At 27.4% G+C, this 61,489-nt stretch overlaps 4 protein-coding genes across 8 annotated transcripts in view; 3 read left to right on the top strand and 1 right to left on the bottom strand.

The window, feature by feature from the left end:
* Window positions 1-1,811, bottom strand: part of LOC111635809 (girdin-like) — a 26,485-nt gene extending 24,674 nt beyond the window's left edge. Inside the window, exons 1-2 of the mRNA XM_023380899.1 lie at window positions 1,624-1,811; window positions 1,489-1,558 (exon numbers count right to left, since the gene is read on the bottom strand). Coding sequence (XP_023236667.1) covers window positions 1,489-1,558; window positions 1,624-1,712 — 159 coding nt within the window. The 5' untranslated portion in view covers window positions 1,713-1,811. The remainder of the gene's footprint in view (window positions 1-1,488; window positions 1,559-1,623) is intronic.
* A 12,932-nt stretch (window positions 1,812-14,743) lies between these two features.
* LOC111635814 (fatty acyl-CoA reductase 1-like) lies at window positions 14,744-19,245 on the top strand. Of its 3 annotated transcripts, XM_023380905.1 has the most exons (8): window positions 14,744-14,935; window positions 15,027-15,126; window positions 17,963-18,050; window positions 18,133-18,249; window positions 18,323-18,498; window positions 18,589-18,661; window positions 18,846-18,952; window positions 19,025-19,245. In XM_023380905.1, the coding sequence occupies exons 3-8, from the start codon at window positions 17,967-17,969 to the stop codon at window positions 19,230-19,232; spliced, it is 765 nt and encodes a 254-aa protein (XP_023236673.1). In that variant the 5' UTR covers window positions 14,744-14,935; window positions 15,027-15,126; window positions 17,963-17,966; the 3' UTR covers window positions 19,233-19,245. The 3 variants fall into 3 exon arrangements, with proteins under 3 accessions (XP_023236673.1, XP_023236676.1, XP_023236675.1); XM_023380908.1 differs by lacking the exon at window positions 15,027-15,126 and having other exon boundaries at window positions 14,929-14,935; XM_023380907.1 differs by lacking the exons at window positions 14,744-14,935; window positions 15,027-15,126 and adding an exon at window positions 17,557-17,841.
* A 6,711-nt stretch (window positions 19,246-25,956) lies between these two features.
* Window positions 25,957-30,458, top strand: LOC111635813 (fatty acyl-CoA reductase 1-like). 3 transcript variants are annotated; one of them, XM_023380902.1, is made up of 8 exons: window positions 25,957-26,148; window positions 26,240-26,339; window positions 29,176-29,263; window positions 29,346-29,462; window positions 29,536-29,711; window positions 29,802-29,874; window positions 30,059-30,165; window positions 30,238-30,458. In XM_023380902.1, exons 3-8 carry the CDS (start codon window positions 29,180-29,182, stop codon window positions 30,443-30,445), a joined length of 765 nt encoding a protein of 254 aa, XP_023236670.1. In that variant the 5' UTR covers window positions 25,957-26,148; window positions 26,240-26,339; window positions 29,176-29,179; the 3' UTR covers window positions 30,446-30,458. The 3 variants fall into 3 exon arrangements, with proteins under 3 accessions (XP_023236670.1, XP_023236672.1, XP_023236671.1); XM_023380904.1 differs by lacking the exon at window positions 26,240-26,339 and having other exon boundaries at window positions 26,142-26,148; XM_023380903.1 differs by lacking the exons at window positions 25,957-26,148; window positions 26,240-26,339 and adding an exon at window positions 28,770-29,054.
* Window positions 30,459-33,517: 3,059 nt separating this feature from the next.
* LOC111635807 (putative fatty acyl-CoA reductase CG5065) lies at window positions 33,518-56,505 on the top strand. Its single transcript, XM_023380898.1, has 13 exons — window positions 33,518-33,684; window positions 33,776-33,875; window positions 36,712-36,799; window positions 36,882-36,998; window positions 37,072-37,247; window positions 37,338-37,410; window positions 37,595-37,701; window positions 37,774-37,951; window positions 41,794-41,861; window positions 48,741-48,974; window positions 50,674-50,803; window positions 55,965-56,092; window positions 56,165-56,505. The coding sequence occupies exons 3-13, from the start codon at window positions 36,716-36,718 to the stop codon at window positions 56,295-56,297; spliced, it is 1,428 nt and encodes a 475-aa protein (XP_023236666.1). The 5' UTR covers window positions 33,518-33,684; window positions 33,776-33,875; window positions 36,712-36,715; the 3' UTR covers window positions 56,298-56,505.
* The last annotated feature ends 4,984 nt before the right edge of the window (window positions 56,506-61,489 follow it).

Raw genomic sequence — 61,489 nt, 5'->3', positions numbered from 1 at the left:
GCGGGACTCTGGTTAGAAAAGGAATTGTTGGCGATTGGAAAAATCACTTTAACGAAGAACAAATTCGGATAACCGATTATGTAGGAAAAACATATTAACCTATCCCATGTTGAAATTTTTCTCCGTTGCGTGTCGCTTCGCGTTGAATTTTCGTCGATGTTAAGCCTAATGTAAACTTTTTAAAATAATAATCGTGGCTTTTGTATCGTTAAAAATTATTTCTTTATTTTTTACAAACGAAATAAATATATTGAAAAATATAAAAACAAAAAAAATTATACTTTAGAAGTTGATCTAGTATCAAAAACGTTCGATTGAGCATGACACACAGAAAAACACCACACAAAAGTGCCAGTGCTGCCAGCTAAAACACACACATCAACAAAAAAACTATTGGAGTAGCCCAAGATATAGCCACAGATTGCAGCGCCACAGCACTAGCGAAAATTTAAATTTGCCTACTGGAATTCTTTCGGATAACCGACTTTCGGATAAACGACGCTCTACTGTAGAATCGTGACGTCAACAACAAAGACGAGATCGTTACGAATGACCAGAATCGCCTCCAGTCGTTCGTAACCATCTCGTCTTTGACAACGTCGTCATTTGTCTCTGAAAGAAGAGACAAGGGATAATAATTCTGGCTTTTCAACTGACTTTTAAGAAGTATTTCTTTAGTTTGTTCTCGTAAACTTTGCCTTTTCTTATTACATTTTAAATAAAATTCAGATAATTTGTGTGATCCATCATTTGTCTATTGATTCGAAGAATGCCAGAAACTCGAGAATAGAACGAAGGCGAACAAATTAGAACGGAATTAAAAAAAAAAAAAAAACTTGGAAAATTCAAGCATCGCGTCATATGACGTCGTGTGACGTTTCTTGTTGTTTTATAATTCAAAATTCTTGTAAAAGTGTCAGAAATAAATTATAACAGTTTAAACATAATTTTCTAATATACAGTATGTTCTATTTCGTGCTGAATATAAAACTATTGTCTCTTGCGTATATAGACTAATGAACAACGGCTGTATTCTTGAGATAGTCTACAGAGTATGCATTACTTCTTGAATGAAACAGTTTAAAATTGTTAACATTTGATAACATTGACATAAGTAAGTAGCAAATGTTGAGGAGAATGCCTTTATACTTAATACTTATGCTTAGGTAGATCTTTATCTTCCACTCTAGAATTTTAATTATAATATAAGGAGGAACTAGAAATAATAAAAATTCAAATACTGTAAATCATAAACTCAACTGATATAGGTAGAATATATGAGATAGCATCTAATAAATTTTATGTACCTGTACAGTACACCATACATTAACCGTAACAATAACGTTTATTAAAAATTATTTGTAGAGCTTTAAAATTATGTACACTTTATAATAAAATTATTTCAATAGTGTGTGATAAGTCCTCCAGAGAGCCAAAAATTATTTTTAACAATGTATAATTAAGTAATAAGAAGAGAGTAATGCTTACCTTTTCAATATTTGATTTATCTATTTCAATTTTTTCCTCTTCATCTTGACTTTTTTCAAATTTACTGTCACTATTGTAAATGTAATTATAAATATTATTCTAAAATGTTGATTTGTTTGTTGTAATGATACTTACACAATTGAATCAACTGGAGGAATTATTACTGTTTTAAACTCTTTCAAATTACTTTCAGATTGTTTTTTCTGAATTGCTTTAATACTCATTTTCTTAAAAATGTAACAAATTATGTAAATAAGTTTTTAGTAAATTAAATTAAGCAAAACGAAAACTGCTCTTTGAATAACGAACACGAATATTTTAACTTTCGAATTAGAATTAACGAATTTGAATTTACGTCATAAAACGTATTGAAATAGTTTCAATAAAGTTTGCAAATTTTAACGAAATTTATTTTATAGTAATATTCTACAGATGCATTTGATCAAACTGTTATTATTTGATGATCATTATTTATAAATATTTTTTTTACTTTACAGAATTTTTCTTGAGATTCGTGCATTTTTTGAAATAATCTCTTTGGTTCAGTAATTCATTCGTTTATTAAAGTTTTTAAAATTTCTTTGGATATTTTATATTTTGCAAAATAAAGGCATTTTGCCACGGATAACAAAGTCTATCAAGAAAATAATTGATTTATTTAATATATAAAAGGAATTAACACAAAATCATTCTGATCTTCTTCCGTCAATGGCGGATTAAGTCTTCCAAATATCCTCTATTGATTGCAAAGTGATTTTATCTGTGAGGCTGGATCTCTCCCAAATTGAAGAGAGGTTTCAAATTTCTCTTCAATTTGGAAGAGGGGATATCCAGCTCCTACCAGGCGCGTCTTTCGTGTGGAGGATGAAGGAAGCCCTATTGGGTTACTCTGAATTAAATAATAATAATATGAAGAAGCCGTGGATGAAATTCTAAAATGTTATTTCCAGAAATAAAACCCAAATAAAACTTTAAAAAGAAGTAAGATTTGGAAAAATAGAAAGTGAATAAATCGTGTTAGTAGTTACAAGTTCTTAAGTAGGTGAAGTAGATTTTTACCTTAATACATTAACGAGGAGACACTTTGACCCTTTTTGTAAATCTAGATTTCAAATTTTCTTAGTAAGCATGAAATCTATTTTAAATATCTATATAAAAATGTAAATTTCTCTCTTCTATACAGCATATTTAATTCAATACGACGTTCGTAGAAAAGATTAAAATTTATTTTCTTTTTGTTTTCTCAAAGTATGTCAGGTCTCAAGTTCTTCGTAACAGATTAACCTGTCGGTTAAATAAATTATTATTAAAAGAAATTTAACTCAAATTTTTATTGGAAATGTTAATAATTTAAAAATAAACTTCTAATAAAAACTATTTGCTAAAACTTGATTAACAAATCATGAAGGACCTAGATTGGAATTCGATTCAGACTAAAGTTTTCTTGGATAAGTCAGATCGGGTTTTGGTCACTATTTTCACCTGTACTACCTGATTACTTGTAATCGGATAAACAAATAACTTATAAATCAAGACATTCAGAAAACTTATTACAGTCTCGTGCAACAAATCCAAATTTGTCTATTATGATTATATACTGTTGATAATTATATTTTTATTATCTTTAAATTATTTGAAAAATAGGCTAATATTTTTAAAATTATCAACACATATTACATAAACATAGAAATTAATATTTTGGATAAATTATTTTGTAAAATATTATAGAACATAATTTTAAAATTAACAAATCAGAAATCCAAATATACAATAGGCCTATATATACATAATGTATTTTTTTAAGAATAAAATGCTAGATCTTATACTATTAGAAATATCACATAAATTTATTATTGTATTTTACTAAAGAAATTATTAAAGTTTTTGGAGTCTAGTATGTTGCCTTTCATTTTTAATTGAGATCACCATAGATAGGAGCGTTTGAATCTTATATGGAGTCCAGAGAGGGCCTTTTGTCATTTTTTTCTTTTAATTAAAGAAATGAAATAAAAACACAGTGTTTCTTTATTAATAAGATCAGACTTAAACAATTATATTTTTTTGTTAGAAAAATAATATTAATTTATAGGACTAAAAACTATTATGGGCCTGTAAGTTTTCTTTGGGTCATTAAAAGGAAAAATTCTTAGCTCTCTCCTCTCGACGGCCCTGATCGTAGGCGTTAATAAAATTGGTATAGACTATATGAATTATGTTCGTCCAGCTAATAACCGACCGAATAATCGGTTTCGATCACCTTCAACCAAAAATTACTCTTTTGGTTAAAATAATCTGCATCGGACAAAATCAGGCGAAGCTCATTTAATGCATAAATGGCGAATTGCTATTGCTTGCCCGTGCACACGGTAATAGCGACAACAGACAGGCTTGCCCATTAACACATTCTAATTTTGTAATTTTGGCAAAATAATAATCTGTTTTATGAAAATATTAGATATAGTTTTTTGTAGAGAAAGGAATACAAACACCTTAAACAAAACGAATGTTGTGATTACGCCTTCAACTTTAAAATCTCAAACACAAGACACTAAAATCTTTATAACTCGCACGATAAAATACCGCCATCATCTGAATCAACAGATTCTGAAATACTATTTTTAAGCATACCTTTCTTACAAGAAATGCCAATATCTTTCATCACTGATCTTGCCTTATTACTACAGTAGAACCTCGATTATCCGGATCTCTATTATCCGGATTGTTCAAAATAAACAAAAATTTTACGAATTTTCTGATTTGCACTTGGCGAATTACGACACTGTTTATGTACGTGATGGAATGCATAACTTTTTTTGTTTCAACAACGTCACACCCAGCACAGTGGTTGTAAACTTTTAAATATATTTTACGTCGTAATAAAAATATAACTTGACATACGTATTTATAAATAATTTATATTCAAATTACATCATTTCTATGACCAAGAACGACGTAAGGCAAGGACGACGTATGCTTCGCGGTCCGAAGGGCCTCGCGCCTCGAAGGTTTATGCATTACTTAAAAGCCGCGAACGCGACAAAAAAATTTTACTCGTCATAAAACGATAAATAGTTTGTCAAACTTTTATTCATAAAAATGAAGTTTCAATTGCTTTTTATTTTATAAAATCCGTCTTCTTGCGCCACCAGAGGGCCTTTTAAACAATAGGTAGTCTGTTAGCGCTGGTCACTAGTAGTCCAAATTCAATACGAACGTTTTTCTTGAAAATTTGATCACGATTTAAATACAGTATTTATTTTTAATATTACCGATATATCATCGAAAAGAAAACGTGTTGTATTATCATTAAAAGTCAAATTAAAGTATTTGTTTCGATTATCCGAACTTTTCCTTATACGGATTACCTTCATCCCCAACTAGTCGGATAATCGAGGTTCTACTGTATTTGAAAAATGTAGCTAATTTACATGACGATAAACTTCTTCTTTTAATTAAATTATTTAATTTTGATTATCTAGTCATTGTTTGCTTAAAATGTTTTATATTTTCATTTCTTTAGTTTATTTAACTTTCTAAAGTGAAATTAATAGAACTGTCTGTTAGTTTTTAATTTATTTCTTTTCAATAAGAAACTATCTTAAAAAGCGCTGATCATGTTTTAGTTCATAGTTTTGAATAAAAATATGAGTTTGTTACGTTTGTAAAGGAATAAATGAATATTTTTAGTATACAAAAAACTAATGACAAAAAACTTAAAATAATTTAATAATATCTGACCTGTGTTAGTAGTAAGAATATTTTGAATTACAACTCTCAAAATATATCATTATTTTGTTCTGTGAAACTGCTAAAAATAGGATTTAATTTTGATTTCTTTTGCACTTTGAAATCAACTATGCAATCAACAAATGATGGCTTTTATGCGTAATGCTAAAACGTATGTCCATACGTCCATACGTTTTAGCATTACGCATTTTCCATACGTTTTAGCATTACGCATTTTCCATACGTTTTAGCAATTATCCATACGTTTTAGCATTACGCATTTTCTTATGTTTAACTTCGGCCGAAAATTTGCCGTTGGTCAGACACTAATTCCAACAAACGAATTGGACAATTTTCTGTTAATTAAATTAACAGAAAATTGTCCAACGTAAATTAAAACTGTTTTGTTACTCGTTTGTTAGATATTAATGCCAACGTTTTAATGGCCGTTGTGTAAATGCAATGTCATTATTATCATCCTTCCTAAGTGAAGCATAACGCTTTCTGATACGAATATCCAAAAATCTAACAGTTTAACGGATAAAATAAAAAAGTTTAACGCAACACAATTTTATAATATAAACACAAATATTAACAGTGATTTCTCTTTATGCAATTTAAGCAATGATATTAATGTCAACGTTTCTTGGAACAAACCAGTTCTGATTTACGAATTAATATTTCACTGAATTAACTAACCTATTTGTATCATGAAATGTCTTGTTTTTTAGATTGACAGTCTGACGTGCTATTTTATTCGTGTTTTATTGTTTTGTAAGATGAGGCTGAAAAAGCATTGCTGTATCTAACGTTTAAAATTTTGTAATCTTGTAAATTTGTGGATAAATAGGCCTAAATAAGGAAACATTGTCTAATCCGTTTGTTGCAACGAATGTATATTCATATATTATAACTAATACATATAAATACATATAAATTTCATGAAAATTTTAAAACGCTCTTCATCTGCATGACATACTCTATTAATTAGTTCATAAGAATTTCGTCAGTATTTTGTATTGAACTAAAGGCTTAAAAACTGTTTCTACAGCTGTTTTTCATTATTAATCTCAAGCTGATAAACTACATTCTTAACTTAATCCTAAACATATTTGTTCAAAATTTTCAAGTCGTTCTTAAGCATATATTTCATAGGACACTTTTGTTCATCTTGACCCTCTTAAAACATAATGAGAATTTTTAAAAAAATCTTTCTGAAACACCTCGTATGTATAATAATGTAATTAGTTAATCTGTTCATGAGCGACATTTTAAGTATGATTTATTCAAAAGCTTTTAAATCACGAAGTTACATATGCAATACAAAAGTGATTCTAGATTCATAGAAATTGTTGTGAAATGTTTGAGATTTCGTTTTTGTTTTTTTTTTATAGTAAAATCATTTTTTAGAGAAAATACAGTACTTTTAAATTTCATTTTATTATTTTAAGTGGAGATATGAGAATCGTAATGAATTAATCTATGTATAATTTATATTTATTATATATGTGAAAACATATCATGAAATTAACTTTCACAATACTAATCACGCATTTTATTTGTGTAAAATGCATAATTAGTACAGTACTGTATACTTTATGTATTTAAAGTATAAAATTATTTGATTTGCACGTACAGTAAAATCGCTTTTATTGGATACCTATGCCTAACGAACTTATTATAATTTTTGTGGTCAGGTATAAAGAAGTATGTAACTTTATTACAATTGAGCTATCTTAAGCGGACACTCTGCTGACACGAATACATGAAATGCACTACGATTCACTTTGACCTCTCTTAATAGGCATCGTAGATTCCCGTCGAGTCAACTTTGTTGTTTGGAGTTTCTGCAGTTATAGTCAAACTAATTCCAAAAAATCAATACTTGTGTTCCTGTTGAGTTCTTAAAATCTATTTGACTACATAATTTTGGGCTATTGTCACAGAAATTGTACTAATTTGACTAACTTGCCATTGCAGGAGTTTGTTTAGTGTCTCTGTTCACAGCAGTGATTAGGAAGCACGTACACTTTACAATCATAATTAGCAGAAACAACGTTTTTCAATGTATTGACCTATCACATCTATGAGATTGGTCGAACACAGTTCTGTGACATTCGTTCAGACCTCACAATTGTCACATCTGCCATCTGACGTCCTCTTCACTTTTTCTTTTCGTTCTCGATAATTTGAAATTTTTCTAAATAACAAATCAGCGATAGAGACAATTGCATTTATTTACAGATTACCAAGTCATAAGAAAGAAGACAGACCATTCAACTATTATCATTTATCATCAGGAAACATAATCAAGAATAAATCTAATGCTGATCCTGATAAGTTACTTGTGTTAAGAATGTCATCCACAAACTTTGTATTTGTTAATTTTTTGTACATGTTTCCTTTTCTGCCTAATGTAATTTATTTACAAATCTTTAAAAATTATTATAATTTTCGAAAATTAGTTAAAACAATGTATATTTTAGTTTACTGTATTTATTTACAGAAAAGTCCGTATAAAATAAAATAACTTCGGAATATATTATAAAAAATAAAAGTAAATGTTTGAGTTAAAATGTGGAAAAAATATGTTATAAATTATAGAACATGTTTAGGCTTCAGAGATGATTGATTAAAGTTTTATTTGTCTTATGATAAAGCCTCTGAACATTGATGGTCGCGGGTTCGCACCTCACTAACATGGGTCCACATGGCCCACGGAAAAATCCTAAAATTACTAAAACTGTAGCTCCATAGTTCTTTCAGACCAGCTGCTATTAATAATTTATTATTAATGTGGATTTTTCCGGGTTTTCTTCATATGACTAACACTTAAACAGGGGACAGTTTTCCCTGTTTAAGTGTTGCTTTGGATTATGATTAAAAAATCATTGTCTACAGTTAAGCTATCTAATAATTAGAAACCATTGTCTTCATCAGTTTCATGTTTCAAAAAAATAATTATTAAATATTCATTATCATATCGTACAATGGTTCTTGAGAGTTTTTAGGAGAGCCAAGGTTAAAATGTTTATAAAATTAATTAGAAGGCCTAATTTAATTGTCTATGTTATTTATTTTTAAACATTTTTAGATGAAACACTTATATATTCCCAGAGACTAACTGTAGTTCTATTAGTAATTTATCTCTCTGTTCGTCTCTCATCTAATCGTCATAGCTGATGACCCCACTGACAATATCTGAATAACGCACATTCCACGTGCTTTTCCTGTTTAATGTTTACCGTCGTAAGGGTTTGAATTTAAAATATGATTTATTCTTTTGGAGAATGTATGTGAAATTTAAAATTGAAGACTTTTATTCGTATATTAGGCATTACTAAAGTTTTCTCAAAATTATTACTAAAACTGTAACTCCATAATTCTTTTAGACCAGCTGCTATTAATAATTTATTATTAAAATCTTGACGTACAGCACAAATTGTCTAAAACGGAACGTGAATAAATTGAAAGCCAGCCTAAACGTGAAAAATTCGATACAGTGCGATTCTGCTTTACACAGGTTTTACTGTATTAGCCTATAACTTGCGTTTCGCGAATGTTAGCTTATATTAATGATAATAAATTTTCTATCTTGTTTTTCATGTTCTATTGTTTCTCGATATTAAATATAGTACATATTATGCATGTTATTATTTTTTTTACATTTTAAAAAATGTTTTTCTTATTTGCATTGTTCTTTAGCTTTCTATTTGTTTTCTGTTTTTCATAATAAACGACACGTTTTATGCAAGGAAAACGTTGTTTACTTTTAAAACAAAACATGATTTATAGAATTTATGGATAATAAGCAAATGTGTACTGAATTATTCTGAAAGTAGTGATACATTCATTACTTTCAACATAATGTTTTTCAATATGTAGTTTATATACAGTCAAACTTGTGAACAACGGCTACTAACGGAAACGTAAAAATAATGGCAGTTGTTCGGAAATAAACGCCGTTTGCAAGTTATTTTGTATGCATTTCGAAAAGAAATGTTCTTGAAAAGATGGTTGCCGTTTAGAGGTGATCGTTGTTAGGAGGAGGCAGTTATTGAAGGTTCAGCCGTAATATATTCAGCCGAAATATTCAATCAAATTTTCCGTCTCAGTAAAAAGTTAACCCTACATCCATTTGCCATTAAACAGCAATTAATAATGATTCTGAAAGCGTAAAATAATTATCACATCATAAAGGTAGATAACATTAGTACAGTATGCTACAGTGTTAGTACAGTGTTATCTACTCTACTTTTCTTCTGATTATTATCTGTATTGTTCGTACTTTTCCGAATCATTGATAACCTACATTTAGTCATTCAATTTAATATAATGGCAGGTAAAAAGCGAATTTGCTAGGACATGTTTGATTACAAACGAAAATATATAGGAAAGTTCTTAGAAAATTGAAAAATTTTGCTAACTTATTTATAAATATGGCATAATACATAAGAAATGCTGATTAATTTTCACTTTCTATATTTATATTTTATGTTTTAATGGGTTTACTTTTAATCGCGCTTAACTGCTTACGCACATAGAATAGTACATATAACATATTAAATTATGGTTACAATACAATAAAATAATTAACTTTTTTTTTATTATCCTGTTTGGATATTAGTTAGGGTGTCCAATAAGTTTGGAAGCATAGAGTTATGTTGATGTTTGCTTATTTTACAGGCTTAGTAAGGAGGAACGAATTTAAGTTATTTTAATGGTAGAAACCGGCAGTCAACGTAAAGAGTTTAATAGGTGCACTCAGATTGATATATGTAATAGGTGGGAAGTATGAATGCAGCCTGTTAAACTGTTTGGTAACTTCGTGCTGACTGCGGGTTCTTGTCATGAAAATAATTTGAATTCGTTTTACAGTGCCATGCTTTAGCTGTAAAAGTATAAGCAAAGATCAACATAACTTCTACACTTCCAGGCTTAAGGGGTACCCTGTATATTATATAGAGAAATAATAACTTATATATATTATTATATATTGCGAATCGAGAGCAACTAACTGAATTAGCTAATCAGAATGTATGATAAATCATATGTTGTAAATTTTGAATTAAATGAATATTTCATCAATGATTTTTTATTCTGATACTGTAGAAAAAATTACAAAATAAGCTGTCATCTATAAATTTTATTATGCAAACGTCGAAATATATTATGAAAAATATGTTAAATGTCAGTTCAATTTTTAAAATACACTGTTAATAATTATTAATTTTTTTTTGTGTAGTTTATATACAGTCAAACATATGAACAACGGCCACTAACGAGAACATAACCTCCAAACAACGACCATTTTTATTAAGAAAATGGAAAATGACCGCTGTTTACAGGTTGCCCTTATTGGAGGTTCAACTGTATTTGCATTTAATCTTTAAGTAAATTAAAATTAAAAATTTACCATTTTGAAGAATTTTTAAAGCATTTTGTATAATATTTATTGCATTTTAATTAAATTATAAAAAGATAAATTATAAAGGATAATTATTAAAAATAAAATTGTGACTGATAATTATTATATATTAATATTCATTACTTTTCACTCCTATTTGCACAGTGTTTATCACAACTGGACAACATGACACTATCTGGACAATTATCCAAGGGTCAGGTTTATCAGGTTTCACTGCATAAAAAGAAGGCTCTACGCTAATGCTTCCATCCACCAGGTCATAAATTAACAGAAACTAAAAATGTGCACTTTTAATTATATAATTATATGTTTATATATTATAAAAATACTTTAATTTTGATTATTCAGCAATTAATTTACAATATTTGACACACTTCAAAAATGTTAAATAAATGAGTTTAATATAAATGTTTTAAACTATTTTAATACGTTAGTAAATTTAAAGTAATTTAATGTTTTCCTCCTTTGTATTGGTAGGGTTTGTATTGGTATTGTACCTTATTAAAATAATATTATAGATTGTATTAGCTAGAAATAAAATAGTAATAATAATAGAAATAAATAAAAATAAATTGTGCAAAAAAATATTTATCTTATGTTTAGCTAAATTGTATAAATTATTTTAATTATGAAGTCAAACCTCAATAACGGCCATCTTTCAACAGCGGACATCTCTAAATAGCGGCCATTTATTCAGGAACTTTTTTAAAATGCATATAAAATTAACACGAAACAATGGCCATTTTTTATGTTCCTCAGTGGCCGTTGATCAGAGGATTAACTGTATTCATCTTAATAATGATAAAAATAAGTTGACACATCATCCAGAATAGTTTTATTTACTGTATTTATTTATGTAATAGCTTCATGTTTTAATATGTGTCTTTAAAAATTACACAAAAGAGGGAGAAAGGAAAAAAAATATGTATATTATAATTAATTCTATTGGAAATTATTATTATTATTATTTTTCTTTTTTTGCAAAATCACAAGCAACATTTTTTTGTAAGATGACCTCAACAAATAAATCATTCAAACCAGATGCATGAACTCAAATGATGCAAGTTGTTTACATAAAAGTATACTAGTAAACCAATTTATTTTTCATATTCAAAAATTTGTCAAGTAAACTTCGAAATAGTTTTCATTTTAAATTTNGAAAGAATTCCAGTCGGCAAATTTAAATTTTCGCCAGTGCTGTGGCGCTTCAATCTTTGTCTATGTCTTGGGCTACTCAAATATTTTACGTTTTTGATACTAAATTAACATCTGAAGTATAATTTTTTATTGTTTTTATATTTTTCAATATATTTATTTTGTTTGTACAAAATAAAAAAAATAATTTTTTACGATACAATAGTCTTCGTTAGGCTTAACATCGACGAAAATTCAACGCAAAGCGACACGCAACGGAGAAAAATTTCAACATCGGATACGTTAAACTATTTTTTCGTACATAAATCGGTTATCCGAAATATCAGTTATACGAACAACCCCAGTCCCCAATTGATTCGGAAAATCGACGCTCTACTGTATTTATAAATCATGATGGCCACTTTGTTGGTAAGTATCAAGAATAAAATGATAATGAAAATAGCAATAAATTTGTTGCTATTTTATTATAAACATTTAAATTTATTGACATGACTGTCTGATTTCTAAGGCTAATCCGAGCGATCGAAAAATCGCAGGAATTTTTTTGGGAGATAGTCTATACTGGATATGTCGGGCTCCGTCCCTTATCACCCGTCAACTCCCATTGTGTGCCTTTCGAATCCACGATGAAAAGGGCCTTCTTAGCGATCACAATACAGAAAGAATAATAATACAAAAACATTATTGAATTTGACATCAATAAAATTATCACTTATGAATTTGAATGAATACTTTTATGAATAATGCTTAAAAATATCAACTGAATCACTATTATTCTTCTTGTACAGGTTTAGAGTATTTGTATGTGACACGTTGAAGTTTAGAAGTGTACTTACAATTTTCTTAGTATTTGTGTAAGGTCGCCAAAGCATTAAGATTTGCATAAGATTTAAGACTTCACAATACTTTTCTTTTTCTTGACATATCCCACATAATATTCAATATATTCGTTTTAGTCTAGTGTGCATAGAAATGGTCTGAAGTTAATAAAATATTTTATCAGCTCCATCAGATTGTTTGTATATTTTACTTTTTATTCTTTACTTCATTCCTCTTCATCTTATTTTTCTATTTTAATAGAACAATAGCATTAAATTTGAACTATTGTGTATGACTCATTTAAATCTTTATGATAAAAATTTATCCTAATTCTCAGCATAATCTGCATTCACATATAATGGCATCAATTTAAATATTTAATAGTACAATAAATCGAAATATTTAATAAAATTAGAACTTTAATTTAATATATTTACTGTATATTAGAAATTAAAAAGTTAATTAAAATATTAATATTAAGTTAAAAATTGTATTCTTTTGAATTTAGTTAACTATGTCAATGTTTTAGAAATAAGACGAAACCCAGAAACACAAAAACTGCCATTGATAAATCAATTTTAAACTGCATCTTGCATAATTTTTCCTAAATATTTTTATTAAAGTAAAAATTATATAAAAAGTATTAAAATATAAAAATTTTTACGTTTAAACACGAGTATAAACGATATTTTATGTCAGGTTTTAAATTTTAACTTTATAATTTATTTGTAATAAATTTAATAATTCCATGATTTATATATAGGCCTATATATTTTTTTATTTATTTTAACTTTAAAATTTTTAATTGTAGCAAAATATGTCAATATTTAGAAACTGTTTATTATTTATTAAATAATATCAAGAAAAACTTCATTTATTTTTATATTTTAGCTTTATAAAGTCTTAAAGAAATCAAAATGAGGATATTTTACCTTAAAAAATACAAAGAAACTTTCCTTGCTTATTTTAAGTGTCGAAATAAAAAATCAAATAGAAAGTAACTAAGTGAACTTTAAACACAGCTGAGTACAGCAAGTATGTCAACACTTCCCTCTTTAAATATTAATTAAATTTAGAATTTATTTCATTTATTCAATTTATGTAACTCAGCACATCTGTTAACTGAATGAGACAGTATACAGATTTTTAACATGGATAAGATTAAAAATTTGGTAAATTAAATAAGTATATGGATTAAACCAATTCTAAGATTAAATATAAACTAATAGAAATGGGTCAAATCTTTAATAAAAGTATAGCAAACTACAGGGAAGTTTTAAGAGGAAAAACTCCATTCGAGCCTTTAGGGCTTCTTAAAAATCATATCCTCAAGATGTGAATATCCATTACACTGATAATAAATTCATAAAAAAAGGAAATAAATTATATATAGAATATAAGAATGCAATATAACTAATTAATTAATAATATTTCATAAAATTGTAGGAAACTTAATTATATTTCTTTCTAGACTTGTCATTAAATTGTTCAAATGATAGATTTTTTGATAAATTTGTACTACTATTCATAATTATATTGTATTAAAAAATATTTTGCGAAATAATATGTAATTATTTTATTTGATATTTTATAATAAATTTTTACCGGGTTAGAGAATAAATTTTAGATTTATAAAACATGAAAATAAACTTGTATTTAAAAAAAAATGTTTAAAAATTAAATATATCTTATTTTTTATAATTTAAATTAAATATTAAGTAATATGTATTAATTACAATTATAATTATCATTTTACTCCATTTAAATTCACTAAATTAAAAAAAAATTAAATTTAAATGCAAGTCTATGCCCAATATTTTAATAATTTAAAATGATTTAAAACTTAATTTAATATTAATTATAAAATTATTAATTAATTAGTTAAACAATTAAATTAGTTAATTATTATTAATTTAATTTAAATCTATAATGTTAAAGTTTATTTGTATAAGCTTGATTATGCATGTACCGTACGTTTTATAATTATTGTTAGAAATAGAAACTTAAAATATATTATTATTTATTAATTAGTTGATTAAACATTTAACTTATATATGGTGATTTTTAATTACAATTACATTTAATTTTTTCATTACAGTTTAGAGAAACCGTAAAAATTATCTCACGATATCGTTTATCGTTATATTAAACTTGAAGTATATTGGAGATAAAATATCATCGACAACACGAAAATTAGTGAAAGGATAATGTAAAATTGGAAAATTTAAGCACTTGAATAATAGAACACAAAAGGAGAGGAAAAAAAAGAAGAGAAATGGAAATTATTTTTAATTGCACAAACAAAATAAAATGTGAAATGTGAGGAATTATTATTATAATTTTTTTTTGAAGAATTGTTTAGAAGGAAAAGTGTTTATTGTGTGAAATCTCAAATCTGAATTGTTAAAAGTAACACGTGTTAACGATGACATCATAAAAAGTATTTGGCCAACGGGAGTTTATTGCGGAACAAGTGGACAAGTTTGTCATAACTTCAGGTGAACGCACAGGTAAGCCGGTATATTTCTTTATGATTCTTCCTACTTTAATCTTCTGCACGTATTTTTCATTAAAATCCGTTATATAATATAAATAATGTTCACATATTTCGAATTTTCAGGTATAATTTTATTTATAAAACTATAATGAATTATTATATAGGCCTACACAGAAGAAAATATAATAATTTTTATTTACTATAATGTATATGTTTTTTTTTTCTTTTCCTGAGCAAATGTCTTTTTATTTCTTAAAAGCATAAATTGATGATATTAAAATTAGGAAAATTATATTTATTTAAAATTTTTGCTCATATATTTAGTAATAAATCACTTTATAATTAATATTTTAAAGTAAATAATTTTGATATTAAAATTTATTATAAATACTATAATATTTGAAAAACATTTTTTAAACCAGGCTTTTTAGATTTTATATTTTGAATTTATGAATTTATTTATCGTTCGGTTATTTATCGGATAAAATATATTAAGTCAAGTACATAAAATTACCCATTCGATCAAAACTTAATTTAGTTTATACGCTATATCCGGCAATCATCCCATTCTTCTTCTAGGACAGAATTAGGATGCATATCGAAGATCAAGGAAAAATACAAACATATATGCTACAGATCTACCTACAGGCTTGAACCCACAGCTTTTATCTGTTTCTGGATTATTTATGGTTATATTATCGGCTTTGTACTTTGCATAAACAATCTTATATATTTAAAAGTCATTATTTATTTTTATTGTATAATTTCGATATATTTTTGCTTTGCTTTTTATCGTAATTTGTTTATATTGCGATAAATAGAATCTAAAGCAATATAATTATCAGAAGAAAGAAAAAATAATAATGATTTGAATATATTTTTTAACATTTTAAAAAGCTTTTATTCGTCATGTTTTTCGAGTTTGGGAATGAAGTATATGATGGGGGTAAGACTCTCACCATATATTTAACTACAGTGCATTTACTCATACATCATGATTAAATTGTACATTTGGTTATGTTTATCGAGTGGGGAGTATAGTGGGATGGATAACCCTCTAAAACATCATTAAAATCCATTGGCATTGTCATCGGACTTAGGTGCTGTACTATCCTGTACTTAATCAAAGTTCCAGCCTTCTATCTTAATTATTAATAGAAGTGGATTAAATTTAAATTGCAAGTTTTGAGGTCATGATGCAAAGCAAGTTAAATTTAAAAGCGTTTAATAATAATAATAATAATAATCAAACGAAATTCCGCTGTTATAAATTTTATTTTGGTAGAAGTAAATTAATAGTAAATTAAGAAAAATTATTATTGAATAAAATATGTTTTCATATATAACGATATTTACTACAAAAATTGATGATAATTATGTAAAATTATTATATAAAAAATATTCATTTGATTTTAGATACAATCGATTATGAAGATTAAATAAAATTATACTTTTCATTTAATAATTTATAGTTATGTAAAATATTGATGGCCGAATGGTCGAGGTTTATGGCGTAAACTTATTTCTCTGTGAGATTGGGAACAAATCCGAGTATGCGAAAAGATTAGTAATTTTTCGGGGTAGTCTGCCCTGAATATGGCTGGGTAATAATCCCTTATTACCCAGCCATTTCCATTATGGATCTGGCCGAACCCATGATGGGCATGATCAAACGTAGCCTCTTTGGGGCGGAAAGAATAAAGAAAAAGTTATAAAATATTATATTTTAACATTGAGAATACGATTTACGTGCATTATTTTGCGTACTAAATTATAATAATAAGAAAGTTAAAAAAGACATAGACCTAATATGAAGAAGATAATTTATACAATAATAAATTATTTAATTATAGATTTATGGTAGATACGGAGCAGGATTTGCACATAAACTAAACAAGCTGCTGCTTAAGGGCCTATCATTTTTATATGTAGGCTATCAGTATTTAGTGGAGAGGAATGGTCTTAATGTTAGAGCTTAGGCTCACGACAAGCAATGCAATTAATTGATTTAATGTAAACAGATTGTTAAGCAAAATCAATATAATAATCACAATTTTGATGTCATTACAAATCTGTTAAAATATTTTGAAAATGGATAGGCTCGTGTATTAGAATTTGAAATACGAAGATATTTTAATGAAGAAAACTAGACGTAATTACATTAATTAAATTAATGCTACTCTAGAATAAATATTTATCGATTTTACTTAAATTTGGAAAAATAAATATTCTATAAAGATAAACCTACATTTTTTTACAAATAAAGAAAAATAAATAAATAACTTTTATCCTAAGTTTTATTATTTATTTACTATGTAAATCGAAAAATATTTGCAGAAGAATTGAATTTCATTAGGTACTTATGAATTTATTCATTTTGAATTCAATTTAAAAAATATATATACTGTATAACTAAACAAATAAAAGTACATATGCGGTTTATAATTACAAAAAATTAATTTTAGCAACCTAAATTTAGTATTTTAGATGTTTAGAATCTGGACTGCCCAGGCAGTTAAGGCCTCAGTCTACCGTTCTGGGTACCGAGGATTTGATCCCGGGTCTTCAAAATGCAGTGATTTTTAGGGTGCACTGTGATAGGGACCCATCTTTCACCACCCGTTCGGCCACATTATGGACCTGAAAAATGCACTCTTAGTGTCTTTTTCAGGTGCTGATAGTATGAAAAATGAAGAAAGATGTATAAAATTAATTAATTTTTATATAAGTATGTTTTGAATTGTTAATTATTTAGTTTCTACTTTCTAAACAAAATATTTTGAAATGTTTTATTGCTTAATACGACGTACATTTCAAACTTTTCTTATGTTTTTTCCCCCTTTCTATAGAATAATGGCTTTCGAGAACAGTATTGTGTCAGAGTTTTACAATGACAAATGCATCTTTATAACAGGTGCTACAGGTTTTATGGGAAAAGTAAGACATATGTTTTTTTATTTTTTCAATTTAATTGCATAATTTTTAACGCTAACGAAATTTATTAAAATTAACTTTAAAGGTTATGTTGGAGAAATTATTAAGAAGTTGCGAAGGTATTAAAAATATTTATGTTTTGATGAGACAAAAGCGTGGAAAGAGTCCACAAGACAGGATTGAAGATCTGTTTAACTGCAAGGTAAAATAAAAAGAATTAAGTATATATTTCATGTATTTTTTATATTAATTAAATATCATTTTATTTTTTTAAGGCATTTAGTGTTTTAAGAGAAAAAAATCCAGATTCATTTAAGAAAGTTATTATGGTAGCAGGTGATATTACCAGTCCAAATCTAGGTCTTTGCCAATCAGACATTGATTTACTTGCTGAAAATGTGAATATTGTATTCCATTTGGCTGCTACTGTTCGATTCGATGAACCGTTGAAGTAATATATTTTTTAATTGTAGATTTGATATTAATTTATTATTAATTATAAAACTTTAATTAATATATTTAAGATTGTAATATTATATAGGCAAGCCATGAAAAAAAATGTACTTGGAACGCGTTATACGCTTGACGTTTGCCAGAAATTTCCACATTTAATGGTAAGTGATAAATGACATATCTAAAAGCTACATTAATTTTTATGATGTACTATAGTTGTATAAGTTTATACCTAATTAAATGAAAAATAACTCAATTTTTAATATTAATTACTTAACAAAATAGCAATTTTTATAATTACAGAAGTCGTACAACTGCTAATTAATGAATAATTTGCTATTTTAGGCATTGATTCACGTGTCAACTGCTTACTGTCATTGTGACAGAAAAGAGATTGAAGAAACAATATATCCAGCTTCAATTAATTTACAAAAAATTATAGATATTGTTGAGTATGTACTTTATAATTCGATGTAATTTTAATATGGAAAATATTATAAAATTTATTTATATATTATTTACAGTTGGATGGATGAAGATACAATAAATGCAATAACACCGAAATTAATTAGTGGAAGACCTAATACATATACTTATACTAAAGCATTAGCTGAGAACCTTTTGGAAGAGGAATGTGGACAATTACCGGTAGCTATTGTCAGACCTTCGATTGTTTCTTCTTCTTGGAAGGAACCATTTCCTGTAAGGCTTCATTTATTATTTATTTCTTAAGCATAAGTTTGAATTAGTATAGGGAAATATTTTATGAAATAACTGTGAAAACAATCAGTTATATAATCAACTGAATTTTAGAATATTAAAAATTAGTTATAATTAAATAATTTAAGATTCAAATAAATTAATTGATCGATGAAGTATATTGTTGAATATTTTGTTTTACAGTTCTTTATACATAACACTTGTGTGGAAATATAATAACAAGTAAAGCATTTTTCCTTATATATATATAATGATAATTACATCAAAAAACGAATATAAGGAAAGATAATATTTCGGAAAATGTTAAATAAATCAAGTTAATTATAATAATTCATAGTGCTAATGATAAACTTTTAACAATATTTACTTAAACATAAATTAGCCGATAAGGAAAATTTTGCAGAGAGCAATGTATCTTTACCCGGTTTTATTTCTTCACTTAATCAGCGTTGAAATATTGGTTTTTTATACTAGGAAATATTTTAACTACGCTAAATTGTTTTGCTTAATTGTGTTTTGCTATCTTCCAAAGATAATTTATAACGGTTAAATATTATCTTTATTTGCTTATAATTTTGAGAAATTTTAACAATTGTTTTTTTTTTTTAAACAAATTTTAAATAAAGTTTAAATATTAAAAACATTCTTAAAAGGAGGATGTTTATTAGTCTTATTCATTTAGTTTCTTCTTTTGTTTCTGTAACAATAGATCTTATTTGTCTCTTATATCGTTAAAATATGCGATTTTGTTGAACTATACAATTGATTTTATACCAGGTCTATCTTATCGATTATATTAGACCCACTTTACGACTAGTATAAATTTGTATTATCATTGTAAGGAATTTCGTATTTTTGTTGGCCCTCTAGGTGTAGTATTATAAGTCTGAACTGCTAGAAAAGCTATCTAAATTTACTAGACTGGGCTTATAGCTTATAGAACTGCTATCTTAACGATAGTTACGTCGTAAATACGGAATATATGTTATTATATAAATATAATTTCTCTATTAGATCTGGGGGACCTGGGATCGAATTTGAGAACCCGAAAATCCCAGGAATTTTAGGTCTTTCATGAATCCAGTCCCTCACCATTTGACAGCCCCCATTGTAGGCCTGGCTGAACCCATGATGGATAAGGAAAGAAGGCCTTCTTAATGTCCACAAGCCAGAAAGAGTTAAAAATAAAAATATACAGTATAGCCTATTTATTTAGTTTTAGTGTTTCTACATACAGTATTGNCGCGAAGCGACACGCAACGGAGAAAAATTTCAACATCGGATACGTTAAACTATTTTTTCGTACATAAATCGGTTATCCGAAATATCAGTTATACGAACAACCCCAGTCCCCAATTGATTCGGAAAATCGACGCTCTACTGTATTTATAAATCATGATGGCCACTTTGTTGGTAAGTATCAAGAATAAAATGATAATGAAAATAGCAATAAATTTGTTGCTATTTTATTATAAACATTTAAATTTATTGACATGACTGTCTGATTTCTAAGGCTAATCCGAGCGATCGAAAAATCGCAGGAATTTTTTTGGGAGATAGTCTATACTGGATATGTCGGGCTCCGTCCCTTATCACCCGTCAACTCCCATTGTGTGCCTTTCGAATCCACGATGAAAAGGGCCTTCTTAGCGATCACAATACAGAAAGAATAATAATACAAAAACATTATTGAATTTGACATCAATAAAATTATCACTTATGAATTTGAATGAATACTTTTATGAATAATGCTTAAAAATATCAACTGAATCACTATTATTCTTCTTGTACAGGTTTAGAGTATTTGTATGTGACACGTTGAAGTTTAGAAGTGTACTTACAATTTTCTTAGTATTTGTGTAAGGTCGCCAAAGCATTAAGATTTGCATAAGATTTAAGATTTCACAATACTTTTCTTTTTCTTGACATATCCCACATAATATTCAATATATTCGTTTTAGTCTAGTGTGCATAGAAATGGTCTGAAGTTAATAAAATATTTTATCAGCTCCATCAGATTGTTTGTATATTTTACTTTTTATTCTTTACTTCATTCCTCTTCATCTTATTTTTCTATTTTAATAGAACAATAGCATTAAATTTGAACTATTGTGTATGACTCATTTAAGTCTTTATGATAAAAATTTATCCTAATTCTCAGCATAATCTGCATTCACATATATCAATGATTTTTTATTCTGATACTGTAGAAAAAATTACAAAATAAGCTGTCATCTATAAATTTTATTATGCAAACGTCGAAATATATTATGAAAAATATGTTAAATGTCAGTTCAATTTTTAAAATACACTGTTAATAATTATTAATTTTTTTTTGTGTAGTTTATATACAGTCAAACATATGAACAACGGCCACTAACGAGAACATAACCTCCAAACAACGACCATTTTTATTAAGAAAATGGAAAATGACCGCTGTTTACAGGTTGCCCTTATTGGAGGTTCAACTGTATTTGCATTTAATCTTTAAGTAAATTAAAATTAAAAATTTACCATTTTGAAGAATTTTTAAAGCATTTTGTATAATATTTATTGCATTTTAATTAAATTATAAAAAGATAAATTATAAAGGATAATTATTAAAAATAAAATTGTGACTGATAATTATTATATATTAATATTCATTACTTTTCACTCCTATTTGCACAGTGTTTATCACAACTGGACAACATGACACTATCTGGACAATTATCCAAGGGTCAGGTTTATCAGGTTTCACTGCATAAAAAGAAGGCTCTACGCTAATGCTTCCATCCACCAGGTCATAAATTAACAGAAACTAAAAATGTGCACTTTTAATTATATAATTATATGTTTATATATTATAAAAATACTTTAATTTTGATTATTCAGCAATTAATTTACAATATTTGACACACTTCAAAAATGTTAAATAAATGAGTTTAATATAAATGTTTTAAACTATTTTAATACGTTAGTAAATTTAAAGTAATTTAATGTTTTCCTCCTTTGTATTGGTAGGGTTTGTATTGGTATTGTACCTTATTAAAATAATATTATAGATTGTATTAGCTAGAAATAAAATAGTAATAATAATAGAAATAAATAAAAATAAATTGTGCAAAAAAATATTTATCTTATGTTTAGCTAAATTGTATAAATTATTTTAATTATGAAGTCAAACCTCAATAACGGCCATCTTTCAACAGCGGACATCTCTAAATAGCGGCCATTTATTCAGGAACTTTTTTAAAATGCATATAAAATTAACACGAAACAATGGCCATTTTTTATGTTCCTCAGTGGCCGTTGATCAGAGGATTAACTGTATTCATCTTAATAATGATAAAAATAAGTTGACACATCATCCAGAATAGTTTTATTTACTGTATTTATTTATGTAATAGCTTCATGTTTTAATATGTGTCTTTAAAAATTACACAAAAGAGGGAGAAAGGAAAAAAAATATGTATATTATAATTAATTCTATTGGAAATTATTATTATTATTATTTTTCTTTTTTTGCAAAATCACAAGCAACATTTTTTTGTAAGATGACCTCAACAAATAAATCATTCAAACCAGATGCATGAACTCAAATGATGCAAGTTGTTTACATAAAAGTATACTAGTAAACCAATTTATTTTTCATATTCAAAAATTTGTCAAGTAAACTTCGAAATAGTTTTCATTTTAAATTTATTATAAGTATCAATAGTATTTTAATAAATTAAAACGTATAAATTTTAAGTATTTATGTTATTTTTTTAGTATTACAGTAGAGCGTCGATTTTCCGAAAGTCAATCATCCGAAAGAATTCCAGTCGGCAAATTTAAATTTTCGCCAGTGCTGTGGCGCTTCAATCTTTGTCTATGTCTTGGGCTACTCAAATATTTTACGTTTTTGATACTAAATTAACATCTGAAGTATAATTTTTTATTGTTTTTATATTTTTCAATATATTTATTTTGTTTGTACAAAATAAAAAAAATAATTTTTTACGATACAATAGTCTTCGTTAGGCTTAACATCGACGAAAATTCAACGCAAAGCGACACGCAACGGAGAAAAATTTCAACATCGGATACGTTAAACTATTTTTTCGTACATAAATCGGTTATCCGAAATATCAGTTATACGAACAACCCCAGTCCCCAATTGATTCGGAAAATCGACGCTCTACTGTATTTATAAATCATGATGGCCACTTTGTTGGTAAGTATCAAGAATAAAATGATAATGAAAATAGCAATAAATTTGTTGCTATTTTATTATAAACATTTAAATTTATTGACATGACTGTCTGATTTCTAAGGCTAATCCGAGCGATCGAAAAATCGCAGGAATTTTTTTGGGAGATAGTCTATACTGGATATGTCGGGCTCCGTCCCTTATCACCCGTCAACTCCCATTGTGTGCCTTTCGAATCCACGATGAAAAGGGCCTTCTTAGCGATCACAATACAGAAAGAATAATAATACAAAAACATTATTGAATTTGACATCAATAAAATTATCACTTATGAATTTGAATGAATACTTTTATGAATAATGCTTAAAAATATCAACTGAATCACTATTATTCTTCTTGTACAGGTTTAGAGTATTTGTATGTGACACGTTGAAGTTTAGAAGTGTACTTACAATTTTCTTAGTATTTGTGTAAGGTCGCCAAAGCATTAAGATTTGCATAAGATTTAAGACTTCACAATACTTTTCTTTTTCTTGACATATCCCACATAATATTCAATATATTCGTTTTAGTCTAGTGTGCATAGAAATGGTCTGAAGTTAATAAAATATTTTATCAGCTCCATCAGATTGTTTGTATATTTTACTTTTTATTCTTTACTTCATTCCTCTTCATCTTATTTTTCTATTTTAATAGAACAATAGCATTAAATTTGAACTATTGTGTATGACTCATTTAAATCTTTATGATAAAAATTTATCCTAATTCTCAGCATAATCTGCATTCACATATAATGGCATCAATTTAAATATTTAATAGTACAATAAATCGAAATATTTAATAAAATTAGAACTTTAATTTAATATATTTACTGTATATTAGAAATTAAAAAGTTAATTAAAATATTAATATTAAGTTAAAAATTGTATTCTTTTGAATTTAGTTAACTATGTCAATGTTTTAGAAATAAGACGAAACCCAGAAACACAAAAACTGCCATTGATAAATCAATTTTAAACTGCATCTTGCATAATTTTTCCTAAATATTTTTATTAAAGTAAAAATTATATAAAAAGTATTAAAATATAAAAATTTTTACGTTTAAACACGAGTATAAACGATATTTTATGTCAGGTTTTAAATTTTAACTTTATAATTTATTTGTAATAAATTTAATAATTCCATGATTTATATATAGGCCTATATATTTTTTTATTTATTTTAACTTTAAAATTTTTAATTGTAGCAAAATATGTCAATATTTAGAAACTGTTTATTATTTATTAAATAATATCAAGAAAAACTTCATTTATTTTTATATTTTAGCTTTATAAAGTCTTAAAGAAATCAAAATGAGGATATTTTACCTTAAAAAATACAAAGAAACTTTCCTTGCTTATTTTAAGTGTCGAAATAAAAAATCAAATAGAAAGTAACTAAGTGAACTTTAAACACAGCTGAGTACAGCAAGTATGTCAACACTTCCCTCTTTAAATATTAATTAAATTTAGAATTTATTTCATTTATTCAATTTATGTAACTCAGCACATCTGTTAACTGAATGAGACAGTATACAGATTTTTAACATGGATAAGATTAAAAATTTGGTAAATTAAATAAGTATATGGATTAAACCAATTCTAAGATTAAATATAAACTAATAGAAATGGGTCAAATCTTTAATAAAAGTATAGCAAACTACAGGGAAGTTTTAAGAGGAAAAACTCCATTCGAGCCTTTAGGGCTTCTTAAAAATCATATCCTCAAGATGTGAATATCCATTACACTGATAATAAATTCATAAAAAAAGGAAATAAATTATATATAGAATATAAGAATGCAATATAACTAATTAATTAATAATATTTCATAAAATTGTAGGAAACTTAATTATATTTCTTTCTAGACTTGTCATTAAATTGTTCAAATGATAGATTTTTTGATAAATTTGTACTACTATTCATAATTATATTGTATTAAAAAATATTTTGCGAAATAATATGTAATTATTTTATTTGATATTTTATAATAAATTTTTACCGGGTTAGAGAATAAATTTTAGATTTATAAAACATGAAAATAAACTTGTATTTAAAAAAAAATGTTTAAAAATTAAATATATCTTATTTTTTATAATTTAAATTAAATATTAAGTAATATGTATTAATTACAATTATAATTATCATTTTACTCCATTTAAATTCACTAAATTAAAAAAAAATTAAATTTAAATGCAAGTCTATGCCCAATATTTTAATAATTTAAAATGATTTAAAACTTAATTTAATATTAATTATAAAATTATTAATTAATTAGTTAAACAATTAAATTAGTTAATTATTATTAATTTAATTTAAATCTATAATGTTAAAGTTTATTTGTATAAGCTTGATTATGCATGTACCGTACGTTTTATAATTATTGTTAGAAATAGAAACTTAAAATATATTATTATTTATTAATTAGTTGATTAAACATTTAACTTATATATGGTGATTTTTAATTACAATTACATTTAATTTTTTCATTACAGTTTAGAGAAACCGTAAAAATTATCTCACGATATCGTTTATCGTTATATTAAACTTGAAGTATATTGGAGATAAAATATCATCGACAACACGAAAATTAGTGAAAGGATAATGTAAAATTGGAAAATTTAAGCACTTGAATAATAGAACACAAAAGGAGAGGAAAAAAAAGAAGAGAAATGGAAATTATTTTTAATTGCACAAACAAAATAAAATGTGAAATGTGAGGAATTATTATTATAATTTTTTTTTGAAGAATTGTTTAGAAGGAAAAGTGTTTATTGTGTGAAATCTCAAATCTGAATTGTTAAAAGTAACACGTGTTAACGATGACATCATAAAAAGTATTTGGCCAACGGGAGTTTATTGCGGAACAAGTGGACAAGTTTGTCATAACTTCAGGTGAACGCACAGGTAAGCCGGTATATTTCTTTATGATTCTTCCTACTTTAATCTTCTGCACGTATTTTTCATTAAAATCCGTTATATAATATAAATAATGTTCACATATTTCGAATTTTCAGGTATAATTTTATTTATAAAACTATAATGAATTATTATATAGGCCTACACAGAAGAAAATATAATAATTTTTATTTACTATAATGTATATGTTTTTTTTTTCTTTTCCTGAGCAAATGTCTTTTTATTTCTTAAAAGCATAAATTGATGATATTAAAATTAGGAAAATTATATTTATTTAAAATTTTTGCTCATATATTTAGTAATAAATCACTTTATAATTAATATTTTAAAGTAAATAATTTTGATATTAAAATTTATTATAAATACTATAATATTTGAAAAACATTTTTTAAACCAGGCTTTTTAGATTTTATATTTTGAATTTATGAATTTATTTATCGTTCGGTTATTTATCGGATAAAATATATTAAGTCAAGTACATAAAATTACCCATTCGATCAAAACTTAATTTAGTTTATACGCTATATCCGGCAATCATCCCATTCTTCTTCTAGGACAGAATTAGGATGCATATCGAAGATCAAGGAAAAATACAAACATATATGCTACAGATCTACCTACAGGCTTGAACCCACAGCTTTTATCTGTTTCTGGATTATTTATGGTTATATTATCGGCTTTGTACTTTGCATAAACAATCTTATATATTTAAAAGTCATTATTTATTTTTATTGTATAATTTCGATATATTTTTGCTTTGCTTTTTATCGTAATTTGTTTATATTGCGATAAATAGAATCTAAAGCAATATAATTATCAGAAGAAAGAAAAAATAATAATGATTTGAATATATTTTTTAACATTTTAAAAAGCTTTTATTCGTCATGTTTTTCGAGTTTGGGAATGAAGTATATGATGGGGGTAAGACTCTCACCATATATTTAACTACAGTGCATTTACTCATACATCATGATTAAATTGTACATTTGGTTATGTTTATCGAGTGGGGAGTATAGTGGGATGGATAACCCTCTAAAACATCATTAAAATCCATTGGCATTGTCATCGGACTTAGGTGCTGTACTATCCTGTACTTAATCAAAGTTCCAGCCTTCTATCTTAATTATTAATAGAAGTGGATTAAATTTAAATTGCAAGTTTTGAGGTCATGATGCAAAGCAAGTTAAATTTAAAAGCGTTTAATAATAATAATAATAATAATCAAACGAAATTCCGCTGTTATAAATTTTATTTTGGTAGAAGTAAATTAATAGTAAATTAAGAAAAATTATTATTGAATAAAATATGTTTTCATATATAACGATATTTACTACAAAAATTGATGATAATTATGTAAAATTATTATATAAAAAATATTCATTTGATTTTAGATACAATCGATTATGAAGATTAAATAAAATTATACTTTTCATTTAATAATTTATAGTTATGTAAAATATTGATGGCCGAATGGTCGAGGTTTATGGCGTAAACTTATTTCTCTGTGAGATTGGGAACAAATCCGAGTATGCGAAAAGATTAGTAATTTTTCGGGGTAGTCTGCCCTGAATATGGCTGGGTAATAATCCCTTATTACCCAGCCATTTCCATTATGGATCTGGCCGAACCCATGATGGGCATGATCAAACGTAGCCTCTTTGGGGCGGAAAGAATAAAGAAAAAGTTATAAAATATTATATTTTAACATTGAGAATACGATTTACGTGCATTATTTTGCGTACTAAATTATAATAATAAGAAAGTTAAAAAAGACATAGACCTAATATGAAGAAGATAATTTATACAATAATAAATTATTTAATTATAGATTTATGGTAGATACGGAGCAGGATTTGCACATAAACTAAACAAGCTGCTGCTTAAGGGCCTATCATTTTTATATGTAGGCTATCAGTATTTAGTGGAGAGGAATGGTCTTAATGTTAGAGCTTAGGCTCACGACAAGCAATGCAATTAATTGATTTAATGTAAACAGATTGTTAAGCAAAATCAATATAATAATCACAATTTTGATGTCATTACAAATCTGTTAAAATATTTTGAAAATGGATAGGCTCGTGTATTAGAATTTGAAATACGAAGATATTTTAATGAAGAAAACTAGACGTAATTACATTAATTAAATTAATGCTACTCTAGAATAAATATTTATCGATTTTACTTAAATTTGGAAAAATAAATATTCTATAAAGATAAACCTACATTTTTTTACAAATAAAGAAAAATAAATAAATAACTTTTATCCTAAGTTTTATTATTTATTTACTATGTAAATCGAAAAATATTTGCAGAAGAATTGAATTTCATTAGGTACTTATGAATTTATTCATTTTGAATTCAATTTAAAAAATATATATACTGTATAACTAAACAAATAAAAGTACATATGCGGTTTATAATTACAAAAAATTAATTTTAGCAACCTAAATTTAGTATTTTAGATGTTTAGAATCTGGACTGCCCAGGCAGTTAAGGCCTCAGTCTACCGTTCTGGGTACCGAGGATTTGATCCCGGGTCTTCAAAATGCAGTGATTTTTAGGGTGCACTGTGATAGGGACCCATCTTTCACCACCCGTTCGGCCACATTATGGACCTGAAAAATGCACTCTTAGTGTCTTTTTCAGGTGCTGATAGTATGAAAAATGAAGAAAGATGTATAAAATTAATTAATTTTTATATAAGTATGTTTTGAATTGTTAATTATTTAGTTTCTACTTTCTAAACAAAATATTTTGAAATGTTTTATTGCTTAATACGACGTACATTTCAAACTTTTCTTATGTTTTTTCCCCCTTTCTATAGAATAATGGCTTTCGAGAACAGTATTGTGTCAGAGTTTTACAATGACAAATGCATCTTTATAACAGGTGCTACAGGTTTTATGGGAAAAGTAAGACATATGTTTTTTTATTTTTTCAATTTAATTGCATAATTTTTAACGCTAACGAAATTTATTAAAATTAACTTTAAAGGTTATGTTGGAGAAATTATTAAGAAGTTGCGAAGGTATTAAAAATATTTATGTTTTGATGAGACAAAAGCGTGGAAAGAGTCCACAAGACAGGATTGAAGATCTGTTTAACTGCAAGGTAAAATAAAAAGAATTAAGTATATATTTCATGTATTTTTTATATTAATTAAATATCATTTTATTTTTTTAAGGCATTTAGTGTTTTAAGAGAAAAAAATCCAGATTCATTTAAGAAAGTTATTATGGTAGCAGGTGATATTACCAGTCCAAATCTAGGTCTTTGCCAATCAGACATTGATTTACTTGCTGAAAATGTGAATATTGTATTCCATTTGGCTGCTACTGTTCGATTCGATGAACCGTTGAAGTAATATATTTTTTAATTGTAGATTTGATATTAATTTATTATTAATTATAAAACTTTAATTAATATATTTAAGATTGTAATATTATATAGGCAAGCCATGAAAAAAAATGTACTTGGAACGCGTTATACGCTTGACGTTTGCCAGAAATTTCCACATTTAATGGTAAGTGATAAATGACATATCTAAAAGCTACATTAATTTTTATGATGTACTATAGTTGTATAAGTTTATACCTAATTAAATGAAAAATAACTCAATTTTTAATATTAATTACTTAACAAAATAGCAATTTTTATAATTACAGAAGTCGTACAACTGCTAATTAATGAATAATTTGCTATTTTAGGCATTGATTCACGTGTCAACTGCTTACTGTCATTGTGACAGAAAAGAGATTGAAGAAACAATATATCCAGCTTCAATTAATTTACAAAAAATTATAGATATTGTTGAGTATGTACTTTATAATTCGATGTAATTTTAATATGGAAAATATTATAAAATTTATTTATATATTATTTACAGTTGGATGGATGAAGATACAATAAATGCAATAACACCGAAATTAATTAGTGGAAGACCTAATACATATACTTATACTAAAGCATTAGCTGAGAACCTTTTGGAAGAGGAATGTGGACAATTACCGGTAGCTATTGTCAGACCTTCGATTGTTTCTTCTTCTTGGAAGGAACCATTTCCTGTAAGGCTTCATTTATTATTTATTTCTTAAGCATAAGTTTGAATTAGTATAGGGAAATATTTTATGAAATAACTGTGAAAACAATCAGTTATATAATCAACTGAATTTTAGAATATTAAAAATTAGTTATAATTAAATAATTTAAGATTCAAATAAATTAATTGATCGATGAAGTATATTGTTGAATATTTTGTTTTACAGTTCTTTATACATAACACTTGTGTGGAAATATAATAACAAGTAAAGCATTTTTCCTTATATATATATAATGATAATTACATCAAAAAACGAATATAAGGAAAGATAATATTTCGGAAAATGTTAAATAAATCAAGTTAATTATAATAATTCATAGTGCTAATGATAAACTTTTAACAATATTTACTTAAACATAAATTAGCCGATAAGGAAAATTTTGCAGAGAGCAATGTATCTTTACCCGGTTTTATTTCTTCACTTAATCAGCGTTGAAATATTGGTTTTTTATACTAGGAAATATTTTAACTACGCTAAATTGTTTTGCTTAATTGTGTTTTGCTATCTTCCAAAGATAATTTATAACGGTTAAATATTATCTTTATTTGCTTATAATTTTGAGAAATTTTAACAATTGTTTTTTTTTTTAAACAAATTTTAAATAAAGTTTAAATATTAAAAACATTCTTAAAAGGAGGATGTTTATTAGTCTTATTCATTTAGTTTCTTCTTTTGTTTCTGTAACAATAGATCTTATTTGTCTCTTATATCGTTAAAATATGCGATTTTGTTGAACTATACAATTGATTTTATACCAGGTCTATCTTATCGATTATATTAGACCCACTTTACGACTAGTATAAATTTGTATTATCATTGTAAGGAATTTCGTATTTTTGTTGGCCCTCTAGGTGTAGTATTATAAGTCTGAACTGCTAGAAAAGCTATCTAAATTTACTAGACTGGGCTTATAGCTTATAGAACTGCTATCTTAACGATAGTTACGTCGTAAATACGGAATATATGTTATTATATAAATATAATTTCTCTATTAGATCTGGGGGACCTGGGATCGAATTTGAGAACCCGAAAATCCCAGGAATTTTAGGTCTTTCATGAATCCAGTCCCTCACCATTTGACAGCCCCCATTGTAGGCCTGGCTGAACCCATGATGGATAAGGAAAGAAGGCCTTCTTAATGTCCACAAGCCAGAAAGAGTTAAAAATAAAAATATACAGTATAGCCTATTTATTTAGTTTTAGTGTTTCTACATACAGTATTGTATATATTTAATATATTAATATTACGTTTAGGCGTGATACAAAATATTTTAACACACGTGCTGAGATATGTCTAAAATATTTTAAAAATAAATGTCATTGTTAACATTTATATACCTTTCTTATATAATATGTCTTTCTTCATCTATTATTGAAAATTATACAGTTTCATTTGAATAAAAAATATTATCGAAGTGAGATACTACAGTTATATTTTATAACTTTGCTTCAAAAAAATATTGAATCTAAGTTTGCTTAATATGTTTTAGTGGTACTGTATCAGCTCTAATGATACAGTACTAATTAAGTTACAAAAGAAATAAGCCATTGACATTTATTTTGAATAAATAAAAATGACTTAATTATTTATATGTATTTCTGTTATAAGCTAGATGCACGTGTTCAATTATTTAATGTAAATAGAAGTACATACTGTGTAATTAATTAATTTACTGAATTTGCCCATTTAAAAAAGACAAAAGTATGTATTAATTTCAATAAACTTTTTAAAACTTGCTTACAAGGAAAAGCGACTTCTTAATACTTCAACACAAAACTTAAACCTTAATCAATGAATCTGTATGCTTATTTTCTGTGATGTTTTCGAGAGGAATGTTCTTCCATCATCAGCGTTAAACGAAACAGTTACAGTGGTCGAATGGATGAAACCACTAAACACTAGTAATTGGTTGCGAGTTCGTGCCTCGCCAGCTAGCCCCTTGGAGTTTTCTTCGTGTATCTAGCATCTGAATAGGACGTATCCGGTAGGAAATTCCCAAAGAAATTCCTCCCAGGAGGCACTTCTTCCCCTTAGTAGATCACCAATACGAGTATGTTAGATCACCCAGATCGTTGCCTTATCCCATCAATCCTACAATCCAGATAGATACCATTCCATCAGATTAATGACAGAATTTTAAAACTATAACTGTAAAAAATATTAACGTTAAATATCCACAAAGAAATTTTAGAATAATAAGATAAAAATAGGCTTTCGAAATTATTACTCAAAAACATAGCATTCATTGAAATACAGCTTCTGCGACTTAATTCATTCCTGGAAAACCGTCGTAAAACGAACCTGTTCTATTTCCTGTAAGTTCAATGTCACAAATTGAGATTATGTTCCTGGAAGTAGTCTTCTTTGCATAATGTCACCCAGTTTAAAAAAAAAATATGAAATTTTATACTCGACGTAAAAGTGTGGAGTCATAAAAGAATCGGTCGTAAAACGAGGTATATAATAAACTTATCTTCATTAAAATATCAAAAATTAGCAGATTTTATAAGTATTCAAATCTNTTAGAGAATAAATTTTAGATTTATAAAACATGAAAATAAACTTGTATTTAAAAAAAAATGTTTAAAAATTAAATATATCTTATTTTTTATAATTTAAATTAAATATTAAGTAATATGTATTAATTACAATTATAATTATCATTTTACTCCATTTAAATTCACTAAATTAAAAAAAAATTAAATTTAAATGCAAGTCTATGCCCAATATTTTAATAATTTAAAATGATTTAAAACTTAATTTAATATTAATTATAAAATTATTAATTAATTAGTTAAACAATTAAATTAGTTAATTATTATTAATTTAATTTAAATCTATAATGTTAAAGTTTATTTGTATAAGCTTGATTATGCATGTACCGTACGTTTTATAATTATTGTTAGAAATAGAAACTTAAAATATATTATTATTTATTAATTAGTTGATTAAACATTTAACTTATATATGGTGATTTTTAATTACAATTACATTTAATTTTTTCATTACAGTTTAGAGAAACCGTAAAAATTATCTCACGATATCGTTTATCGTTATATTAAACTTGAAGTATATTGGAGATAAAATATCATCGACAACACGAAAATTAGTGAAAGGATAATGTAAAATTGGAAAATTTAAGCACTTGAATAATAGAACACAAAAGGAGAGGAAAAAAAAGAAGAGAAATGGAAATTATTTTTAATTGCACAAACAAAATAAAATGTGAAATGTGAGGAATTATTATTATAATTTTTTTTTGAAGAATTGTTTAGAAGGAAAAGTGTTTATTGTGTGAAATCTCAAATCTGAATTGTTAAAAGTAACACGTGTTAACGATGACATCATAAAAAGTATTTGGCCAACGGGAGTTTATTGCGGAACAAGTGGACAAGTTTGTCATAACTTCAGGTGAACGCACAGGTAAGCCGGTATATTTCTTTATGATTCTTCCTACTTTAATCTTCTGCACGTATTTTTCATTAAAATCCGTTATATAATATAAATAATGTTCACATATTTCGAATTTTCAGGTATAATTTTATTTATAAAACTATAATGAATTATTATATAGGCCTACACAGAAGAAAATATAATAATTTTTATTTACTATAATGTATATGTTTTTTTTTTCTTTTCCTGAGCAAATGTCTTTTTATTTCTTAAAAGCATAAATTGATGATATTAAAATTAGGAAAATTATATTTATTTAAAATTTTTGCTCATATATTTAGTAATAAATCACTTTATAATTAATATTTTAAAGTAAATAATTTTGATATTAAAATTTATTATAAATACTATAATATTTGAAAAACATTTTTTAAACCAGGCTTTTTAGATTTTATATTTTGAATTTATGAATTTATTTATCGTTCGGTTATTTATCGGATAAAATATATTAAGTCAAGTACATAAAATTACCCATTCGATCAAAACTTAATTTAGTTTATACGCTATATCCGGCAATCATCCCATTCTTCTTCTAGGACAGAATTAGGATGCATATCGAAGATCAAGGAAAAATACAAACATATATGCTACAGATCTACCTACAGGCTTGAACCCACAGCTTTTATCTGTTTCTGGATTATTTATGGTTATATTATCGGCTTTGTACTTTGCATAAACAATCTTATATATTTAAAAGTCATTATTTATTTTTATTGTATAATTTCGATATATTTTTGCTTTGCTTTTTATCGTAATTTGTTTATATTGCGATAAATAGAATCTAAAGCAATATAATTATCAGAAGAAAGAAAAAATAATAATGATTTGAATATATTTTTTAACATTTTAAAAAGCTTTTATTCGTCATGTTTTTCGAGTTTGGGAATGAAGTATATGATGGGGGTAAGACTCTCACCATATATTTAACTACAGTGCATTTACTCATACATCATGATTAAATTGTACATTTGGTTATGTTTATCGAGTGGGGAGTATAGTGGGATGGATAACCCTCTAAAACATCATTAAAATCCATTGGCATTGTCATCGGACTTAGGTGCTGTACTATCCTGTACTTAATCAAAGTTCCAGCCTTCTATCTTAATTATTAATAGAAGTGGATTAAATTTAAATTGCAAGTTTTGAGGTCATGATGCAAAGCAAGTTAAATTTAAAAGCGTTTAATAATAATAATAATAATAATCAAACGAAATTCCGCTGTTATAAATTTTATTTTGGTAGAAGTAAATTAATAGTAAATTAAGAAAAATTATTATTGAATAAAATATGTTTTCATATATAACGATATTTACTACAAAAATTGATGATAATTATGTAAAATTATTATATAAAAAATATTCATTTGATTTTAGATACAATCGATTATGAAGATTAAATAAAATTATACTTTTCATTTAATAATTTATAGTTATGTAAAATATTGATGGCCGAATGGTCGAGGTTTATGGCGTAAACTTATTTCTCTGTGAGATTGGGAACAAATCCGAGTATGCGAAAAGATTAGTAATTTTTCGGGGTAGTCTGCCCTGAATATGGCTGGGTAATAATCCCTTATTACCCAGCCATTTCCATTATGGATCTGGCCGAACCCATGATGGGCATGATCAAACGTAGCCTCTTTGGGGCGGAAAGAATAAAGAAAAAGTTATAAAATATTATATTTTAACATTGAGAATACGATTTACGTGCATTATTTTGCGTACTAAATTATAATAATAAGAAAGTTAAAAAAGACATAGACCTAATATGAAGAAGATAATTTATACAATAATAAATTATTTAATTATAGATTTATGGTAGATACGGAGCAGGATTTGCACATAAACTAAACAAGCTGCTGCTTAAGGGCCTATCATTTTTATATGTAGGCTATCAGTATTTAGTGGAGAGGAATGGTCTTAATGTTAGAGCTTAGGCTCACGACAAGCAATGCAATTAATTGATTTAATGTAAACAGATTGTTAAGCAAAATCAATATAATAATCACAATTTTGATGTCATTACAAATCTGTTAAAATATTTTGAAAATGGATAGGCTCGTGTATTAGAATTTGAAATACGAAGATATTTTAATGAAGAAAACTAGACGTAATTACATTAATTAAATTAATGCTACTCTAGAATAAATATTTATCGATTTTACTTAAATTTGGAAAAATAAATATTCTATAAAGATAAACCTACATTTTTTTACAAATAAAGAAAAATAAATAAATAACTTTTATCCTAAGTTTTATTATTTATTTACTATGTAAATCGAAAAATATTTGCAGAAGAATTGAATTTCATTAGGTACTTATGAATTTATTCATTTTGAATTCAATTTAAAAAATATATATACTGTATAACTAAACAAATAAAAGTACATATGCGGTTTATAATTACAAAAAATTAATTTTAGCAACCTAAATTTAGTATTTTAGATGTTTAGAATCTGGACTGCCCAGGCAGTTAAGGCCTCAGTCTACCGTTCTGGGTACCGAGGATTTGATCCCGGGTCTTCAAAATGCAGTGATTTTTAGGGTGCACTGTGATAGGGACCCATCTTTCACCACCCGTTCGGCCACATTATGGACCTGAAAAATGCACTCTTAGTGTCTTTTTCAGGTGCTGATAGTATGAAAAATGAAGAAAGATGTATAAAATTAATTAATTTTTATATAAGTATGTTTTGAATTGTTAATTATTTAGTTTCTACTTTCTAAACAAAATATTTTGAAATGTTTTATTGCTTAATACGACGTACATTTCAAACTTTTCTTATGTTTTTTCCCCCTTTCTATAGAATAATGGCTTTCGAGAACAGTATTGTGTCAGAGTTTTACAATGACAAATGCATCTTTATAACAGGTGCTACAGGTTTTATGGGAAAAGTAAGACATATGTTTTTTTATTTTTTCAATTTAATTGCATAATTTTTAACGCTAACGAAATTTATTAAAATTAACTTTAAAGGTTATGTTGGAGAAATTATTAAGAAGTTGCGAAGGTATTAAAAATATTTATGTTTTGATGAGACAAAAGCGTGGAAAGAGTCCACAAGACAGGATTGAAGATCTGTTTAACTGCAAGGTAAAATAAAAAGAATTAAGTATATATTTCATGTATTTTTTATATTAATTAAATATCATTTTATTTTTTTAAGGCATTTAGTGTTTTAAGAGAAAAAAATCCAGATTCATTTAAGAAAGTTATTATGGTAGCAGGTGATATTACCAGTCCAAATCTAGGTCTTTGCCAATCAGACATTGATTTACTTGCTGAAAATGTGAATATTGTATTCCATTTGGCTGCTACTGTTCGATTCGATGAACCGTTGAAGTAATATATTTTTTAATTGTAGATTTGATATTAATTTATTATTAATTATAAAACTTTAATTAATATATTTAAGATTGTAATATTATATAGGCAAGCCATGAAAAAAAATGTACTTGGAACGCGTTATACGCTTGACGTTTGCCAGAAATTTCCACATTTAATGGTAAGTGATAAATGACATATCTAAAAGCTACATTAATTTTTATGATGTACTATAGTTGTATAAGTTTATACCTAATTAAATGAAAAATAACTCAATTTTTAATATTAATTACTTAACAAAATAGCAATTTTTATAATTACAGAAGTCGTACAACTGCTAATTAATGAATAATTTGCTATTTTAGGCATTGATTCACGTGTCAACTGCTTACTGTCATTGTGACAGAAAAGAGATTGAAGAAACAATATATCCAGCTTCAATTAATTTACAAAAAATTATAGATATTGTTGAGTATGTACTTTATAATTCGATGTAATTTTAATATGGAAAATATTATAAAATTTATTTATATATTATTTACAGTTGGATGGATGAAGATACAATAAATGCAATAACACCGAAATTAATTAGTGGAAGACCTAATACATATACTTATACTAAAGCATTAGCTGAGAACCTTTTGGAAGAGGAATGTGGACAATTACCGGTAGCTATTGTCAGACCTTCGATTGTTTCTTCTTCTTGGAAGGAACCATTTCCTGTAAGGCTTCATTTATTATTTATTTCTTAAGCATAAGTTTGAATTAGTATAGGGAAATATTTTATGAAATAACTGTGAAAACAATCAGTTATATAATCAACTGAATTTTAGAATATTAAAAATTAGTTATAATTAAATAATTTAAGATTCAAATAAATTAATTGATCGATGAAGTATATTGTTGAATATTTTGTTTTACAGTTCTTTATACATAACACTTGTGTGGAAATATAATAACAAGTAAAGCATTTTTCCTTATATATATATAATGATAATTACATCAAAAAACGAATATAAGGAAAGATAATATTTCGGAAAATGTTAAATAAATCAAGTTAATTATAATAATTCATAGTGCTAATGATAAACTTTTAACAATATTTACTTAAACATAAATTAGCCGATAAGGAAAATTTTGCAGAGAGCAATGTATCTTTACCCGGTTTTATTTCTTCACTTAATCAGCGTTGAAATATTGGTTTTTTATACTAGGAAATATTTTAACTACGCTAAATTGTTTTGCTTAATTGTGTTTTGCTATCTTCCAAAGATAATTTATAACGGTTAAATATTATCTTTATTTGCTTATAATTTTGAGAAATTTTAACAATTGTTTTTTTTTTTAAACAAATTTTAAATAAAGTTTAAATATTAAAAACATTCTTAAAAGGAGGATGTTTATTAGTCTTATTCATTTAGTTTCTTCTTTTGTTTCTGTAACAATAGATCTTATTTGTCTCTTATATCGTTAAAATATGCGATTTTGTTGAACTATACAATTGATTTTATACCAGGTCTATCTTATCGATTATATTAGACCCACTTTACGACTAGTATAAATTTGTATTATCATTGTAAGGAATTTCGTATTTTTGTTGGCCCTCTAGGTGTAGTATTATAAGTCTGAACTGCTAGAAAAGCTATCTAAATTTACTAGACTGGGCTTATAGCTTATAGAACTGCTATCTTAACGATAGTTACGTCGTAAATACGGAATATATGTTATTATATAAATATAATTTCTCTATTAGATCTGGGGGACCTGGGATCGAATTTGAGAACCCGAAAATCCCAGGAATTTTAGGTCTTTCATGAATCCAGTCCCTCACCATTTGACAGCCCCCATTGTAGGCCTGGCTGAACCCATGATGGATAAGGAAAGAAGGCCTTCTTAATGTCCACAAGCCAGAAAGAGTTAAAAATAAAAATATACAGTATAGCCTATTTATTTAGTTTTAGTGTTTCTACATACAGTATTGTATATATTTAATATATTAATATTACGTTTAGGCGTGATACAAAATATTTTAACACACGTGCTGAGATATGTCTAAAATATTTTAAAAATAAATGTCATTGTTAACATTTATATACCTTTCTTATATAATATGTCTTTCTTCATCTATTATTGAAAATTATACAGTTTCATTTGAATAAAAAATATTATCGAAGTGAGATACTACAGTTATATTTTATAACTTTGCTTCAAAAAAATATTGAATCTAAGTTTGCTTAATATGTTTTAGTGGTACTGTATCAGCTCTAATGATACAGTACTAATTAAGTTACAAAAGAAATAAGCCATTGACATTTATTTTGAATAAATAAAAATGACTTAATTATTTATATGTATTTCTGTTATAAGCTAGATGCACGTGTTCAATTATTTAATGTAAATAGAAGTACATACTGTGTAATTAATTAATTTACTGAATTTGCCCATTTAAAAAAGACAAAAGTATGTATTAATTTCAATAAACTTTTTAAAACTTGCTTACAAGGAAAAGCGACTTCTTAATACTTCAACACAAAACTTAAACCTTAATCAATGAATCTGTATGCTTATTTTCTGTGATGTTTTCGAGAGGAATGTTCTTCCATCATCAGCGTTAAACGAAACAGTTACAGTGGTCGAATGGATGAAACCACTAAACACTAGTAATTGGTTGCGAGTTCGTGCCTCGCCAGCTAGCCCCTTGGAGTTTTCTTCGTGTATCTAGCATCTGAATAGGACGTATCCGGTAGGAAATTCCCAAAGAAATTCCTCCCAGGAGGCACTTCTTCCCCTTAGTAGATCACCAATACGAGTATGTTAGATCACCCAGATCGTTGCCTTATCCCATCAATCCTACAATCCAGATAGATACCATTCCATCAGATTAATGACAGAATTTTAAAACTATAACTGTAAAAAATATTAACGTTAAATATCCACAAAGAAATTTTAGAATAATAAGATAAAAATAGGCTTTCGAAATTATTACTCAAAAACATAGCATTCATTGAAATACAGCTTCTGCGACTTAATTCATTCCTGGAAAACCGTCGTAAAACGAACCTGTTCTATTTCCTGTAAGTTCAATGTCACAAATTGAGATTATGTTCCTGGAAGTAGTCTTCTTTGCATAATGTCACCCAGTTTAAAAAAAAAAATATGAAATTTTATACTCGACGTAAAAGTGTGGAGTCATAAAAGAATCGGTCGTAAAACGAGGTATATAATAAACTTATCTTCATTAAAATATCAAAAATTAGCAGATTTTATAAGTATTCAAATCTGTCATTAGAATAATTAAAACAAAATTAATTAAATTATTAATATAATAAATTACATATAACAATAGTTTACATAGTAAATTTGAAATATCGCTAAAAGACCTTTATTGTTATTTTATAAAAATCTAAAGGCATTTACAAATGATCATTTTATAAATTTAGCATTGATTTAAGTGAAAATGAAAAATAGAAAAATATTAAAACACTTTCAAAGATCTCTTTTATTTTTATAAACTAAAAACATATTTTATTACATTTAATTTAGAAAATATTTAGGCTATACGATTTAATTGCGTCTCGTAAGACTTTATTTAACAACACTTATTAATTTAAATAATTTGGATAATAATTAAATTAATAAAAGGAACTAAATATTCAACAATTCATGATTTTTATTTAATTATTGAACATATCAATATAAATATTCTAACGTACAACTTAATTTTCCACACATAGATTTCTTCCTGTACTCGCTTATATTATACATATTAAAATTATCGAAATTAGAGATAATTGCTTTCTATATAGGCTAATCTATAATATACAGTCGACCCCCATAACACTGACGATAATTCCATTTTATATGAATTCCATGTTGTGGGAGTAACTTAGATTTTACAAATACACATGTATTTGTAAAATCTAAGTAACTCGTACAACATGGAATTCATATAAAACGGAATTATCGACAGTGTTATGGGGGGTCGACTGTATTGTGTAATTTTATGTATTTGTATTTATATAGACTACTAATATAACTTAAAAAACAATATTTGAAATTAATATTCAATATTCGTTTAAAATATATCGTTATAAATGTTCAACATTTTAAAATTAATTTTTAAAGGAGAAAATATTTTGGAAATGTTATTTAGGATTTTATTAACTGGGAGAAGGCTATTTATAAAATTATATTGTATGATTAGCCTAATAATACTTTACAAATAAGTAATTAATATGGGGAAAAATAAATGTTTAAATATTTTGGTATGTAATTAATAGAAACCAAGAATAATAAATATAATGAATGTTTAAAGTGTTTGATAATGCTAAATTTGACAAAACTGTCCTCAATCCGAAATTTGACTGCTATCCTCTAGCCTTAAGCAAAATTGTATCGTCTTTATAATTCACCTAAAGGTCTTCGGCCGCAGAATGTAGAACAAACTAGAAACAAAAACCAGTTAGTAATATAACTACAAGGTTAATCACCTTTTATCAACAATTTAATTTTACAAGAATACAAGAATAGATTGTAATTTAAGTTTCTTTTTTTTTCTATGTAGGGTTGGGTAGATAACTTCAACGGTCCAACAGGAATTATAGCAGCTGTAAGTATTTATTTTTACATTCTGTACGTTATGAGCTATGTTTTTTATTTGTAAAATTAATTTATAGTTAGTTATAAACAGAATTTAGGGAAAAATTAATTAATTTTCTTAGTGCAACTAAAAATATTTCGGTTATCTGATGACAGAATTAACGATACTTTCCTTTAAAAGTTTCACTCTTAATGATTCATTTAATTATCGATATATCATGAAATTTGTTAGTCTAATAATTTTATTTAAAATATTTTAAACAAATTTAAAAATTAATTAAATTTATAAAATATGTATTAATACGTAAAAACATATTTAGCTTGTTTAAAAAAATTTTGAAAAAGTTATTAATACAAATAATTTAATGTATATTTTTGGTAGAAGAAAAGACAAAATTTTATAAACTAAAAACTATTTAAGATAGTATTGAGCATATCTATCAGTGGCTAAAGCTCGATTCCCGAGCTGCACATGGCCACAGTTCAAGCAGACGTGTAAAGCCGTGTAAAGCTTTAAAAGAAATAGCATCAACCAAGAAATAGCAGTCTCATGGTACTATTATCATCCCGTGTTATGTTGTATTACCAAATAATCTGCCTTTAGCAGTACTGTATAGACTTCTTAAGTGCTGCTCTTGAACTATGTCTAATTGATTATCCTGATTTATACATATGTGGAACACATATTTAATTTATTGATCATGCATTACTAGTTGCTTCAGAGCTTATTCTTAGGAATTTAATAATCACAAATTTTTATCAATTATTTTTTGTTCAAAATTTTTTGTATCTCAAATTATTAGGTTGTTTCTTTTTATCTAATGTTTTATTTCATGTGTGATTTGGGTGTTTTCTGTCAGCTATCTTCAAAATAACGTTATACAGCTGTTTTGAGAGTGGTTATTTTCGTTTCTCGTTCTCGTATGATTTGACTATCCATCAAAGATATTAAACTTATATATATATATATATATATATTATTAATATTCTATCTGATAACAATTTCTGATGCGTTTATTGCGTTTTATATTATTAATTTCTATTAGTATTAGTTAGTATTACTTTCTGAAGTAGTTATTGTTAGTTATACTGAACCAAAACATGCAAACATGCATTAAACCCCCTATACGCAACTGTGAAATAATGAAGCAGATACAATTCCGCTTGGTATACTGTACATGTATCGCCCGAAAACAAATAGCGAGTTAAAAAGTACAACCATAATCAACACTATCCATTGCAGAGAGATTTTTTGAAAACTCTATTTATATGAATTAATTAGATCCTAAATTTCAATTAAAACTATAAATTGGGAGGATAAAATTGACGTAAATATTATTATAAATAATTTAATATTGAATGTTTTACAATCACTGACTAAACTATAATTCATTTTTCTTTTATTTTATTCTCAACTTTGTTATAAAATTTTAAATATCGTTTAAGTACTATTCATATATTTTTCGATTTTTTTCGTATTTTTTATGATTCTTAAAATTTTTTAAAATTTATATCACTTCTTTGCTTTCATTGACTAATTTAACTCAATTACAATGCAATAAAAATGAAATTTTAAAGACTTGTACTATAACACAAAATTCATATTTTAGACCGTATTTTTAAATATATTTTCATAATTCTATTAATTGTTTAAGATATTTGAAGAAATTAATTGTATAATTCATATTAACGTTGTAAATACTGTATGCAGAAACAGGAAAATAAATCGATTTTAAAAGTCAATGGAATATTACACGTAATAAATTTTAAATTAAGTTAAAAATATACGTATAAATAACAAGAAATTGACGTCAAATGTTAGGCAAAAAAATAAGGAAAGATGTTGCAGATAAATGATAATATTGTTCAAATGCACAATAGATTAATTATTTAAAATATATTAATTGCCTGGAGATATGTACTGTACTGAATAAGGAACTATAACAAATTATCTTATTTAAAAATTTAAAGTACGATTGAACTTTGTAAACATCTAAGAGTCGATCATTAATAAAATATGTAATTTACATTGTTTTTATGGAAAGACAAAATTGAATTTATAATTTCTCTTATCTATTGTTAAATTTTCTTCCTCTTCTATTTCTATGATAAAAGATGAAATGGAAATGATTTGACTCATAGATTTGGATCTTATCTGAGTGTAATTTTCTCTTGTTTACAAAATTAATGCTACTAATTTATTTTGTTAACAGTGAACCGGGATGGTAACAATCAATACATTTTTTTATTGAATTCAACAAATTGGATTAAAACATTGTTCATACAAATAAAGTAAGAAAAATATCAAAAATGAAAATTTTTATTGTTTTAATTTTCAATAAAAATTAAGTTTTACAGAAGTATAAGTGGACAGAATTACATTTATCGGATTTTTTTAATTGAAAAAATATGGAATTTATTTATTTATATTATTTCTATGTGAAATTGTTTCTGCTTACACTTTTTTTTTTTAAAGCTTTCAACTTAACAGAAACTTAATTTAAGAATATTTCTCGCAACATTTGAACTTATTTCCACATGTTTCTTAGAATAATGTTAAAGTTAAACATAATAACATTTATAATTACGTTCTAACAGTTCGACTTTGTAAGCGAGAGAGAATAACGATGATATTTTTAATCTTTTTTGCTTTCTAATTTTCTAAAAATTGACCAAACTTATTAACAGTAATTCTTAAAAAATATTGTTACTGGAATTCAATTTTAATTTTGTTTAGGTTATATATGCTTAGATTCATTGATATCTAATAAACCTTGTCATTAGGAAAAGTTCATAAATTCATAATTACCCTGAACCAATATAAATGGTTCAGAAACAGAAAACAATGGACAGGTCTAAGGATTGAAACCGCACTAGATAGACATGGGAAAAAAAAGGCTCAACAAGTTCAATCTGCTATATTAAAGATGCGAAAGCGAGAGAGAGAGGGAGTCAATTAAAAATACATATTAAATTTTATTAATATTTCAATTCAAAAATTTTCCCGTGAAACGAGTTAGATAAATGACCGACATGACTCTATCGTTAACAGGAAAAGTATGATGTACAGGGGCAAGAATTACTAAAATCAAGAGCATTGTGACGAAAATTTGCAGCCCGCCATTGTGATGAAATCACAATAAATAATTGCTCCTGTTGATCTTTGTTTATTATTTTACAAACTTAGTAAAGAGGAACGAATATAAGTTGTTTTGATGGTGGGAACTCGCAGTCAGCGAGATGCTGGCGAAAAGTTTAACAGGCTGCATCCAGACTTCTCATCAATCGCAATCAACGATCTAAATGCAGCATCTTAAACTTTTTGGCAACTTTACGCTGACTGAGAATCTTCACTATTAAATTAACTTGAATTTATTCTTCCTTATTCAGAGCCAAGCTTTTCCTGTAAAAAAAAAAAAAACAAAGACCAAAATAATTTCTATGGTTCCACTTATGGGACACCCTATATAAGATTGCCTATTCTTTCAAATTAGTTTGCTATACACAAATTATTTCTGCTGAAGTGCGTTAAATTTAACTCTTGCTTGTAGTATAAGTTAAATAAATTATGGTCATTTAACTTCTTTATCACGCTAAATTAGGATGTCATAGAACATTATGTAATTTTAATTGTTTTATCTTAAAACATAAAGGTAAAATTTCTTGCAAAATAATAATATAAGCACCAATTTCTGTATTTTTAATTTTTAAATTTATATTATAATTTTTATTTTCGAAATTTTAAATTTTATATATGAAATACATAGGTTCAGATTTCAATATTTTTTATCAAGATCTTATAATTTGTTAATCTTCTATTAGAATTGAGGTTAAAATTCATTGTAAAGCTAAAAAGTTTGGTCAATTAACATTAACCAAATTATATTAAAGATGTATTAACAAATATTATGATTAAAGTTGTACTTTCTGATAAACTTCGTAATATCAATAATTAGTTGTAATAATTACCATCCACTTTTATTAATAGTAAGATGGAAACGAGAGAGTAAAATTGAACAAATAATAATATATTAAGATATTTATAATACATACTTGAATTATATTATACTATACATTTTCTATGAATTTGCATATTATTATAGTATTTACCACAAACAGAATGGCCCTCGTATGGTAGATCTTGAATGTGTATCACTCTTCCTCCATAGCTAAGCAACAAAACTAGAATAGAAATTTCGAAAATTCTTCACATCGTGTGACATTTTATAAATAACAGATTATAACAGTTTGAATAGATCTTATAGTTTTTTAATATACGATCTATATAGGGTCATCGAGAGCTTGTATGGGCCCTGGGGTAAAGTGAGTTCTTTTTGCCTCTTCGTTGATCCTTTTAGCCATCTACTTTTTTCTTGAAAAATGAGATACGTCAAATGTTACTTTATTAATAAAAAGCAGTCTTAAATATTTTATTTACAGTTAGCAAAAATTAACATTACTTTTGTATGTGTAGGAACCACTACGGGCTTCTATGTTTTTTCTGGGTCGAGAAAAAATCCCCAGCTCCTCCCTCTCGATGGACCCGCTTCTATTCTATTCTTCTTCTAAGTTCTATTTCGTATTGAACAAGGAACTATTTCCTTTTACGTATGTGTACTAATGAACATGGCTCTATTTTTATTCTGGGGTAAACTATAAATCATTTTATTTTAAGACTTTCCAGAAGAGATGTTTTTTTTCGAATGTGTATGGCCCGTCAATCACCAGTTACTCTCATTGTAGCCTGGCGAAAGCTATAATGGTTATGGTTAAAACGACCGTTTTATTGTTTGCAGGACGAATAGTCTTTGAAAAAATGAAAGAATCTTTTCTAAAATGTACTTAAATTATTTTTTACATTTAAGATATAATTTTTATTATAAATCCCAATCAAAATATCATTGAAATAAAGTGAAAACTATAAATAACATATATATATATTGTAGAGCCTACGTAACAAGTGGCCAAAATCCTGTCACACTAAGAGCCATATATCGCCTATCAGAAATACGCAAGAGTCACATTCTGTATTGAAACGGTATATTATATTACTGTATTTCCTGTAATAATCGCCCACGTAAATATTCTTGTAATAACCAGCCATCTAACTTCTATTGTAAGGTTGACCTAAATACCGATATATTAGATTATATCGAATTAACTATGAATGCAATGTTTTCTAATATCGAATTGAGAAAAACGAATACCAGCTAATATCGTTATCGATGTTCGATATTAATTCCCAATATCATAAATTTCAAGTACTTCATTCAAATTACCTTTTATATATATATATATTCCGATTTAACTAGTTTTACATTACTTGTTACATTAGTTTGACGTCTTTTTTGTAATCGTGCTTTCTTTCCTTCTTACATCTTATTGAAGTATTCTTAAAACCTATTGAATTATTGGAATATAAAAAGATAAAAAGGGATGTAATATGAAAGGAATATTTCATATTTCCTATAAATATATTATAGGAATTATATTTTATATTTCTTTTATAGTAAATACGGCATATACAAGTATAATTAGAATACTATAGTTATCACTGTTACTTTATTGGTGCTTTATGACCGGATAGGTAAACATTTGTTTAACTTCTTCGACTTTACGTAGTCTTAGCTTTTAGTTGCCCATTCAGGGTTTTTAAGTTGCGAATTACACTTACAATTCCTAATTCCTGTGTATGTCACGCTACATAATAGTTAATTAAACTTGCAAAAATATTACATATAAGTAGGCCTATACTCGAGCTGCAGTTTGATTATCGTGGTTCCATAATATACAAAAAAAAAAAAGATTCAATTAGAATGTTTAAAACATTTACTTTATTGTTGGAATTCTTAGATATATAAGTTATATAAAAAGAAGTCTCAAATTTTGATAATTTTTTCTATAAATCCGAATACAAGAATAAATATAATTGTTATTTGTAAAATATTCAAACAAATACAGGGCGTTAAATTTTCCCGAACGAGTTACTATCACCTTGTTACATAATGTTGTAGTTATCAATACCTTATAAGTACTGTACATTAAAAAGATCTTGAAAATTTTATGAAATCAAGCTTTGTAAATAGAACCGACACCATAATTTTAACATTTAAATACTACAAAAAAGTTCGAAAATAAGTCAACATCATTAACATAAAACAGGTGACGTTAAACATTTTAATTAGCTCATGACAATAAAAACGTTTGTTTAAACAACATTTTTAAAAAATATTTCATACTCTTATTCTATTTACTATTCCATATCTTCTAGTTAATGATAGTTTTTATACAAATCGAATATGAATGTAGTTATCATTGTCTCATTAATAAAGGGTTTAATACACTTAATTGTTAAGGATTTTTTACACCGTCTATATTTTATCAAGCAATTAATTTATTTCTTTCAGCTGGTACTAAGAATTATGAAAATCTCATACAATATATAGTAAAAGTTGAATGAACTTTTACTATACTGTATCGCATATATATATCTCCATTTGGGTCGAAAAAAACAGAAATTTTTTGGGAGGTTGATCCGTGCAGGTTATGTCGGGCCCATTCTCTTATCATCGGCCATCCTACTGTATATATATAAGAATAATTAATAATATTTAACTTTTTAATCGTAAATAAGGGTACAATTATACTATTATTAATTTCTAAATAATTAATGATTATATTTTTAGGGTTTTAANTAATATTACCGATATGTCATCGAAAAGAAAACGTGTTGTATTATCATTAAAAGACAAATCAAAGTATTTGTTTCGATTATCCGGATTTTTCCTTATCCGGACTACCTTCATCCCCAATTAGTCCGGATAATCGAGGTTCTACTGTATTTTGTTAAATATTGCATGAGTTTTATTTTTAAAATTTGATATTAATAGATGTTTCTGATGTATTTTTTAGGCCAAATGAAATAAAGGTATACAACAATACTTCAAACAATTGCATTACATGGGATTGTGTCTACAGATATGTTTTTCCGCTATTTTCGGTATATCCTCCTTTAGAAGTGTTCCGAATACCTGGAGGTGATTGTACAACGAATCGTTTATGGAATTCTTTTCGAAATATTATAGATCACTACATTCCTGCGCTTATATACGACCTCATATCGTATATGATGGGGAAAAAGCCCATGTAAGTTTAAAAAATGCGGTACTATATTGAATAATCTATTATAACGTGCAAGCAGATAATCATGTAAAAATTGAATGCATAAATCAGTTTATTCTCCTGTTTCTCATAGAGAAAAAAGCACGCCGTGTTCTAAAAAATGGCATAAAATCTTTTGTAATATTCAAGATGACTTTGCAAATCTTATAGCTTGGTGGAAGACGATGGCACAAAACTTTTTTAATTTCTACGTTTTTGCGTAGATTAACTATTTATTAATTCATTGATCAATAGTAAATACCAACAACAGACAACCAAGTTATAAACAAATATTCAAGATTTATAAAAATATTTATATATTGATGATGATAATGTACTTGATAATGTACATAATTGACTTCAATATTATGAGTACCGTATTTCCATACCGCGCTTCATCTATAAAATCATGCTCTTATATCCGCGTATAAAAGCAATAAGAAGTAAAATCGTCTCTGCATTCTGCAAAGTACCTAAAAAAACTCGCTATTTAAAAAAGTTTTATGGTATTGGAAGAAGTTTTTATTTTTGCTTTTTGTTCTTAATAAAAAATAGATGTCACTGAATAGTTACTTTATTAGTACATTTATATTTAATTTACATTGACACAGTGCTGCAGCGCTTTATAAGCCAAAACAAGCTAACACACATGCGAACATGCGGGTATTTGCGTGGAAAAACAGTATTTTATTGGACAATATTTTAATTAAAATACTTTTTCATTTTTATTTTTTATTAATGTTTTAAATACAAACAATTTATAGATTAATAATTTATAGATTTTATTATCCATTCTCATTAGCCAGCTGTGACAATAACTGAGAATGCATAATAAGGTCCACTGACCCACGGCATGAGCCAAAGATGATAAACAAGGATTAACAGTTCTATCAGTTCCAAATCCACTCTCCAACAAAGCTGAAGACAAGAAAAGAAAAAACATTGGAGAGAGCAACCAAAAACTCATATTTATCCAAGGAAAAGGCATATCAGGAACATTCAACATAAGAGACACTAATCAATTCACAAAATCTCCAATCATAATAGGCATAATAAAAAAAAATATATAATAAAAGCGTGTACTGTAACAAATATATTATAAAAATGGCTTTTCCAATCAAGGAACCAGGCGTCTCAATTTCTCCCTGCTTATACCAGCGATCTTACTTGTACATATTGTTACTCATCAATGTTTGGATAAGATCACTGATCACTAGAAGTCGGTTACGGGTTTGCACCGGACCATCAGGCTGGCAACTGAAGATTTTTGGATTTTATTCAAACAAACAAACAAAATGAATATATCTTCAGTACTTTTGGAATGAAAATGGTGCAATGAAATGGTGCAATGTTGACTCACTTCGTGTATACTTAAATTTCCATATAAAGTTCAATATTATAATTTAAACATTATTCATAACAGACAATTAATTTAAAATATATAAAATTGTAATTAAATTGTCTTCTACATTTATCAATCTTTATTCTTTATTATTTTTTGAAATTTCAATTATTCTGTTAATTGAAATCTTTCAATCCATTCGTTTTTCATAAATAGGTTTAAAGAATTATAAATTAAGATAAAAAATTTAGTATTTAGTGTGTTATACTTGTATAATAATTTTATAGAGATCTGGCATAGTTAATAATTATTATACGAATTCAAAATTATAATTTCTTATAGGATGATCAATCTTTACCGAAAATTATCAAAAGCACTGGATTCTTTGGAATATTTTGCAACAAATGAATGGAAGTTTCGATGCGATAATACTCAAAAATTAGCAGAAATATTATCTATTGAAGATCGTCAGGTAAGAAAAGTGTTGGATATTTATTTTTTATTAACTCTATGGGTATTAAGAATGAATTTTATTCGTGTCCATTTTGAGTTTTGACTGGCCCATAATGGGACAGTCGAATGACAGGGGATGGGACTCGATAAATCCGTTCTAGAGCGAAAGCTTCTTAAATATTTTCCATTAGCAATCTCATTTTTTGCTCAAGAACATTTTATCCGATCCGGATATCGCGACTCCGGATATGTAGATACAGAACAAAAAATAAATTTGCAAGTCAAACATTACTGGTAATAGTTTAAATCAGTGCTTCTCAAACTTTTTTGCATCACTGCTTCCTTGGTTGTGACTGTTAGTAGTAGCGGCCCCTATTCTGTGTTCACAGGGGCCCTACTATCATGCATAACACCCCCTTGGAAAATTAAAACGTCTCCAGGGGAACCCTCACTTTGAGAAGCACCGATTTAAATCAAAGAAAGTTAATTTCAAACAATTCTTTGTTATAATTTTACCACTTATCACTTATTAGGCCAAAAGCAAATTTGCAATCTAGTGAGATGGATGTGATTATTTATTTTTACATAAAGAATCTTGGCTGAATATTTGATATTGCAGGATGCTGGATATCTTCAACTTTTTTTTAGAGTTGATCATTTTTTGATTTTACATTCTTCTATGATGAAAACGAAAAAATAACACAAATATAGCAAAAAGCATAATGGATAAATTATATGATAATAAAAATTTAAATAATACCGTTCAACCTACTTCAACACAATGATAATTGTAGAGATATTAAGTATGATTTTTTCCTTCTTTTGAAAAAGGAAATAATATTCGAAATAATATTACAGCTTTCCCTTGATAGTCCGACGTTTTTTAATCCGACATGCTCAGTAGTCCGACGCACCTCCCGTCAAGGTACCCGTCTCCGTTACGTGTCTGTTGCACAGAAGCATGTCGCGACGTGAATCTCCCCATCCAATTCTTACACGATGACACACATTTCGTGTGTTTTCCGTTAGCAGTTCTGTTCGAACAGTTGGAGTAGGGAATATTGTAAGCTACTGCTAGCAAAACAACGCAAAATATGTAATTATTTTCGGTAATCCGGACACTTTTGGTAATCCAACACCCTTTGGTCCCATACCTGTCGGACTATTAAGGGAGAGCTGTAATTTTAAAACATATTTAAATACTTTAAATATTCCATAAATTAACTCCTGGTTCTCCTAGTCACAATGTAGAATCCAAGGATGTGCAAATTTTATTCCTACGTGCTACGCTATGGCAAGAAAATTTTATTAGACTTTTCATTTTCGGCAATTAAACTATTATGTTTCTGTAAGTGCACAAAATTTTGATGGTGTTACCTCACACAATGGCATGTACAATGCAAACTTTGAAAAGAGTAAATGACAGTAGAATGAGATTGAATAGGGGAATAGATTTAATTGAATAAATAGTAACAGGTCACAGCGAGAAAAGATGTACGAATGCTTTATTTCTCTGCTATGTATCTATAATGTAATTTTTAATTTAATTAAATATTTTAAATCAAAATGGTTTTCGTAATTATTCGAGGCAAGAGGAACATTTCAGGTTGAAGTGACATCCTTGGCGAATAGTTGCCAAAGTTTACGCGACCCTCCAAATTCTATTATGTGACCCCATATGTGATCGCGACTTAGGCCTATAGTTTACGAATTCCTGCTATAGACCAATAGTTCCCAAAGTGGGCGCATTCGCTTCCTTGGGGGCGGCAGGGGCTCCTGGAATCAGTCCTGAACTGTTCCTTTCATCCATTAAAAGAGGTAAGAAGAAACATTGCGTTTAATGGTTTCTAAACATGAAGAACAACATACGGTAAGGACATAAAGTGTGATGTTATAGAAAAGTTTTTTAAAGAATATTTCCAAACATTTCTCACACAAGGAGAAACGGGATAGGGGTGCTGGGTATATGTTTATGGAACCAATGAGGCGGTGGCTCAAAAAAGTTTGGGAATCACTGCTGTAGACCATTCAAAATTTTTGACAATCTAACCGAAACCCGAAACCAGTGCCTTCAAAATGGCAAGTAAACATTAAAAAAAATTATTAAAATTTTACTTTAATATTAAGGGTAATTTTAATGATTTTTTAAGAACATTTGAACTGATTTTTATTTGGACTATTGATATTTATTATCAACTCTATTTAAAATTATAATACATTATTGTAGTATGATAGCAATATGAAGAGGAAGATAACTAAATTAGTAATCGTTATATATTATTTTAAAATTTATTAAGATATTTATTTAAAAATCTCACAAATTATTTTTACATTGATCATTTTTAATTGAAGATTATACATGTTTTTGGAGGTTAATTTAATTGCTTTTATTTAAGAATTTTTAGCGAAAGAAACGAGCAATTAACAACTATAGAGAAATCCATCGCTTCTATAATATTTAGTCTCGAAACAATATTAAGTTAAACTATAATTACTATTACTTTTTATTTTAAAAAAGAACAACAATAATAATTATGTTGCGAGAGTTGTAGGACTTAACAGTGGATTCTAATTTATATATATTCAGTCATCATGTATAATATTTTCCTATATGACAATATTGAAAATCTATTGAAAATCTGATGGCTGGATGGTCGAGATTGAGAACTCGTCACCCTATCGTTCTAGGGGTTCCAGAATCGAATTCGGGAGGTCGAAGAACTCGAGATTTTTTCTGGTGTTCTAACCCGTGTGATTTTAAAAAGAATGATTTATAGTTTATACAGGGCCTGTTGCAAATTTGGCATCCTTGAAAGACACTAGTACACAGAGTTTGTTAGGATCAGCTACTGAATACACGAGTTTTGTGTTTCAATGAATATTTCGGAATAAAATGCTTCTTTCACTATTGTGGATTTGTTATTAGGAACTAATCATAGGAGGGCTGTTCGTTGCCTTCAGGTTTAAAATATTCAGAACTGGGGTACATTGAGCAATATCTACAAAGATCATTGAGCAATATCCACAAAGATCATTGAAAGCTTTGTACAAATAAAATGTTTATTGCTTGCAGCGCCAAAAGTGCCGTAGTGGTAAATTTTTGTAGAATTTTTTTTTTTTTCAAAAATGTTTTCACATGACCTGAAATGTCACATACTAAATTTTGGACTAATTGGACTAATAAATATTTCCGTAGACAACATTGAATAGGGGGTATTTTAATTACGATCAGCCGGTGTATTGATAGCACAAGTAAACAGCTATTAATGGTAAAATAAATATGCCTGTAGCCTACGAGGCAATTTTTTCAGCAGACATTTAATGATCTTCAAAGTAAGTATAATTCAAGATTAAGTCATCTTCGTGAATATCTATTATGAATCGATTTTCAATATATTTCCCTATTTTTCACTAAAATAAGTGATGAAAAATAATTTATAATTAGCGAAAAGTCTTTGAATAAACGAATTTATAAATGAACATGTGTTTCACCTCTATTTATTCTACAAAAGTAGTAAACCGTTCGGTACTTATTAATAGATAATACAACTCAACAAACGGATCATCTGCCAAGAAGAAAGTGCCTCCGGGGAGGATTTTCAATGGGAAACTAGCGTTTGTTTAGGTGCTACACATGAAGAAAATCTGGAAAACTTCACGTAGTCAGTTTGTGGTCAGACGCGAACTCGGACCAACTACCAATGTTCAGAGGTTTTATCCATTCGCCAGTGATAAAGCGTAATTGAGAATGCAGAGATTAAAAAACATTGATTTTTAAAAATCTCTGCATAATATAATAATGATAAATTAAGGCAATCGTTTATGTTTCTTTTGGAAGAATGATCATTATAAATAATCATTATATAAATAATTTTAATGTTTGGTGAAATTGATTTGCTTAAAATTAATTGTATAATTGTATATAATAGTATTTTGTATAATATTTTTTTAAGACGATGATTTTCACTATTATAAAATGAGATATAAATGACAATATAAATTTGTCTTATATAAGTTACCATCTATATTAATAATAAATAGATTTTGATCTAGTACTGAGATAGGTTAAATTAATAAACAAACTGAGAAATTCTTATCAGTGACCGAATGGATGACATCACTGAATACTGGTTCTGTTGGTCACGGGTTCACGCATCATCAACGAGCTGACCGCGTAGGAGTTTTCCGTGTTTTCTTCACGTGTCAAATTCCTACATAGGATCTAGTTTCCCATAGAAAGTTCTCTCGGGAAGAACCCCACTTTGGCAGATCTCCCATGTGTCTCGTTGTCTTAATTTGGGAAGAACAAAAGTGAAAAAGATGATAAATGAGATGAAGAATAAAAATAATCTGAATGGCTTGATTCTACAATCTCATTTAATTTCTGTAAAAAATGTGATGAATAAATTGTTTCTTACTCAAATTATAAATGCGAAGTAACTAAATAGAACAATGTAGCTGTATAAACGTTGTTCAACAAGTGTAGCTGTATTAAACGTTGTTCGTTTTTCACAAATTCAGGTAATTTGCCTTTAAAAACGTATTAATATAGCTTGAACATATTTATTTTTTGTTATGACATTATACTATATTACATAATACAGTATATAACTTATTATGATGTATTGTTTTTTAAATTATTTATTCTTATACCCTAGTATGTCCTAGAGATACAATTTCACCATGACTAGGATAAGTTTTAAAACTTAAAATTATTATACAGAACATGTTTGACATGGATAATCTTCTCTACAGGATATCTAAATTAAGTATTCTTCACATATTATTTGGGTGGAGAAACAACAACATTAAATTATATAAGACATGTGTAAAAAATGCTTAATCATCTAAAATCTCTCGGAAGAATTTAGGTTAGATGAAATTTGATAAGACAGAAATATTTTTAAAGATTACAGAGTTTTTTTGGTCTCTTTCTGTCACCAAGAAGGCCTTTTTAATCATATCCAGGGCTCACAATGAGACTACTGGGTGATGGACAGAGCCCGAGGCACGTCGGCCATCCGGCTATGAGCAATGACAGTTAATGAATGATTTTATAAATTTTACTTATGATTTTAAGCTTAAATTAGTAATTTATTTTTAAAACAATTGTAATTATCAATTATTTAGAATTTACATAAAATTAAAGATTTAAACATTTCACTTGATTATAATTCTAGACATTTTGTTTCGATACAACGAATCTAAACTGGCTGACTTACTGGGAAGAATCCATTTTAGGAATTAGAAAATATTTGTTTAGAGAAGATCATGCTTCACTTCCATTGGCAAGAAAAGGCATTAAACGGTAATATATTTATAAATATATATTATTTTTAAAGTAAAAAAATATATTTCTAACTTATAAATATATTTTCAGATTATATTATATTGGAGTTACTGTCAGGATAATGGTAATGCTCGGATTATTTTATTTTGTATTTGGACGCTGGGATGGATTTACAGAATTTTGGAAAATTATTTTTGCTTTTCCCAAATTATTTGAAATATAAAAATTAATTTCTATTAAAAATTCACGTATTAAATAATAATTATTATTGAAAATACGGAAAAGATAGCTGTATATATGTCAGCGTTTTTCTAACACGGATTTTCGTTTATATAGCAGGATGATACGTAAAATATTTTTTATATATACATGTATTTTATAACGATTATTATGTACATTCGTTATTATCTGATTTATATGAATTATATTTATTTTTATATATATCTGAACGAATAAATTCTTTAAAATAAATTTATGTGTGTTTAATTTTTTGAGTACTTTTAAGAAGAATATTATAATGAATGAAAAATTATAGGATCAGAAAGAGGCCCTCCTTATTTTCTATACACTTTAAGGTGAGAAGGGAGCGCAAATAGTACATCTTTGTACTCGATGGAGAGGAAGGGGGTTAGGAAATACTGCCTGGACTTTTTTAGTGGTCCTTTTTTTGTCCTTATAGATTACTTATTAGCCACATGAGTAAATTATCAGAGAATATTTGTAGAACTTTTAAAGTAATTTCTTCAATATCAAGGTTCATGAACTATCGTATTCGTAATTAAAGATGGGTTAGCCAAACAAGGAGGGAGGAATCAAAAGTAGCTCAAAAACTGTATACGTAATTAATAGACAGCTCCAAGCTAACTCTGTTAAATTGTATTTATTTGGATTTTTCTCGAACAGATACAAAATATTATAGAAAATCACAAAGCTCTTTCTTTTACTTTTTTGAAATATAAAGTACTGTACATGACACTATATTGATGAGTTGTCTGGTAAAACGGATTTTAATACAGCTTTATAAGTAAACCAATGACACAACTCTGCATTTGAAACGAACTATGTCATTGGCTTGCTTAGCCAGCTGTATTGCCCACCAGTGGCCAAGCGTTCTTCATACCCTGAACACTGGGAGTTTGGTCTTGGGTTCACGCCTCGCTCGGACGGGCTGGCCACGTGGAGTTTTCCGGGTTTTCCCTACGTCTGTAACGCCTAAATAGGGGCCAATTTCCCTTAAAAAGACCTCCCGGAAGGCATCACCGGGCAGGTCGCCCAAGTGTTGCATTGCCATAACTTAACAAACAACATCCAGCTTTATTAAAGCCACTTTACTAGACAACGTTCCCCTTGTTTAGAGGTCATCGCTCGAACTGGAATTTCTATTGAAATTTATTATTGTATTATATAATATTAACATTTATTTTTATTTTTTCGCTTTAATTAAATATATTTAATTTAATGATGAATACAAATAAATATATTAAAATAATTTCTTTCATTATTACACTTTTAAAGTCTCTACCCGTATATAAATCTTAATATGAAATAGGAAAATTTAATCTATAGTTTTATAATATTAATAGAAACACGTTAATTTATTTCACATTAATCAGCTTTTTCACCATAAAATATTAAATGGATTCCTTTATAGTCTTTCCCATAATAAGAATGAATTCAATGTTAATCTACAAACGCAAAGGACAATATTGTAGTTTATGTTCATTCTGAAGTAAAACAATATAGCAGACTTTTCGTTAACTGAAACTCAAGCAAACTGAAAACGAGCAATTATTTATTGTGACATGGTCACAATGCCGCGCTAAAATTTTTAATTTATTTAATTTAAAATATAGTGGGTGATCGGTTAACGAACATAATCCGTTTCAAGACTTTGTTCGCTATCTCAATTGTTCGTTAACCGATTATCATTTATCATAGGGTTTTATGGGAATGTGATTAACCCTTGTGGAGATTCCTAAAATAAAAAAAATAAAAAACATATGCTTTCTTACTAAGTTTATTTATGTGTGATAATAAAAAATATATATATACATAGTCTTGCATTTTTATTAGTCATGTTTTTTTTCCGTTTTGTAGGGATTAAAGAATCTATCTAATGCCGATCGCTTTCCTCTCTTCTTCAGGATTTTCCAGAAGTAATTAATAGCATTGTAATTTTAGAGTCTATTAACATCAATCTGGTTTGAATGCCATTCTAAGTTGTTCTGACAACTTCCCACTTCTTCGAAAGATTTTTAATAGCAGATAGCATCATTAATCCTCTTTTTTCATAAGAAAACATATTTTTCCGAGTTTCTTGGTGTTCATTCAAGAGTTCTTGGTGTTCTTCTGTAGTCAGATCAGTTTCAGGTTCCATTATGAGCTCTTCAATGTTCTTTATTTCTCATATGTGATTTTTGTTACTCCTTAAGCTGCTTGAGTCTTCTTGATTATATCTTTCTTAGCTAAGATTATTCCTACTGTAGACCTATTCAAGCCATACTGCCCAGCAACATCAGACATCTGCCCACCTTTGCTATTATAATCTCACCTTTCGAAAATAAAAATCCACGCAAACCTTAACGAGTGCCCGCCCGACAGTCTCGCGAATACTATAAAAGAATTATTTCTGTCAGAAAAATAAAAGGCTGGAGTTACAACGGAGAGTTTCAAAGTTCGGAGGAATACTATCCGATCAGTATATACCGGGTTGAGCGTCGATGTCGACGTCTCCCGCGCTTGGAAACTTTTCGGAGTGCGGGAGACGTCGAACCAAGACAAGGAAAGCCAATCAGTATTCATTATTTTACGTCGCTTCTTTTTGCGTTTGTTCTGTGAGGCGTTCGTTGTCCGAACATAAAAATCTTTCGCCAAAGTGTACTTGGTCTTGTCTTCCATCTGTCTAGATCTGTCCTATCGGAAAGACGGACGGACGGACGACAGTGGGAATTTATAGGTCTACAATTTTTTCAAATTGTAGCCCAATTAAAATAAAATCGATTTTTGGCGGAAATATCAATATAAGTTTAAACTTGATGCGCCGCGCTGTGAGTAAGCTTATGATTCACACACGTTTGTCTTCTACTCTCACCGATTCAATGGTGGAAAAAGTATCCTGGCAGAGAGCTATCGCAGCATTTGAAACTGTGATAACTTTTGCAGAACAGCAACCCTTCTTCACTTTTCAGCATGTTATTCAGTAGCACATCATGCAAAACCTGACTTTGCATGAGAGGCGTAGGGCCTCTCAAGGAAGTTAATATTCGTTCATTTTTCAATAAAGCTGCATTCAAGTTTGTCAGTGCAGCGTCATCTACTGATGTATTCTAGAACTATATCCAGTTAATGGTTGGGGAACGAGATTGTATCGTGGAGCTGCAGAACCCCGGTTTGTTGATGCACACAGTTGCCACAAGGAGAGTATCATCCAGCGACGAAGTGTAATACGATGGGCGCAGGAACATCTGCAACACGTCGAAGAGGGAATGAATTTCACTGGCGCACGACAGAGCACACAGACTGGCAGATTCGCCGAACGGCCACAATACGTAACATACGATGCCGCCTTTCGCCGTAAACGAGTGCATCTGTGTCCACTCAAACCATTCGTAACAGATTGCATGAAGTCGGGCTGCACTCACGGCAACCATAAACGAGGTGCCATTAACTGCTTGACACAGGGCTGCACTCCTCGCATGGTGCGGTCGTCATCGCAACTGGACCACGAATGGCAGCGAATATTGTTTACGGATGAATCCCGCTTCTGTCTGTGGAGGAATGACAGTAATGGATGGGTGTGGCGGTATCCCTGGGAATAGCAAAATTTTAAAATATTTTTAACCACATAAAAAAATAATCAAATTATTTCTTTACAAGTAAAGATGCAGCTATTCTTTTTTTAATAACAGAGTATTCTTCCAGTAAAGAAGCAAAGTAATTTATCATGCCAAGGGGATCAAAGTATGACTTTAAACGTAGATTCAAATTCTAATCATCTTCCATCTTCCAGTTGTGATAGTAAAAGTTACAGAAAAAAAAGCAGTCCGTTTTCTGTAACAGTTCTTTTAAATATGAAACTGGAATTACATGAATTTTTACATAATTTTAAGTTTGTTCTCAATGAAAAAATTTCTGGCAAATGTTGACCTACAAATGTTGTCCGTGAAATACTAGGGTCGACTTTTACACGGGATCTATTAAAAATTCCAGATTTTTTGGCCAAAAATAGGGGTCGACTATTACTCGAGTATATACAGCATTTGTTTCTTTTATATTTTTAAACTCAACATTAACAATCAGTGAAAGATTACTAGTTTTATTTCAAAAATATTTTTTAATATTTTCAAGATTAATAAAAAAGGTAAATGCAATTGTACAGCTATTAATTTTTATTTAGTTTTGTCGCCATCTATGGATGTAAAAAAGTACTACAAAGTAAAGTAATACAGTACGCACTTTATTAAACTACAGTATAATTACTAGATTTGCTAATAGATTTCAATAAAATGGCCAATTCCCAAATTGTCAATCTTATCAGAGAACTCTATAATCGTTAGAAAGGTCATTTTCGTGAAATCTTTGTTACATGCTCGGAGGGTGTAGTTATTTCTTTTTTATAGAGTGGTAAAAATGGCCCTTTTCGTCAACCTTGAAAATTATTTTCATAGTTAATAGAAGGAATTCCATCCAGGGACTCGCGTACATTGGATCTTGGGCACATGGCCCTAAGATCCAATGCACGCGATCCCTTTTCCTAATCCCAAGGGTGCCCCAAATTCTATAATCAACAAACAACAGAAAATTCACGACTTCTAGCCGATTTCACGAATATAATGAACAATATTTGTCCATGGTCCCATGCAATTCAGTCGTATGTTCACCAAAGCAACAATTGAAGACACGGAAACATGCCTTGTTTTCAACTGTTGATTGCAATTGAAGGTTGAATCATGAATCACGCTCTATATATAATTTGTTATAATGTTATAAGTTAAAACATTATTTAATTCAGAAGTAAGAAAAAAAAACTACAAAGATATTGTTTTATTTCACGTAGTAGCACTAGATACGAAAATAAAAATCATAAATACGTTATTTTCATCTCCAGCTTCTATTTAATGATACACAGTGTTGGTCCGGTATTCGGAATTCAGTTCAGCTTAAGATCTGAAATTTGGTATATTCGTAAAATTTTTTTGAGGTTTTAGGCCATTTTCCGCTCAGAGAGCACTAAAAAGCAAAGATATTCGTATAGTGTCACATGCAGTGAAGTGCCGTCATTGGAAGCTGTGGATGCGCCGCTTCCCTTGCATTTTCTAAAAAATAAATACATATTCATTTTAATTATATGAAAATAATCGAACAATATTTTATTATAACCGCATTACATATCTTATTACAAATTTCTATACTACA

The sequence above is a fragment of the Centruroides sculpturatus genome, unplaced genomic scaffold (assembly GCF_000671375.1).
Source record: "Centruroides sculpturatus isolate CEXI.00-Female unplaced genomic scaffold, Cexi_2.0 scaffold881, whole genome shotgun sequence".
NCBI classification, from domain to species: Eukaryota; Metazoa; Arthropoda; class Arachnida; order Scorpiones; family Buthidae; genus Centruroides; species Centruroides sculpturatus.
This window is presented reverse-complemented; position numbering and strand designations above follow the sequence as displayed.

Excerpts from the sequence above, each read along its gene's own strand:
- LOC111635814 (XM_023380905.1), top strand. The coding sequence starts at position 17,967 with ATGGCTTTCGAGAACAGTATTGTGTCAGAGTTTTACAATGACAAATGC. Across the intron at positions 18,051-18,132 it reads CTACAGGTTTTATGGGAAAA|GTTATGTTGGAGAAATTATT; the intron begins GTAAGACATATG and ends TTAACTTTAAAG. Across the intron at positions 18,662-18,845 it reads AGAAATTTCCACATTTAATG|GCATTGATTCACGTGTCAAC; the intron begins GTAAGTGATAAA and ends TTGCTATTTTAG.
- LOC111635813 (XM_023380902.1), top strand. The coding sequence starts at position 29,180 with ATGGCTTTCGAGAACAGTATTGTGTCAGAGTTTTACAATGACAAATGC. Across the intron at positions 29,875-30,058 it reads AGAAATTTCCACATTTAATG|GCATTGATTCACGTGTCAAC; the intron begins GTAAGTGATAAA and ends TTGCTATTTTAG. Across the intron at positions 30,166-30,237 it reads AAAATTATAGATATTGTTGA|TTGGATGGATGAAGATACAA; the intron begins GTATGTACTTTA and ends TATTATTTACAG.
- LOC111635807 (XM_023380898.1), top strand. The coding sequence starts at position 36,716 with ATGGCTTTCGAGAACAGTATTGTGTCAGAGTTTTACAATGACAAATGC. Across the intron at positions 36,999-37,071 it reads AAGATCTGTTTAACTGCAAG|GCATTTAGTGTTTTAAGAGA; the intron begins GTAAAATAAAAA and ends TATTTTTTTAAG. Across the intron at positions 56,093-56,164 it reads GCAAGAAAAGGCATTAAACG|ATTATATTATATTGGAGTTA; the intron begins GTAATATATTTA and ends ATATATTTTCAG.